The 58,235-nt window shown below is 42.4% G+C and overlaps 1 protein-coding gene across 1 annotated transcript; it reads left to right on the top strand.

The window, feature by feature from the left end:
• Positions 1 to 744: 744 nt before the first annotated feature.
• On the top strand, positions 745 to 45,533 carry IFIH1 (interferon induced with helicase C domain 1). The gene is made up of 16 exons (XM_006114847.5): positions 745 to 1,504; positions 7,691 to 7,847; positions 11,292 to 11,474; positions 18,442 to 18,525; positions 24,107 to 24,327; positions 25,691 to 25,901; positions 27,278 to 27,495; positions 28,805 to 28,921; positions 29,561 to 29,684; positions 29,787 to 30,017; positions 34,007 to 34,263; positions 38,101 to 38,250; positions 39,320 to 39,481; positions 39,973 to 40,163; positions 44,352 to 44,445; positions 44,542 to 45,533. Exons 1-16 carry the CDS (start codon positions 1,055 to 1,057, stop codon positions 44,722 to 44,724), a joined length of 3,033 nt encoding a protein of 1,010 aa, XP_006114909.3. The 5' UTR covers positions 745 to 1,054; the 3' UTR covers positions 44,725 to 45,533.
• The last annotated feature ends 12,702 nt before the right edge of the window (positions 45,534 to 58,235 follow it).

Below are 58,235 nucleotides of genomic sequence, written 5' to 3'. Positions count from 1 at the left end.
GGCACGTTGGGCGCTGCCCCCGGGCGCTGGGCTCATGCACAGGCCCGCCCGTGGGGCACACGGCGCATGCGCTGCCCAACCCGGCCAGTGCTGCTAGTGCACGCATGCATGGCCCTGCAACCGTAGGGGCAAGGGCGCTGCTGTCCAGCCACTGTGGGAGCCGGGCGCGCAGCTCCTAATGGCAGCTGCAAGGGATGCCGTGGGTCCCTTACAGCTGCCATCTGGGTTGGCGCCCTGAGCAGCTGCCCGGCTTGCCCATGCCTCCATCCAGCCCTGCATATAGACATATCCTCCATGAACTTATTATTTTATGAACACAACTGTACTTTTGTCCATAACAACCTCCCATGACAAGTTCCACAGGCTAGTTGTGCTGTGCATTGTGTGAAAAAGTACTTCCTCTTGTTGCCTTAAATCTGCTACTTATTAATATCATTGAATTTTTGTGTATTGTGTGAAAGGGTAAAAAAATAAAACTTCTCTATTCACTTTTTCCACATCATTCCTGATTTTATAGACCCCCCCCAATCAATAACTCCCTAAATGTCTCTTTTCTAAGTTGAACAGTCCTTGTCTTTTTAATCTTTGCAGAGGTTGTTGGGATGTGGGTGGGATAGGAATCTATACAGAACTGGTCATGGGGGTGCACAGAAAAGATTAAAAAGTGAAGCATGGGACTGGCCGCCTGCGGACTCAGGAAGATGGCTCAGTCCTTTTCGTTTGGAAACCGAACAGCCCGCAGGAATCGAAACCGAAAGCGGCCGGTTGGGGAAGCTTAAAAGCGCTGTGGTCAGCTCCAGCTCAGCAAAACCTCGGAGGCACGGAGCGGGGTACCTCGGAGAGACGTGCCCAGCCAGCAGTTTCACCCGTCCACCAAGCTGTTTGTGTGGCTGCACTGGCGCCCAAGAAGAACCGCAGCCACCTGCCCGCTCCAAGCAGCTAGGAGCTGAGTGCCGGAGAAGCTCGGGACCCTCCCTCCTCCCTGGGCACTGGAGACTCCCGGAAGCGACTCCTAACTGCCCCAGCTGTGCCACTGAACCTGGACGCAGAGAAGATGTCGGCCCCCTCCCGCGAAGAGGAGTTTATTTATCTGATCTCCTGCTTTAGGACCCGGCTCACGCAGTACATACGGGTGGTGCCGGTGCTGGACTGTCTGGACACGCTGAGCGTGCAGGAAAAGGAGCGGATCCGGGCGGTCGCTCGGCAGGGGGGCGAGCAGCAGGCGGCTGGGGAGCTGCTGGAGGTCGTGGAGCGGGGCTGCAAGGAGCCGGGCTGGATCCAGCAGTTCGTCACCGCGCTGCAGCAGGGGGGCAGCGATATGGCCGTCTGCTACGTGAACCCCAGCCTGAGCCAGCTGCCCTCGCCGGCGGAGGAGGCCGACCACGACATGTGCGTGAAAATGGTGCAGCTGCTCTATGGCACCCTGGTGGACAAGCTGATGAGCCCGGAGGTCACTAACAAGTGTGTGGAGAAGGGACTCTTGCAGGATGAGGACCATGAACGGGTAGGTCGCTCTGCCCCCCTCCAGGCTGCCCCAGGAAAGCTGCACCCAGGCCGAGCCCTTCTGTTTCCCGCCCCGCCCCCGGAGAAGCGCTGGCTCTGGGATTCCTTCCCTGCAGCCCGGGCAGCCGACCCTGGCCTTCCTAGCCTCCCGCCAGCTGTGTGGTGACTTCGGTGGCCACCACGCTTCTGCAGAACTGTGCTTCCTCCCAGTGCTGGGCGAGGACTGCCCTGGATGATTGCCCTAACTTGTACATCTCCCCGTCACAGTGTTCCCAAGGGTCTCCCCATTCCTCTGCGCCCTCATTTCCTGCTGCCCTCTTCTCCCTCCGCCCCCAGTTTCCCCTAATTGCCCCTTCCAGTAAAGGACGGTTTGGCCCCTTGCTACAGCTCAATAGGGTTGGGGGCTGATTAGCTGCCAGTAGCAAAAGGAAGGGTCAATGAGAAATCAGGACCCTGAGAGGGACAGTCCCCAGGGGCAATAGGGAGAAGCCAACATTCCAAGTCAGCGTGATTGACGGGAAAACCGGCTAATGAGGGAGTGGGAGGGGGCCATCCTTTGTGTGAGCTGGAATTGCCTGGTCAGAGAGTGGGGCCGAGCTAAGGAGAGACCAGGGGCCCAAACTGAGCTGAGGAGCAAAACGGAGCCAATCAGAGAGCACCAGGGAGAAGATCCATGCTGGGAGCAGGGCTGCAGCAACTGGGGTGAGAGAAGCAGCTCTGGGCTGAAGGTAGAACAGGACCCATGCTGAGGAGGGTGGAGCTGGGGCTGGAGCCCACTGGAGTGGGATGTGGTGAACAACTGGGGCCAGCAGGGAGTGGGGGGAGGGCAATGGTGAGTACTGGGGAAGGATGCAAGGAAGGCACTGGTCATGTGACTTCCTCCATGAGACTCCTCCCCATGCAACCTCTAGCCCAGGGGAAGTAGGGTTGCCAGGTATCCAGTTTTGAACCAGACAGTCCAGTATTTGAGCTTTCTGTCCCAGGAAACAAATTGAGAAAACGTAAATGAGCAAATTTAAGTGTCCGGTATTTTCTAAATAAGATGGAATGTAGATTGCAATATAATGTCAAGTGTGTCTGGTATTTTTGTTGAAATCATCTGGCAACCCTAAGGGGAAGTCCCTGCCTTTTCTTGCCCTGCCCCTACTCCACCTCCTCCCCCAAACTCTGCCCCTTCCAACCTCTCCTGTCCCTATCTGCTCCCTCCCTGTCCTATTCCATCCCTTTCCCCAAATCCCTTCCCACAAATGATGTTGATGGGGAGAACTAACGGAGACCTGGCATCTGCAGCAGGGGTCAGCCCCTCCCTCCCTGTACTCACAGGCATCAGAGATGGCAAGCAGAGTGACCCGCCTGCAACCTTCTCTGCTCCCTGCAGCATTGCTCTGCTTCTTGCCACTGGTGAGTGTGGAGGACGGGGGAGTGATTCCACTCCTTCCACAAGCCTCCTCCACTGAGCGATACAGCTGGGAGTCAGAGAAGCAGAGTGTGCTGGGTCTTGTTCACTCTACTTCCTGTTGTGGCCTGTGAGTGTGGGGTAGTTCTGACCCCTGAAGCCAGGACCCTGCTAATCTTCTGGTCTGTTGCTGAGGGAGGAGATTTGTGAAAGGGGCGGAACCGCCCCCTGCAATCACCAGTGGCAGGAAGTAAAAGTGATGCAGCTGGGAACCAGGGGAGCAGAGTGGGGTGGGGCCAGGTCATTCCACTGAGGGCTGACCCCTACTGCTAGCTGCAACGCACAGGGCATGGGACAGTTGGACAAACCATCCATAGGAGAGGACAGCTCTGCCTGCCAGTCCCTTGCTTGTCTCCTCTCCCCCCAGCATTTGGGGGGAGACATATGACCCTTTGTGCCCCACTCACGTCACTCCTGGAGGGAGAGGCCCTGAAGAGAGGGCCCAATGCAGAGACACCCTTAGCCAAGAGTTCTTTCAGGCTAGACTGGGAAGGGAATCATATCCCTGATGGAGAAGCCGATTCTAGTAAGAAGAGTCCTGCCACCTAGAGCCTGAAGATGTGTGACCATGATCAGAGCAAGTATCCAACCCACAGCATCCCTGCAGCAGTCTGGGCCTGAGAAGGGGGCCTTGGATGTCTAAGGAACAGAGTGTGAACTTCCCTTACATTCCAGAGACTGCCACTCATGATGTCCTCTGCCTCAGAGTAGAGTTATGTGTTTTCCTTTTAACCTTTCCCATTTTTTCTTTATTTTTAAAAAATTGCTGTTTAATACATTTCATTTGCTTTGAACCTTATATAACGATAAGGGAAGCATCCAGTGCAGAGAGAGCACCCCGAAGTGGGATCACCCAGTGTCCCACCCATAGAATGGTTCATGGAGATGGTCCTGTGCTTTGGGGCTTTCAGAGGTGTTAGAGTGATCACCATCATATTAAACTGTAGCCTTAGAGAGATTTCGGTGGGGAGGGGGACCAATTCTCTTTAGAGAATTCTCCTCTGATGGTGGAGATATACTGTGTATTTTGCTTCCATAACTTCAGCCCCCACTCTGTTGACAAAGAGACAGTGTTCCTGATGTACTGGCCAGGTAAGATAGCTGTGGGAATCTTTGACACATGCTGATTAGGTGGCTGGTGCTGCTAAATTCTGCCTTTTTTCTGTATTTGAGCATGGAAGAATAAGCAAAAGGGACTTCAGCTGGAAAAGATCCTTTCTGCTGGCTAGCTGAAAAGTCTTTGTAAGAACTACTAAGGCCAGACCAAGTTTTTCTAGTTCTTGAGGCTTTTCTTGCAAAGGTCTGTGCATGAAGACCATTTCAATAGTTGATATACCTACTAGGACAGAAATCACACTGACGCTTTGTAAATACACATTCAGCAAGAGCTTTCAGTCTTGTTAGAATGACCTGTGTGAATGCCTTTCCAACAGCAACAAGGACTTCCTCTGTAGATGCCACACTCACTCTTATTTTCTTTGTTTATATACAGTGTTGTGGTGCTTGCATTCTTCATGGCTTGTGGTACTCTTCATCCCTTGGGCAGGAAACAAGATATCATCCATATGTTTAAGATAGTCTGTCCTATTTGTTTTAGTGGTTAGCTGAGTTCCTCTTTTCCTATAGTCTTTCTTGGTGATAGGGAAATTTTCAGACTCATTTATAGATGGTTCTATATTGAGTTCTTTGATAGTCTGGAGGCTGGGGTACTTTTTCAGAAAAAGTGGTTTCATGTGACTGTTTGTGATAATATTGCATCTGTTTGCTCCTGTCTGTACTGATATCTCCATTGAGACATTTGAGTGAGGCGGTCATCTTGGCTGAAAGACTGTTGTGCTTTTGATTCCATCATACATACCTCTTAGATGTCCATTAAAGGACCTTTGCATCTATTCAGCCAGATGTAGCTAGTCTGAGTGAACTAATCTGCCTTGCTCTTTGTTGCAATGTGCTGTTGGCCACTCTGAGTTTAGCGCTTCTTTGATGGTGGAGATACACTGTGTATTTTGCTTTCATAACTTCAGCTCACTGTGTTGACAGAGACAGTGACTCTAGTGTACTAGCCAGATAAGACAGCTGTGGGAAGCTCTGACACACGTTGATTAGGTGGCTGGTGCTGCTCCCTTCTACTTCTTTCTGCATTAGAATATTGAAGAATAAACAAAAGACTAGTGGAGAGTAAGCCAAAAACCCCATCAACATAGAAAGATTTCTAACACAATTTGTGTCATAGGGACTCCTTAGGCAGACAGAGTGCCCTAAGAACTTTTCAATACCCATCCAATAGGAGGCGAGAAATGTGACAGACTTATATGCCAATGATGACAGCAAAGCTACCTGTGGTAGATATTGTACAGATATGTTACATTCTGATGCTGCAACAGATCCAGCCTTGAATGCTAGTAAGTTTCTGACTGCTAAACACTCCCTATGTTCATGGCATTCTTGTTGGCTTTTTCCATGCCACATGCTGTCCTGTATTTTGCAGAGAGAAGATGTATCTCCTCGTTTGGTCTGAGAGAGAGTGTCTATATCCATGTCAGCCTACTTTTGCTCTCTGGTAGTGATTGTGGATTTTCTAGGGGGGGTTGAGCATCTCTAGAACATTGTCTTTGAATTCCAGCAAGGAAGTTGGAAGACGGCAGTCTTCACACCTGAATCTCTGGAACATACACCAAGATGGGAGTGAGGGGAGAGGGAATAGGACAAAACTGAAGTATGTGCTTGACATGCTCAAGTCCCATGTTTAGCCTCAATCATGTGCTTAAGTCCTGTTGATTTCAATGTGATTTAATCATGTTTAATTTTGAACATGTCTTCACATGCTTCCCTGAATAAAAAACTTGGATTGTAAGCACTTTGGTCTCTTATTCTTATTATGTGTTTATATTGTTACAAGCAGAAAGGCTCTAAAAGTGCCACTGTAATTCAAATAATTAGTCATAGAGAAGCTATAATTGGTGTGAGCGGGTATTTTTCCTATTTTTAAAATGGAGATGGCTGCTGGAATTTATAATATATGTCTACAAGTAAAATGGTAAAATAAACCAACTAACTAACCACTCTGCAACAAATGACTTCAATAGCTTTTTTCATATAACTTCAATGCTGAATATTTTTCTGGAAAACAAAAAGATCCTGTATCAAAGCTAATATCTTATCTATTTTATCATTACTGTGAAGGTGATGAAAAGTGAAAGACTTTGAAAATCTGGTTTACCGTTATGTACTTTTTTAACACTACAGGTAGAACAGTGAATACATTAATTCAGTGGTTCTCAAACAATGGGCTGTGGAGAACTGGCCACATGGAGCTGGTTGCTCCTCCAAACATCCTGGTTCTTCACTGTAGAAAACTATATACCTGGAAACCAGGAGGAGCCAACCTAGCTAGCTGTGTCTTCTGGGGTCCATTTTTGAATAAGAAGAGGAGAAGAAATAGGAACTGCCTTCCAAGAACACAGAAAGTACGTTCAAGAGTAGAGGATGATCAGGCGACAGGGAAGCATTGGCAAAGGAATAGGAAGGAAAGGGGACAAAGTGGTGGAGAAATGTATGAAGGGAAACAGGAGAAGATAGAAATGGAACAGAAGGGGCTGGAAAAGGACATGAGAAAAGTAACATTAGACACTGCAATTAACATTCTAAAAAAAGGAAACCATCCACCAAGCTAAAATTCATAAGTTGTTCCATGGAAACAGTTGCTTTAGTTGCCATGGAGATATTATACAATTGTAAATGGGAAAAGATATGCCCATCCCCCAACTGTGAAAGAGGGGAGATAGACCATGTGGTCCATCTCTCAGTTCAGGGGAAGGGTATGTTTGTGCACACAGGCACACCACAGAGGGTGTGTCTAGACTACATGCCTCCTTCGACGGAGGCATGTAGATTAGCCAGATCGGAAGAGGGAAATGAAGCCGCGATTAAAATAATCGCGGCTTCATTTAAATTTAAATGGCTGCCCCGATCTGCCGATCAGCTGTTTGTCAGCAGATCGGGGCAGTCTGGACGCGATGCGCCGACAAAGAAGCCTTTCTTCATCGGCACAGGTAAACCTGGTTTCACGAGGCTTACCTGTGCCGATGAAGAAAGGCTTCTTTGTCGGCGCGTCGCGTCCCGACTGCCCCGATCTGCCGACAAACAGCTGATCGGCAGATCGGGGCAGCCATTTAAATTTAAATGAAGCCGCGATTATTTTAATCGCGGCTTCATTTCCCTCTTCCGATCTGGCTAATCTACATGCCTCCGTCGAAGGAGGCATGTAGTCTAGACACACCCAGAGTGTGGTCATGCCTTGGGTTTAGTCTGCAACCAGCTAGGCTCTTCAACTTCAGTACCTCTTTTTTCAGGGCTGCCTACCACATATTTTAATATATACCACTGGTCAGACTGTTGCAAAGAAATCAGTGATGCTGAAACTCACAAAGTAAGAGAGGTGACAATATATTATTCAGATTTTGAATAGGATTTAAAGCTTTATCCTGTAAGAAGCATGTGTGTGAAGATGGACAAGGTGACAATGCAATAAATCTCACCTTATTAACAAACAATTGTCTCGCCTCTTTTGTATTTTTATCTATATCTGTGTGTATTCAGACTTCAGGGGGGAAAATCTTCTACCAGAGTTCTGTACCTTTTGTCTTTACTATGCTGTTTGAGCCTTTTAAAAAATGTTTTGAGGTTTTAATCTTATTTTGAGGATTTGATTTCCCCTTTTATTTTAACTAGATCTTAGCTGTAATTGCAAATCATGGGAAGAGAGATGGTGCACGGGAGTTGTTAAGTAGAATAATAAAGAAGAAAGACTGGTTCTCTCCATTTTTGGATGCCCTGCGTGAAACTAAACATGGACACCTTGCAGATGAACTATGTGGAAATATACAAGGTACTGGTAATTATGACTGTTTAAATTATGACTGTTGACCAGTTTGCTTTTTGTGTCTGTACTGAGTTCTTGTGCCTAATTCCAAAATTGACTTCAGTGGGAATACTTATTTAAGGATTACTCATATAAGGGTGTCAGGATAGGGCTCTTATTTCTTATTCAAGAGACTTTTAAACACATAACCAGACAAATAACAAATTTAGTGAAGAGTAACGATTTAAAATTATAATTCAGTTGCATATTTTTACCCAACCTTTATTAACTTTGTTTTGAATACAGTATTTTTTAAATCCATACAATTTTCAGCACAAAGGCGTTCTGGAAATTGTTTTTTATCAACACAAAATGACAGAGTTTTATCCACAAAAGTTTATGCCCTAAAAAATCTATTACTCTCTAAAGTGCCATAGGTCTCCTCATAGTTTTTGCAGTTACAGGCTAACATGGATACCTCTCTGAAACAAAATAACAGTTTCAGGTTTCTTGCACATTAGAAAGGTTCATGTCTTCCTAAGAACTACTAGTTACAAATGCATGTACTCTTGAAGCTCTCCTGTATAGGTAAGATAATCAGAGGTCTCAAATATTTAATACAATAGAGGAAACAAATACTTAGTTCATTCTTGTAATTGACAAAATTGAAAGAGCCTTAGTGTTTCAGCTGCTAGTAACTATATAACCACAGAACGACTGTAATGTTTTAGGATCATCCTTTCCATATTGCTGACTGGGATTCTGCAACAGCTAAAACAGCAGCAGCAACCCAGATGTCTCTTCTAAGATTTAGACTGTACCAAGCACATACTGGGACATTTTAGAAGTTTTTAGGGCTTTTAGAAGTTCACGGCCAGATTTGTTAAATCTACTTGTCCAGGAAGGTCCAAATTTTTTTCCATCAGTTTTCTGAACTGTCTCCCCATCCCCATCTTCCCAGTTTGAACATCTGAGGAAACACTAGCTCTAAGGAAATGTATGTAGTTAGCCTCACCTGGTGAATTTCTATGGCTCTGATTAGAATAGTCCAGGCTTCTAATGGGGCATCTCCCTGCTAGTAGCAGGATCAGCCAGATCCCAGCAACCCTGGGCAAGCAGCCACTGGTTGCAGGGATTAGCAACCCAACCACCACCCTATGCCCAGTGCAGGACAGTGAGCAGCTAGGTAGAGCATCAAGGAGTCACCCCAGAATGATGCCAGAGCCAGCTAATAGCATATTTGTTCCTAAAGTTCATTCCATACAGCAGCTTTCTCAGATGTAAGTTCTAGTAACCAGGACACTTGCTGTCATTTATGTAAACAGTATAATGCATATTCCTCATATGTAAATTCAGGTATTGCATTATTCAGTGTACAAACTCCAGATTTTTGAACATTCAGCTTTAATGTTAGTCTATGCAGATACTGTGCAGGATGAAAAATGCAATAAGGCGTTTATTTGGTGCACTGGTGAGGCCAGATCTACACTACACACTTTAGTAAAATGACATCATTTAATAGTGTGAAAAATCCTTACCACTGAGGCTGACTTGCCCACTTTTTCTATATGGCTACATCTAGACAGCAAGCTTCTTTCAGAAGCTTTTCTGGAAGAGATCTTCTGAAAAAACTTCTTCTGAAAGAGAGCATCCACACTGCCAAAACGCATAGAAAAAGCGATCTGCTTTTTCTAGCTATCTCACTTTTAAGCTGTGATTACTATGGACGAAGTAGCCACCTGGGCACCTGTGCTTTTTCCTCTTTCCTCTTCTTTCAAAAGAACTCCCTCTTCCCCGTCCACACACGCCTTTTTCCAAAAGTGTTCTTTTGGAAAAAGGCTTCTTCCTCATAGAAGGAGGTTTACCAATGTCAGAAAAAACCCTCTGTTCTTTGGTTTTTTTTTTTTTTTTTTTTGAAAGAACATGATTTCAGTGTGGACGTAAGTGAAGTTTTTTGGAAAGTTTTTTGTAGACATAGCCTATGGCTCCACAATTGTAAGGACAACCAGTACTCTAAAAGACTCTCCATTATTGATGAGTAGTCAAGAACATTGTTAGAAAAAGAGAGGTGATAAAATTTTGTATCTCCACCCTCTGTTCCCAAATGACTTTTTAATGGAAAACGGCTTATTGAAATTGTATGCAGACAAGGACCAGTGTAGGGAAAATAAGAGAAACTTTATTCATTTATTTACATTTTTGTTTTTAAAAAGTGGGCTTGGTTTGTAGGATTATTGGATTACTAGTGTGGAAAACTCCAGAGTGTAGTTTTCTCCTGTGTTTCTGTTTAGATTACTCATATGTAATTCACAAACTGCTTTGTTGTTACTGATGAGTATTCTGACATTTATGCTCTTGGTGTACCCACACTGAAAACTAAAAGTACCGCAAGGGATGTGTCTCAAAGAGGCATGGTCTTTTCATTGAAATGAATGCAGATCAATGACAGAACATTATTAGACTAAACTGACTATTATGTTTTCTGTATTTATGACCCACGTTATAATACTGGCTGAATCCTGCTCACCTTTATGTCCATGCCACCCCTTTCACTTTAGCAAGTGTATACAAGTGTAATGGAAAGCAGAATCTGGTGTGTTACTTTATTTACAGACCTCAATACATCAAATACTTTCTAGAAATGGTGACAGTAAGTATTATAAACATAGTGAGTGCAATTTTTCAGTGTACGTATCTGAAAATATCATCTATTCTAAATCCTATATTTGGACTAAGGATGTAATAGTGTAGTCGATTAACTGATAAGCAAAAGCTTATAGGTTAATGCTCTAGGCTACATGCATTTCTCCCCCTCCCCCTCCACCACCACCCTGCCAGTAAATTTTTTAGCAGGCTGGCCAGCAGCCTGGCTCAGTCCTGGCTCTCGCTGGGTCCGGGACCTACTCCCACTGCATCTCTGCATTTAAAATGTATTAGGAGCCAGGTGAGCAGGTAGCCCTGATCAGTTCTGGCTCGCACTGGGTCTGGAAGCTCAGCTGCACCATTCTCCCTCCTCCCCCCCCCCCCCCCCCCGATAGGCAGAAGCACAGGGTGACAGGCAGCTGGTCCATGAGGAGAGCTAGAGGACAGCTCCCACCTGGCACCCCGTGCTGCTGCCTCTGTATCAGAGGCAGCAGCACGGAGTGGCAGGGGTCTCCTCGGGAGTGGGGCCGGAGCACACTGTCTGCTGGCCCCACCCTCAGGGACTATAGAACAGTCGAGTAACCGATAATTCATGAGGTTAATCAACTATTCAATTAACCGATATTTAACATCCCTAATTTGGACCCGATATTTAACATCCCTAATTTGGACCCTAAGTCAACACATTTACTTCCCTACGTGCTGACTCAGACATGGAAATATGAGATTAGGATTTCTATTTAGTTGCTTGCGTTTGGAGAGTGGGCTCCATGTTTCAATGAAAACAGCTTATTTTGTAATGCAGTTCAAATTGTGTTACTTTTCTAGAAACTGAAAATAAGGAAAATGAGATCAAGCTGCCAGCAACTACAGATGAGGATGTGGAGGCTGAAGAGCCACTGGCCTCTGCAGTAGGGGAGGAGTTGAAGCAGAGAGATGAAATGAATGATAGTCTGGCCAATGAGAGCATTATATTAAAAACATCTTTTGAAGACACTTCTGTAGTTTCAGGTAATTGAATAATTGGTACTTTTTGTTTTAGCATTTCACATAACTTGACAAACTTCTGGCATTAGAAGTAGCTTGAAACCAAGATATGTCAAACATCAGATATAAATTTGTTTCCAATGAACTCTAGCAGTGCTAATGGCATAAATGAAAAAGAGAAAGTATGCCCCTCTGGTGGAAGTAGTAAATTCCCATCCCACTCCCCAATGCATATTTACAGTAATATAAACAACTTATGCATTTGGGGGCAAATTCTTCAGCCTTTGTTCTGTCCTTAGGTAAAATTATCACTTTAATATAATGAGAGATCCAGCACGATAAGGCATGATTAAAAACTGCCACACTTGAACTGATTAAATAAATGCAACTAGAAAAAAATCTCCTTTTGAGGCAGCAGTCGGGGGTCCAGGAGCAGTTTTGTTGACACAAGGTAGAATGCTTTGGAACAGGCCCACCTGAGCCAATCTGCACTTCTCCTGATACTCTTTCCCGGGAGAATCAGTCCATGGAACCTGTGCACATTTAGAGTGAACATTTGCTACTTTAGCTTGGTCTTCATGATTTTCTCATGTCTGATTTAAGAAAAAGAGCATTAGTTTTGTCTTCCTCCTGTTTGTAATAAAATATTTAAAAGGTATTTGAAAACCAGCTCCAAGATGTTGTTTGAATAAATGTATAATTCTCATGTAGGTTCAACAATTATCACAAATTACAGGTTAAATCAGCCCAGCTCTATGTTAGAAAATGTTTGCTTGTATAGTTACACTACTATAGCTGGTGCAGATGCAGCTTGTACTAGCAAAAGGACGTTTATGCCAGTATAACTGTGTCTCCACTAAGGGCTTTTGCCAGTAATTGTTTAACAAGTGAAAAATGTTTTAACTTTTTAAGGGTAAATGTTTTTGGTATAAAATAAACAGCAGCATCAAACTTAACTTACTAAATCATATAAAAACACAGATGAGTAACATTTTTAATTACTTCTATCCCCATTGTTTATGTGAATTAACTTTTGAAAAATGTGTCTGGAACCATAAATAGCAGCAATACAGGTCCATATGGGATTCAGTGATTCATACATATGTTTGTGAGCTGAGAAGTGTTTCCCACCTGTTATAGGTTCAAATAGAGCTGCAGTTGAGAGTAATGATAATGGTCAAGATAACTGCCTCCATATATGCTGATCCAATTGGGGATTTTAATGGATTTCCTCATGTGAATAAGGCAAAGTAAGATTTGGGTCTGAAAACTAACCCTTAAACTAGGGATGTGAATGACTAGTCGACTGTCTGATAAGCAAATGCTTATCAAATAGAGCGACTAGTCGACTAGCGTGTTGACTATCAGAAAGAGGCAGCAAGGTGGGGGAAGAAGAGGGGATGCTTCAAAGCAGCAGCGGTGCATGGAGCCCGAGGCCAGCTGGGGGCTCCCCTGCTAATCACAGGGTACATGCTGCGCTGCCACTTTGAAACACCGCGTGGAACCTGATACTGGTCTCCCTGCAGCGTTTCAAAGCGGCAGCACAGCATGGAGCACAGGGAGCACGGGGCCAGTGGGGGACTGCTTGAATCCCCCACTCGCCTCATGCCTCCTGCAGCATTTTTGCCTTTGAAGCAAGTGTTGTTGCTACACTTGAGAGGCAGAAGTGTCCTTATCAACTAATCAAATAATCGATGCAAATTGCCTCGACTGTTCAATTAGCCAGTTAATCATAATTTTACATCCCTATCTTCAACAAAGATGACAAGACAGCTCCAAAGGAGTGCAAAAAACATGTCACCAAGTGTTTTAAAGTAACTGGTGGATTGATACCCACATAAAAAACATGTATAGGTAGTCTCGCAGAGATGCCCAAGTACATAATCGTCCTACTGAACTGAACATATTGCACTTCCTTTCACTTTTAGAATGCATCCTTCTAGAACAGGGCTCAGACACAGGGACATACCCTGAGAGTTGCTATGTTTTCATGCAGAGTTACCCTGGAATCTTTCCCTGGGTGTTGCTCCTAACCTACTTTCCATCCACAATAACTGTTTCCTTTTATGGTGATTTTAACCTGGGCTGTCTGGCCAAGATGAGACTGTGGGCTAGAGCAAGGGTTTCATTTTCACTCAGGATTGTAAACTATCCAGATTGTAGTGAGGACACAGGCTGAACCACTTGAGTGGTGATAGTTTTCCAGTGTCTGCAATGGTTCCCTTCTATGTTCCCGGAAAGACTGGCATTAGAACGGTCATACTGGGTCAGACCAAAGGTCCATCTAGAGTAGTATCCTGTCTGCTGATAGTGGCCAATACCAGATGCCCCAGAGGGAGGGATCACAACAGATAATTCTCACATGATCCCTCCCCTGTCACCCACCTCCAGATAAACAGAGGCTAGGAACACCATTCCTATCCATCCTGGCTAATAGCCATTGATGGTCCTAACCTCCATGAATCTATAGACAAGTTTTCCTATAATTAATTGGGCAAGTATCATAGAGCAGCTCAGTTTCATGCAGTACAGAGAACATGGGATGTGCCCTAGACTTCCTAGTGACTCTCATTGGTGAATGCAACTTCAGTGAGGACCCAGTAACGTTGGGTAGAACTTTTCCATTGTGCTATCTCTCACCCAGTCTCCTTAAAAACAATTTCAATTGTGTTTGACAAGATCTGTTTTCCATACAGTTAGGTGGTTAATTGTGCTATAAATAGATTATAAATTCTGTAAAATACTGCTGTAGGGATTGAGAGAAGAAGTAGCTGTTGTATGCTGTTCTCCATACATGGATTGGAGCCTATTGATTTATGTTTTGCACTATGGACCAGATTTTCAAAAGTACTTTTCACTCAGCTACTCCCTTTGTGACATGGTCCCTTTGTGACTTATGGCCATTGAATGTTGCTTTCTTTTGAAATCCAACCTGACCATTATAAATTGATTCCACTGTATTCCTTTTAAAAGGAAGGTTTCAAATTTTTCTTACAAATGATTCTCTGATTCCCTTGTCTTAGAAGCACCTCACATTGTTTTATTGTGGCAGTCCAGCTGTTTGGGTTAAGAAGCTTGTTACATTTTGATTCCAGTACTTTCTCCTTGTATGTTTGTCCATGTGTTCCACAAATGTATTTTTCAATACCCATGTTATCAAAAACATAAGGGAGGCCTTATTCTCCATTCTCTTGTACTACATGTACAAACATTTATGTCTGCAAAGTGGGTATAAAAAGGCAATGTAAGGTGTAGTGAAGAGTAGGAGACAAAAAGCATTATGAGGGAAAGAGAATAAGGCTGAGGAAAACTGTCAGAAAAGGTTTACTTTTTAAAAAATAATTTATGAAAAGTACCAACATTAAAAAATTGAGAATGTTCATTTACCTGAAAAACCATCTTTCACTTAGGAACATAAGTTCTCTTTAATTTTTCTTCTAATGGGTTATCTTGAGGGAGGACTTTGTATTGTATATTGTAGCTTGTGATTTAAATGTTAGCACAGAGAATATGTTTAGGTTTCTTAAGGTCAGATTATGGTGGTGCCCTTAGGGCTGTGCCTGAAAACCTACACCCATCCATGACATAGTGGAACAGCAGATCTCTTCACTGGGAATAAAGAGTCTTTTTTATATGGTCACTAACTAGAAGTTAGACCAGATGATAGTGGCCATTCTAAAGGCTTTCATTGAGTGGTTAGCAGATTCATTCCAGGCCTTAGTGAACAAGTGTTCACGTCACAAAGCTGCAATCAGTACTTGTGTCCTTGGTTGGTGGTCTCATCAGAGAAGACAAATCAGGACTAGGCATTGATGGTGGCTGTCCAGGACAAAGTTAAAGCTTGCTCTAGTTGCCTCTATTTTATTTGTTTTGTGGACAAATAAGAGGGATTAATTTCTGATAATCATCTTAAAAGAGAACAAAACCAAGCTGTCATGCAGTCCCCTGCCCTGGGACATGTTGACCATGAAGCAGATTATGTCTCCCCTGCCACACACACACACGTATTACCAGTATGCTTGTACTGTATGTTTTTAAAAGTAGAATTCTAAGAAGAAAGTGTAATTTTTCTTTACCAGGAAGATCTAGAATTAATTTTTTAACAAAAGCTTTTTTTTAATATAATGGGCATTTTGTTATGTGGATTATTTATTGACCACAGAAGAACAGATGCCTATGAGTAATAATGGATTATTTATTCAAATAATAAGTATTATTGATCAGGTGACTGCCTTGTATCTTTGTGTAGTCATTTAAACGTGTGCAAAGTGGATGCCAACACTACTCTCCTGACTTGGTACTTTGCTACACTTACTTTGCACTTATTTTGTACAGATAGAAATTGCATAAATAAGCTGCAGGACAGTGGGAACTCAGGTTATGTGGGGTAGTTCTTTGTCCATTTAGACACCAAAATAGCCATGCATTTTTTTAAATAAACCATACTGTCAAGCTTACAATTTTATTCTGCCATATTATTGTCCTCCAGCAGAGGGAGTGCTTAACATTGAAATAAGCCTGTCATACCAGAGATTTTCATTGTAGTGTTTAAATCTTCTAATAGGTATAACATAATTGTCACTTTCTAGTTTTATTTTCAAATTGTTTAGTAGGTTAAATGTTACCTCTTTGCTTTTAAACTATATGAGAAGACTTATAAGACACCAATGTAAAAGTCACACTTTGGTCTGCTTTGCTTGCTTGTTTTTAAATCTACTATAGACACAAATAATACCTAAGATTATGCTGGATGAAAAAGAGAACAAGGGGGAACGGATTTCTTTCTTCAGTTTTCATAATTTGTTCATTTGGCAGCACGTAGGCTACGCCTATGCTGCAGATCTTTTCTGGGATATCTCCAGTATCTCAGAAAAGCTTTGCCGTGTCCAAGGAACACGCCTGCTTTTCAGAAAAAAAATTCGGATAAGCGGACACGTTCTTTTGCCATCCTTGTAAACCTCACTGTATGAGGAAAAAGGGATGTGGCGAAAGAGGAGATTTTTTTCAGAAATTTGGTGCTGTGTAGACACGCCAAATTTTGGAAGAGGCTCTTGCAAAAAAAAAAAAAAAAAGCCGAAAAAGGTACGCCAATTGCGGTTCATAATTTGTATATCTTTTTCCGACTTTTCTTTGTAGTGTAGACACAGCCTCAGTGTAAGTCATTTTCACTTTTTTTCCTTCCTACAGTTAGTCTAGGTCTGCTGTGGTTTGCAATTTGCGTATCTTTTTCCGCTTTTCTTCTGAAAGAGGCTTTTCAAGCATTTGACCCATCAACATAGGGCCAAAAGTTTGGAAAAAACCCTCTTTTGGAACATCCCTTCTTCCTTGTAGAATGAGATTTACAGGGATGCTGAAAAAATGTGTCTACTTTTCCTAATATTTTTTTCGGAAAAGCATTCCTTGGACGCGGCAGAGCTTTTCTGGTATATCTGCAGTATCCCAGAAAAGCTCTGCAGTGTAGACATAGCCTTAGTCAGTATTCCTAATCTTCCATACTGAAACAGTTAGGTATGAAATATTATTGTTAAAATTAAATTTTAAAAAGGGAGATTCAGGGGCACATGTAGCAAAAAAATAAGTTAAACACAGTTTCAAAAACTTAGATTTCAAAGAGGAGTCTTTTTAACATTTTTGAGAAAATTCACTAATTTACTACAAGCAAGCCGAAGTTTATAGAAAGAAGGTTGTATTGCCTGAAGTTGTTAGGTCATTACAACCAGGAAGAGCATGCTATGCTATGCTATAACTGTAAGTTATAACTGCTTCACCTCTACTGTGTTTCCTTATCTTTTTATAATTGACCTTGTATTCTTTTTCTGTAAGAAAATAATTTGTACTATCAACAGTCCTTGTCTGTAGTTTTAGTAACTGAAAAGTAGTATGAAAAAATATCAAAAGTAAAATTTTATTTTACCTTCCTTAATGTCTCTTGTAACTTCAGTTGAATATTTCCCACACCTGAAGAAGAGCTTTGTTTAATCTCAAAAGCTTGTTTCCCTCACTAACAGAATTTGGTCCACTAAAAGATATTTCCTCCTCCACGTTGCCTCTTAAATATCCTAGAACTAGCACTGCTACAATAACACTACAGTCAGTTGAATGTGACATTTTTCACTTTCTGGAAAGTGACCTAACCTGTGGTAGTGTTGTTTGCTGTAGGGAGTGGGGTTAGCTCCCATCCTGACAGGCTATGGCTCTTAATACATTAAAAGGCTGGTGCACAGCAAGGGGGGCCCTGCTCGAGCTGGGAATACATTTAAAAAGCAGAGGCACGTCTGGAACTAGGCGCAAGCTGGGAATCAACTGATTCGTGGCTCGCTCCCGGTCCCCGCTACCTCACTGCCTTCCCTGCCACCTGGAGAGATGGTGCTCGGGGAAACTGGCTTTTAAGCTGGCTCCCCCAGCACTAGCTCCTGCCTCCCCCTTGCTGCCTCTGTTAGGCAGCTTATTTTTATGCTATTTCAAAATAACTTGTTTTGTAATTTGGTGCCACATTTCAGAATAACTCGCTATTCTGAAATGCCCCATAATCCTCATGGAACAAGGGTTACCAGGACTTTGGAATAAGCAGCCTGTTATTTTGAAATCCGCTTCAATAGACATGGAATAACTATTTCCGGAAACTTCCGGAATCCCAAAATAGCTCTGCAGTGTAGACGTACCCTTACAACTGGAAAATTGTCCTGTTAGGGATAGGCAGCAGGGAATCTTCCAATGACATTGCTGATTCCATGACATCTGCAACTCTCCCCCTGCACACCACAACTTTGGTATAGGGAGAAGGAAAAGCTGGGGCAGGCAGAATTCTTGATTCTCCTTTAGATTGCCAGCCACCATAGCCTGTTGCTGCAGGCAACTTGTCTTAGAGCATCCCTCTGTTCCTCTGATTTTTGACATGCTTTTGTTGAAATACAGTGTTAACTGCAAGCAAATATGGAAATATTCTTGTGTCATAAAACACTTAGATTTATGTTAATGTTATCTTTTACAGAATCTGAAGTCAGTTTGCCAGATGCAAGTGTCAGTAGCTTAAATGAAAGCCTGGGACACAGTAGCACCACTAGTGGTGATTCAGGTATGATTTCTTTCTGTACCCTAGTAAGCGTGAAGATGAGCACATTGTACTATGAATGAAGTTTCATTGTGAGCTCCAGCTTAGTTCATCAGCTATATGGGACAAAGGCTCTATTTTCATGTAACTGTGGGATCCTGACTGGAGCCTTTGGACTCTTCTATAATATAAATGGCTAATAATATGTGATACTGTGCCATAAAATATTTCATCAGTTGCCTTTTCTACAGCAGCCCTCAAAATAAAGTGCAAAGAGAGCCAGTCCTTGCTCAGCCCCCGAGGAAGGCAGTGCGAGGGAATGAATTTTAGCAGCAAGTTGATAAGTTATGTTTTGAGGGATCTAAGGGCTAGGAATGAGATTTCAGGAGCAGCTGTGTGACTTAGTGTAGTAGATGACTATTGACACTGCAAATTAGAGGGACCTGTGTTCCTAAATCACTGAGAGCCAGTTACACAAAGGTATTTAGGCACTTCTAGCCAATGTTTAGGAACTACTGACATTCACAAACTCACTGATCAGCTGCCACCTATGTCCCAAACAAAAAAATATAGATAGTATCATGAGATTTTGTGGGCACAACCCACTTTTTCCGTTCTTATACCATGCCTCTCACAAGCCAGTGCTATCCATGTCTCAATAACTAAACTAATGTGATAGCCTAGAGAGGTCATCTCCAGCATTTGCTCATTCTTTTCTGCTTGTCAATCCTGTGCAAAATGTCTCTGAGAAGTTAGATGTAGAAGCACTGACCCACATTCACTCCCTATTTCTCATTCGTTAGGTCCTCTATTCAGATAGTTTATGGAAACAACTATGAGGCAAAGCAGCTTAATTGTCAATACCATCCCCTTACTAGCCAGATCTTCATAGCCCTTCAAAGGACCCAGAGCAAGATTTTCAATTTAAGAGGAGGAATGCCTTATGCAGGGACTTGTATCAACATCTGCAACATCCCAGCTGAGTGCCCTACCTATCAGGCTATCAAATATTTTGGGGACTGACTCTCTTAATCTTCCTCCTGGGATTGTTACATTTAGTATAAATTACTAAATATTGACTGGGCCAGTGAGGGACTGATTCTAAAGCTCTCTGGTTAAGAGGTAGGGGAGACAGGATCAGGTCTGCTGAAAATCAGACAGAGCAGAGATTTGAACTTGGGTCTCCTATATCTTTGCGCCCCAACCATTTGGCTCTCCTTGTTCACATGTGTGCTTTCACTCTCTCTTCCTTTGCTCTTCCCCCGCCCCAGACTTTTTGTGAGAAACTGTTCTGTTTTGAGGGAGGCACCAACCTTTGGCCTATTAGTAAGGAACTTAAGGCCTGGATTGTTAGGTATTAGGCAGCTAAATAATTTTGAGGCCTTAGGTCTTGTTCCCTTCCTCTGCATTTCACTCCCAGCTAGCTTAGGTGGCTCCCTGCTCAGCTTGCTAGCTTTGAAGGATCACCGCTTTCAGTGTCTAACTCTTCCAGTACAATACGTGATCTAGGCACCTAACGCAGGGCTGAGAATTCTACAAGGCAGAGGGTACCTTGGGGTTAAGCGCAGGTTACAGCATGAGCCGAGCAATGCCTAAGTTCCTTTGTGGATCACATCCTTAGTCACTTCTGAAAATCGCTCCCTGGATCTTGCAAATGGACATGACTGTGCAGAGCTCTGTCACATCAAAAGGAACCCTTTTGTCTTCAGGGATCTAGCCCTAATAAATATTGTCCCTGGCTCCCCTTTGTATGGAGGCTGGGAACAGTCTGGGTGTCCAAATAGGACCAACTGTCATAATCTATCTAATAAAGCCATATAAAGGAGTCATGAAACAAGTATTGGTAACAGGAAACCTTCAAATGGGGCCTGATCCAACATCAATGAAGTCTATGAAAAGATTCCCATTCACTTCAGCAGGTCAGGCCATCATGTTGTATATGTTCAAAATGTACAAACTAATCACTCAGGCTATGTCTAGACTACAGGGTTTTTCTGGGATACCATAGATATACTGAAACAAAAGACAGGACTATGCAGCATTTTAAAGACTAACAAGACGGTTTATTAGGTGAAGAGCTTTCGTGGGCCAGATCCACTTCCTCAGGTCTGGCCCACAAAAGCTCATCATCTAATAAACCGTCTTGTTAGTCTTTAAAATGCTGCATAGTCCTGTCTTTTGTTTCAGCAAGACCAGACTACATCTCTAGAGGTAAACTGAAAAACTCTGCCACGTCCAGGGAATGCGTCTGCTCTTCCACTTTTTTTTAGCAGAAGAGCAGACACAATCTTTCGGAAGCCCTATCTTCCTCCTTCCACAAGGAAAAAGGGCTCTTCTGAAAGAGGAGGTTTTTTTTGAAATTTGACCCAGTTTCAAGTAGGAATAAGAGATCCTCCGGAATAGGGCTTTATTCTGGAGGATCGCGCCAGTCTGGACGCTCTTTTCCGGCTTTTCCCCAAGCCGGAAAAAAAGCGGCGGCCATGTTTATTTAAATCCCGCGGGGGATATTTAAATCCCCCGTGCATTTCCCTATTCCAAAGTTCTAAATTAGCATGGCTATTCCGAAGAAGGGGCGAGTGTAGACACAGCCTATATTTGTTAGGTGAAGATAAATTATGTTTTTTTAAATGAGAATTGTATTAGCAAACATATTTTAATTAAGATCTTTTAAAAATCCTACTGTAGATAGATCAAGCCGTATTTTTAATCCCGCAGGGGATATTTAAATCCCCCGCGCATTTCCCTATTCCAAAGTTCTAAATTAGCATGGCTATTCCGAAGAAGGGGCCAGTGTAGACGTAGCCACAGTGAAGACCAATAAGAGCACAAAGAGAGAAATCTGCTGCTTATGACAACATTTGGTATTTTAAATGAGCATCAAGGTGCTATAATACTGTCATCAGTGGTTTACTAATAGTGTCTTACAGCAGTCAAGTTTGTATCCTTCACTTCATTTTGATGGATATTCAAAGATAATTTTTCTTTAAAAGATAAAAATAAAATAAATGGAGGCTAGGCAAAGAATGCAAAGCAAGGAATACTGATTGTGTGAATAAACCCAGCACAGCAATTTATATGAGCCTTTCAGAGAAACAGGACATAGCATTAAGAACATTCTTTAATGTTTTAAAATCTATATATTTATCAAAAAAGAAGAAAAAAGACACAGAAGAAAGAGGAATATTTTTCTAAAGTGGTTAAGTTTGAGGATTTCGAGATATTGAAAGTTAACCAAACAGACAGGTGATACGATGCTAGTTTCAATATGATTAATCTATTGGATTTAGCCAAGCAGAAAGCAAACAAATGCACTTCCTCAAAATGGAGCAGTAGTAGTAGTTAGATGACTATTGCCAAGCACTCTCTGGTGTGAATTTTCCTTTGCTCAGATAGGTCTGCACTCACACTAAAAGATAAAACAAGCGAAAAACACTTAGAAATGGAACCTGGATGTTTCCATCAGCAGTCTTTTCTCAAGGTTCATTAAGTTCTGTTAGTTTAGTTTTATTTAATGGAATCAAATACAAAAAATGGGACACTTATTTTATGTGAAATGTAACTGTGATGTTAAAAGCCTTGCAGTTCTTCTTCTAGGGTGCATCTACACAACACCCAAAACTCTACACACTACACAAATTTTGCTTATCTTATTTCAATTGTATTTTGAAATAACATGCTATTTTGACACATCTCTTAGCCCTCGTGGAACTAGGGTTACAAGGATGCTGAAATAGCACGCCTGACATTTTGAAAAATATTTCAAAATAACGGGTGTGTTTAAAAGACGTAGGGTAGCTGGTATCCCAAAATAGCTCCACTGTCTAGAAGTACCCTTAGTGATTTCATCATAATGTGAGAGCAGGGGCTGAGTTTGGTTTTTTTTTGTCTAGTGGAATATTGTCATTATCTTTGATGTAAGCTCTTTGAGAACATTTACAGAATGCAATAAAACTCTGGTTGAAAATAAAATAATAATTCTTAAATGTGTATATAATAGTATAAAAATTCTGCCTTTTAAAATGTAGTACTTAATAGGCTTGGTCCTGTTCCCCTCTGTCTTTGTCTTGTGAAATTAGCATTAAACCCGTAATATCATTCAGATTATGTCTATACTTCAAACTGAAGTGTAGTTACAGCATCGATTGAGATACTCCTATTACAATGGCTAAAAATAGTAGTATTGATTAGGTGGCATAGGCATCAGCATGGACTAACATTCCAGGTAGAAGTACACTGAGACACAGGGTATATACTCACATTGCTAGCCCTTGATGCAGCATCTGTGATGATTTTCCAGCCATGCTAATGGATATGCCTGCCTGTGCTACAATCACACGTCAGACTGCATTATAGACATAGCCTTGGGAGGCAAGTGAAGGTGGGATTGATGCATGGGTAGATATTTCCCTGCCAGCTTTCATCTAGCTAGCATGGGGAACAGCAGTAAAGGCATGGCAGTAATGTAATTAATGTGGGATTATACCCATCAATGAAAGTTTAGCAGTAATTCTGGATATGTAAATTTCCAGAATCTTGCATACTTATTATGGACCAAATTTTTGGTCCCGTACAAAGCCCAGATAAATGGGATTTGGGGTGGTGGGGAGACAGGGAATACTGTGATGGCTGGCTGAATACAGAGCAGCAATAGAGCTGTACAAAGGCTACTACTTCATCCCAGCTGCCTTAGCAACTCTGGTTACTATATTCCCTCCTCACACAGAGATTGTGGGGGTGGATTCTTAATTGGTGGGTAATACACCAAAAAACTTTGCTGCATGCTTAGACGGATAGTGTCCTCATAGAGTCCTGTGGTATGCAGAGATTGTTTCTTTTAAATTCCCTCAAGTAGAATCATACTGTTTTACAGCATTTGAGGACTTAATTTTGCTGCCCCTATTTGGAGGATTTGGCTCTACAAGTGTTAAGTAATAAAGTAACATATATAACTAGTTTTGCCTATTCCAGGGATGGGCAAATACCTGCCTGCGGGCCAGATCCGGTCCACCAGGATTAGTTCTGGCTGGCCCCTGCTGCTATATTTACCTGCATGGCTGCTGATACTGGTGAATGCAGCTTATGTTGGCCATGAATCGCCATTCCCGGCCAGTGGGAGCTGCGAGAAGCAGTGACCTGGTTCACGCCACTTTCTGCCATTCCCACTGGCCAGGAATGGCAATCCGCAGCCAACATGATCTGTGATCATTGGTACCTGTGGCCCTGTAGATAAATATAACAGCAGAGGCCTGCCAGGGCCTAACCCTGGCTAACCACTGGTGTTATTGCCCACCCCTGGCCTATCCCCTAATTATGTTTATTCTGAATAAGTCTCTGACTGGGTAGCTTTCAACCCAGGAAGTTCCTTAGATAACTAGACATGGTCAAAAATTTGACTTTATTCATCTAAACCAGATTTTTATATTTAGTAAAAGGAAAATTCTGCAGAATTGCATAGGACAAAAGCAGTTACATGGAGAGGCCTTCATTTTCCTCAGAAAACTTATGTCATGGTTAAACTTGCATTACATTTAAACTGTGCACATGTTATTTGTAGAACTTGCTGGTGATTTCCTCTATTGAACTGTTGTATTTTCCTTCCTCTTAGATGAAGATGATATGGACAAAAGAGCTTCCCCAGAACCAGAGCTGATTCTCCGAGATTATCAAATGGAGGTTTCAAAACCAGCACTGAATGGACAGAATGTTATAATATGTCTCCCTACAGGCAGTGGTAAAACCAGGGTGGCTGTTTACATTACCAAAGAACATTTGGATAAGAAGAGAAGAGCATCAGAGCCTGGAAAAGTTATAGTACTTGTGAATAAGGTATCCTGTGCCATTACGACAGGAATAGTATTATCATAGAAATGGGGGCTGGAAGGGACCCCAAAATAGCATTTATTCCAGCCCCTGAGCTGAGACACGGTCTTGTATACCATGTTAATATTGATCTTTTAAATTGAGCATAAATCAATATGCCAATAAACTCACTAAATCAAGCTATATGAAAGAGGGTCCTGATTCCAGATTTTGATCTTCATTACACTGGTATAAATCCAAGGGACTGCCATTTACATCAGTACAACAGAGAAACTAATCTGCCCTATCAATTATATAGAGAAAAATTACTATTATCTGTTTTACTAATAGTAGTTACTAATGACAGTTAAGGTTATTAAAATGGAAAATATATTTAAAAAAATCAAAGTGCCTATTTCATCCTTATATTTTTGATACACGAGTGTGATATTGAAAGCCATTTGCACCATTTCACTTTTCTTTGTAGACACATTTTAGCCAGTTTTCTGAGTGGTTCTGTTGGGGAATAACTGTGCTATAGCTTAAGTTCACAGCACCGCATTTAAATGTATAAAGTAATACTGTTCTCATTGAAATTTTAAAATACTATTCCCCTTAGAATTTTGCAAATAAAAAGTACAGCCCATACCATTAACTTAAAAATTTAAATATTTCTCTAGAGTTAAATTTTAACATAGATATTTGTATTATTGATAGATATGGTTTTTAACCACATTATATGGGGGGATAAAAGGAAGGAAACATGTGCCTAAATAACTAATTACTGAATCTTTTAGAAATTTTTTCCATTCTTAACATAAAAATGCAGTAAACCTACTCTCATAAAAATACAGTACAGACTTTTGTACTTTGCTATTGGGCAGTCCATCATCTCTGTAACACAAAATACCCAATGTATATAGAATTATGAGCATTAATAATTCTGTCAAGATTGAGATATATTTCCTCCCAGTGCATGTGTTCTGTATTCCATTAATGCCAATGGGTATTTTGTGTGCTTGGAGAATAAAATTTATCCCAAAATATTTAATTAGGAGTATGAGTCCTGCCCGCCCTTTTCAGCTCAAGTCCCGCCCACCCTGGGAGCAGCCTGGACAGCCAACACAGGGTGCTCCAGGGATGGCGTGGGATCCTGCATTAGGAAGGCAAGATAAAAGGACATGCTTGAAGGTAGGGAGGTTGGGTGGGTCCTGGAGTGGGACATACTTATTTGGTATGACATGCTTATAAAAGACCCAGGGATACTATTGTAGGATAAATACTGGCCTACGCAGAATTGTTGTTTTAGTCAACAATCATTCTATGAATGACGTGTTGAATTTTGTATGTCCTATGTAGTTCATATTCTTTTCTGGAAACATTTATTCAGGTGCCATTAGTGGAGCAGCATTTCAGAAAAGAGTTCAACCCATTCCTGAAGCATTGGTATCGGGTTACAGGATTAAGTGGTGATTCTCAGCTGAAAATCTCATTTCCTGAAGTTGTAAGAAAAAATGATGTAATTATCAGTACTGCTCAGATCCTTGAGAATGCTCTGCTAAATGCAACCAAAGAAGATGAAGAAGGTGTCCAGTTATCAGGCAAGTTTTTCACTCTAGGTTTTCTTTGGGGGACTTAACATGTGGTTCCTTTCTGAAAGTGTCCAGAGTGCCTTTGTAGCATCTTCACTCTGTTCCCTCTCTTTGGGTTCCTTGTGAATCTCCCCACAGTCTATGTCTACATTGCTGCTTTTTACCGGAAAAACCTCCTCTTTCGGAAGAGCCTTTCTTCCTCATGAAAGGAGGAAGACATGGCTTCCGAAAGAGCGCGTCTGCTCTTCCGCAAAAAAAAGCGGAAGAGCAGACACGTTCCCTGGATGCTACAGCGTTTTTCTGGGATACCTTTATGTATCCCAGAAAAACTGTGTAGTCTAGACATAGCCCCACAGTCTTTAGCAGGACATTGACCAACAACCTCCTGAGGCTGAGTTCAAAATGGTCCTCGTTGTTCCAAATATAAAGTTCATTACAACAAAACGAAAGTTCACACTCCACTCCAGTTCATTTGCCACAAGTAGAGTTCTTTTCCTGCCCCTACTGTTCTTCTTGGAGCTGACATGTCCTTCCTAGCAGGATCTCAGCATCTCTGGCATCCTTCTCATGGTCAGTGCATTCTCTGTTCTGAAGGAGATGGCAACGTGTATACTGCCCTTCTTCAGAGAGCTTCTCCCCATTTGCTAGCTGAGCAAGTAGCCCAGCCCCTATCCTACATCACAGAGCTTCTTGTCCCAGCCTTTGTTTATTCTAGTGTCTCTGGAACTGGGTCTTTCAGACATCTCTGGTCTAAAGTAGTCAGTATATCTTGTTTAAATTAACATATTCTGAAAAACAAGAAAACAATACCTAATTATCTCAGTTACAAGACACAGGTAGCAATACAGTAGCTTAACATTTCTGTATTCTTTCTAATGGCTTTTGGGAAGCTATTTCTTCTAGATATAGCTCCCCCCCTTTTTTTTTCTTAGGGGGAGAAAAAAAAACCTCTGTGCACTCATGTGTAAGGCCAGTCATTTCTGAATGTCTGGAAAACATTTAACACATCATGTGTGTTAAATAATAAAGCAGAGTTTGAAGGTGATTCAAATGTGTGTTTCTGGAGTTCATTTTTGCAAAATCAAAAGGCAGCTTACCTAATACTTCGTAATTTAATGGTGCTCAGCCGCTGGTCAGTTTCAGCAGCAGCTGAATCTGGACAGTTCCGACTTACATACAAATTCAACTTAAGAACAAACCTACAGTCCCTATCTTGTACGTAACCCGGGGACTACCTGTACATTTATTTTCTTTTAAAGCAGATATATTTTAGAGCCAAAACAGATTACCAAGAGTCCCTCTATCCTTTGCTGTAAGAGGACCAATTTACTCCATACTGCATTGAAAGGAAATCTTAACCATTTTGTATTGGGTATGTTTTACAGACTTTTCTCTCATCATAATTGACGAATGTCATCACACCCAGAAGGAAGGCGTCTACAACAATATAATGCGACGTTATTTGAAAGAAAAGATAAAAAACAAGCGATTGAGAAAAGAAAACAAACCCCTGATTCCACAGCCTCAGATCCTGGGACTGACTGCTTCACCTGGTGTGGGAGGGGCAAGAAGTCAACAGAAAGCTGAAGAACATATTTTGAAAGCAAGTAGCCCTTAAAGATCAAATCACCAAGGAAATGTCTTATTCAAGCAAAGTGCTTAGTGAAGCCACTATTATTTTCCCCCTAAATTTAATCCCCTATTTTTTTGTGGGTAGATAGGGCCTGATTCTGTAAACTTCGTAAGTAATTTATCCCTTTGAAGTTAGTGAATTCATTTGAGTAAAGATTTGCAGGATCTGATAAATAGGATTGGTGTCAGTTGAAAAGAGCGATAAATTTGTGAATTGTCAAATTAAGTATTGGTCGAACCAAAGCAGTGGCACTTTATTACTTGAAACCTGTGAATCCCATCAGTGCTCTGAAAATTGTACAAAACTGTCATGTCCTTCTTAGATATATTTTTAAGGTTGCTGAGGCATACATTTGTGTGGGTTGAAGAAGGCAGGAAACCATATTTAAACAGGCAGAAATTGTGGTGTGTATAAGTATAGAACAATAATCAAACAACATGTTAATTTCTAACAATTAGAACTGCTAATTAGGAAGGAAGAATAGGTAATTTGCATAAAATGATTCTGGAGACAATGGCTAACTTCTACTCTTATTTAAATAGTCATTAATCTCATGTAACTCTATTTTAGATGTACTCCATTGGAATTATACTGGTGAAACAAAAAGCAGAATTTAGCCCAAAGCCTTAGTGCAATTTCTAAGCGAGCCAATTACTTTTGAATAGACATGCCCTATAAGAAGCAATTTTGTTGTCTCAAGCCAGTTAGAGTAGGCAGAATTGAGAAGTACTTGTAAAAATACAGCCCCACGATGTCTTAAAAAACCCAGAAACATATTCTCTATTCTTTATCAGTATTGAACATTTTATAAATAGGATGTTTGTTTTTTAGTTTAATTTTTGATGGAATAAATGTTGCCATTCACATTTCTATTTGCAAGACTCTAGAGTGCTACTCCTGGTGTCATTAACTCTTTATTTTTCTATATTCATGAAGATTTAAGTGTTTTCCTTTATTATCACTGAAATTAATATACAGGGAAAATATTTTCTTTGAAAACATCAGAAGTGAAAAATCTCTCAATCGTCCAATTAACATGGTCCCAAAAAAGGTCCAGGCCCAGCTCTTACTTTTATAATTACTTTCTGAAGCCCTATTTCCTATATTCCACTTCATTATCCTACAAGTATCCAATGTCTTTTTGAGCTAGATTTGTTATGTTTAAATTGTGATATACTTTTGTTTCCTCAACTCAAAATAACATTTTGAAATCTAACCTGCATGTAGAATAAACTCATAAAATATATGAAAAATAAAATAAAAATCTTTCTCCTTCCAGATTTGTGCTAATCTTGATGCATATAGACTCATGACCGTTGAAGAACATGCCTCCCAGCTGAAAGATCAGGTGAAGGAACCATATAAGAAGTTTGTGATTGCAGATGACAAAAGAAGGGTATGTTTTTGTTTTAGGGGTTTTTTTGTTTGGTTTTTTACAAAATCTAAGCAATAAAGTATATTAATCTGTAAAGGAGTACTGACTGGAGTAAAGGGTTTTTAGGCTAACTCTGTATCCCTGCTGATTGATAGTGATCCCACGATAGTGTTCTGGAGATATTGTAGCCCTAGGAAAGTTCCAGTTTCCATAGCAGGTACTACAGTATTTCTGCTCTTCCAAAAATAAATTAATTGTTTTTGGAAAAAGAAACACAAATGTTGAATTTTAATAACACTCTGTAGATGAATGTCAAGTTGAATTTTTGTTTCCTTTTCAAAAGGGCTTTGGAGTTCTCGTATATTTTTGAGATAACAGAAAGAATAGTATTAATGTTGTTGTATTGTGTGGAAATTTATATTACTTACTCATGAGGAATGTATTATATGGATAGTTTAAAGTTTATGTTGTCCTAGATATTCATTTCCTTGATTTTAAGTGGTTAAATGAGCAAGTACTTTCAGCAACCTTGTTTTCCTGAAACAATTTTTTGTACTGGGAATTCCTGTAGACAACAGCACATTGAAAAAGTTGCTTCATTTTTCTTGTTGACATAACAATGATTATAAATTTAATTAGTTTTTATCCGTGTGCTTTTAGGATCCATTTAGAGAGAAAATTATAGAAATCATGACAGACATTCAAAATTATTGTCAGTTTAACCCAACGTTTGAATTTGGAACTCAGCCCTATGAACAGTGGGCAGTTAAAGAAGAGAAGAACGGTATTTAAAAATACTTTAATATAAATGCTGAATGACTTTGGACTTGGAGAGCTGTATGTGTGTGCAGCTGTACAAACGTGATTCTATATGTTCTGGTTTTAGCTGCAAAAGAAGAAAAACGTAAAGAACGTGTTTGTGCAGAGCACTTAAAGAAATATAATGATGCCCTACAAATTAATGACACTATCCGAATGATTGATGCATACAACAACCTCAATAACTTCTATAAAGAGGAGAAAAGCAAGAAAACAATAGTAAAAGAAGATGAGGATGATGAACCAGTATCATCAAATCTAGATGAAACAGATATGTTCCTGATAAAATTATTTTACGGTGAGCATAAAATATATGATGATACTTAATAAAATCTAAAATCCATACAGCTGACAGTATACACTATTGACACTGTAATACGTGATTTGCATGGTACTCATTAATTCACAGGTATTTCTATGGTATTCAGTGCTATAGGGTTTGTATGTCACAATATACTGTCTAAAAGTTACTAGCCTAGCAGCATTATATGGTATTTTCATGTCCAATGGTATAGTATGTTTATATAAAAGTGTATTCTCATATTGAAGATTTTGCATATTTTGATACAAGCTCAAGAGATCATTTACTGTATGTTAATCAGAATCTGTCAAGTACTTGAAGCTTCTGGGGACTGATAATTGTGAGACACAATGTCTCCCATGTCTAGGTCACTGGTGTGAATCCAGCATAGGCTGATGAGTGAAACTTGTTTCTGTCAAATGGCTGATGGGCTTCATGAGATTAGTTTAGTTGCAATGGGCTTAGACCACGAAACTACAGTCTACATGACAAAAGCACTCTTACAATTAGCAGCCATTGTTGTTCTTATTGACAGCCTGAGAAGAAGGACAGAGAATTTAATGATCATGGAAAATAAATAACCACAGAGAGAGCTGTTAACCCCTCACATAACTAGGTCCAAAAGACCAATTTTTTTTCAGTAGACTTCAGTTCCATTTGGGCTCCTAAGATTAAATAGCTAGGTTTTCAAAAAGTGCAGAGCACCCAGAATCTCCAGTTCACAACAATAAGAACTAAGCCACTTAGAAAATCTAAAATCTAGCCAAGTGCCTAAATGTCCCTTTAAATAAAAAGTGCATTACTCAATAGCCAGGCAAATGACAGGAAGAAAAAGAAACATTTTGTACCCGTGGCCTAAAGATCAACGAACTCTGGCTCTGCTGGAGGAAGCAAATAGCAGAGCTTCTCCATTGAGAGACCTATCCCTATCCACTTGAAATATAGAGTTTGAACTTAAGAACCCAGCTGATCACTCTGGAAGTGTTATATTGTGAGGAAGTCAGTTCATGCAAGCCACTTAGTAGTAATTTGCAACTTCTGAATTTGTGGTGAAAAGGAGACAAGGCACTTGTAGCTTTATACCACGGCGTAGCAAGGTCAGGAGTGTACCTCCCCATCCCCACTCACTCGCATCGGTCTGTGGATCAGAACCTTCAGGCTCACTCTGGCAAACCTCCTGATTAAATCAGTGGAGCTTTGCCTAAGCAAAGGCTGCAGGATTTGGCCTAATAATGAAATGCTTATTCATAACTAGATGTCTATAGTTCCATTTATCATTACTGAGATACAAACATAGTTTGAATATTTGCAAAGCTATGGTACTGAACATATTGCCATAAATAATATATACAGGGCTTCCTACAAACAGTTACTCTGAAAAGCAATACTTTAATGCATCAGTTATATTCCTCATCATACAGATTTGCTGAGAAATAGACTTCCTGGGTTCCTGCTTTTAATCTTTTATTAATATTACATAATTATGTTGGCCTACTGAATTATAGTTTGAAAAAATTAGCTCAGTTTATTTCCAGATTGAATTACACATTACAGTAGAACTATAGATCTAATTTACTAATGCTAAAGATATACAGACAGTATTATAAGATTCATTGCACTAAAACAAATAAGGCAAGCTTTGCTTTGAATTTTTTTATGGCTCTTTGAATTCAACCCATTGTGACTGGAAAAAATGTGAATATTTTACCTTTCAAACAAAGGAGAAATTAGTGACCAAATGTTTCTGATTATTGTTAATATAAATTATTATAGACCTCAATGCGAACAGGATCGGACCAGTTTAAAAATTTGGACCAAATCCAGTTGCCACCTAGATTTTTAAAAGTGTGTTGGGTTCTTTGTTGCTTAAGTATAAACCCTCAGTGTCTTCTCCAGAATATATGCACATATTATAGAAAGACAGGAAAAAATAGCTTCCTAATAGAAATGGCCTTTTGCTAAAGACCAAGCGTACTAAAAACCTGAGGCGTATTCTAGAGACAGTGCCAGGTCAAATTAGGGCCCAAAATTTAGGTGGTGTAAAAACAAGCTGCAAAGTCAATTTATAATAAATAGTTCTTGTAAAATATTTCTTAAATATGCCTGGTGCCTTACAGAATATAGATGTTATTATAGATAAGCCTCAAACTGATAATAGGAATAGTAGTCACCGTAGAAATATTTTATATATTTTTATAAACTTCCAATGGAAAGGTTTATATTTGAAGGAAATTCCCTCCAGTGTTTGCAGACTGAACATGTCTATATCAGGTTAATATCTGAGAACTAGAAAGCTAAAGTGAATGAAATTGAAAGAGCCTACCTAACCAGTGAAAAATAAATTAAAAATCTGTTCCATTTTATTACTGAAGGTGGCATTAGTGACACTGGGAGGAAAGGAAATTTAATTTACATTCACTTTTCTCTGCTGTTTTAAAAATAGAGCATGGTCCTTACTATAGATTTCACTGTGAAATGGTTTTAACTCAATAGAGTGACAAAAGAAACTTACATTCTAAGATAGCATTAATATCTTTTATGCCCTCATATAAGCATGTTGTGTGCAATGAAATTCACTACACACTCCTTCCATGCTGTGGCAAACGCATATAATGTACATGTTTAAAAGTTAACAAAACATGTAGATGGTATCATGAGCTACATGTTTTGTTAGTACCATCTACATGTTTTATTAGTCTTTAAAGTGCTACCATAGTATTTGTTGTTTTTTAAGTTTATCTAGGGTTACCAGATGGCTTCAAAAAAAATACCGGACACACTTGATCTCAGATGGGGGGAAGGAGGGGAGAACCACCTGGGAGGGGAGTGGGGCTGGCCAGAAAGGGTTCAGGGGGAGCAGGGGGAGAGAATCGGCTAGCGGGAAGCAAGGCTGCTCGGGAGGGGGTCGGGGAAAGTGGGGCTGGCTGGGGGAGAACCAGTCAGCGGGGAGCAGGGCTGACCTAGGTGCACACAGATCCCGGGGTGCTGCCTGTCCTGAATATAGTCCCGGTGAACCGCGAGCAAGTCTGGCCCTGGGGATTCCATCCCACCCCAGACCCAGCCTCGCCCCCCTCCTCCTCTCTACTGCGTAGTTGTGTACTGTCTGGCTGGTAGACACACTCACGTAGTGTGAGAGTGTCTACCAGCCAGGCAGTATGCAACTACGTACTTATACTCAGAATAATAAAACTAACTTAATTAGAAAATACCAGACTTTTATATGTACGGCGTTTTCTCGATTTATTTCCCAGACAGAAAGCTCAAATATTGGACTGTCTGGTTCAAAACCGGACACCTGGCAATCCTAAATCTATCTTGTACAGACTAACTCAGCTACCCCTCTGAATGTTTAAAGATATTCATCCAAAACTGTCCCCAATGTTCATTGCATTCCTCTTTAAGGAACTGACTAGGAAAAGGTTTTTTTTGTTTGTTTGTTTGTTTTGGTGGTTGTTTTCAGTCAAAAGAAATCCTGGCTTTTATTACATGCAATGGAAATTGTCCAGTGGGGGGCATCCCTACAAGAGTGCCTAATGGGCATGACCTCTATCCTCCCAAACTCACTACTCCACAAATGTATTCCAGTGGTGAGGTCCAGGGATAGGGATTTTTAATATAAGAGCCTGCCAGCACTTTTCAAGATTTTTGGTAGATTAATATAAGGCTAAAATATTGTTTATGGTTTGCACTTCACAGATGTTGTTTTATTTGTTTACGCCTATATAAATGTTTTTTTAATTCACTGGTCCCCATGGTATACAGGCACTTGTCTTGCTTATTCATAGCTGAAGTATATGGTAAATTATCAGGATTTCTCTTAATCCGTTGTGTTTTTAATTAACATAAAATAGTTTGCAAAATAAATTGGTGTGTCCCAGCATTTCATACTATGGTGATGAATTAGTTTCTACTATTCACTTGATTTTTCTAAAGCATTTATTTACATAATGACAGCTTGTTGATTTTGTATTTGCTATTATTTATAGCAAAGAAGAAACAGCTGAAAGAGTTGGCTGGAAAGCCAGAGTATGAAAATGAGAAGCTCACACAGTTGCGAAACACCTTAATGGAGGAGTTCACAAAGACTAGTGAAGCTAGGGGAATTATCTTCACAAAGACTCGGCAAAGTGCATTTGCCCTTTTCCAGTGGATTCAGGATAACACGAAATTCGAAGAAGTGGGAGTTAAAGCTCACTATCTAATCGGAGCTGGACATAACAGTGAATTTAAACCCATGACTCAGGTACAAAACTCACAGAAAATGAAATTAGTGAGTGGTGTTTAAAATGTATTTACATTTAAAGGAGGCAGCTTGTCTTAATTGTTTGAGAAAAGGACTGGGAGTCTGGAGACCTGGATTCAGTCCCACATCTATCTCTGATTTTGTTCAATCTTGTTCAGATCCCTTAACTGCTTTGTGACTTATTTCTGCCATTGAAGAGTGGGGGTACTCATCCTCCTTTTGTGAAGCACTTGGAAAAGCATTACATTAGCACCAAGTGCTAATCACATTTTAAAATACATCAGCTGAATCGAGGTATAGTGCTGATCTGGCTACTTTCTGGTGTAAATGACTACTTTCTGATGTAAATGACAAGTGCCTTGTCTTCTCTTAATTCTTTCACTCTAAATTTCTTAGTTAGCTCATAACAGGATATCTCTGTGTCAGTGAAGACGAGCACTAAGGTTCCCCTAGAAGAGATGGTGATCTTACAAAGGCCAAACAAGCAGGGCATGTTGGGAGCTGTCTGCTTTGCATGTTTGTAGTGTCACTTCTTTCATAGAACACCAGAACTTGGTGTTAAGGGTCTCTCCTGCAAACACCATTGCAAGTGATACTTAATGGTCTCACTGACAGCAATGAGAACTATCTCCGTTGTTTTAAAGGATGGAGCTCACGTTAAGACTGAGTTTTCAAATAATGGGCAGAATGCCCTTTGACTGACTCAGAAGTTAGTTCACTGATGTCAGTTGGCTTATACTGTCGTTGGTTACATCTGTACAGAACCTTGAGTTGATGATCTCCTTGGCCTGTGATGAGAGAGAATCATAGAATACTAGGACTGGAAGGGACCTCGAGAGGTCATCAAGTTCAGTCCCCTGCCCTCATGGCAGGACCAAATAATTTCTAGACCATCCCTGATAGACATTTATCTAACCTACTCTTAAATATCTCCAGAGATGGGAATTCTATAACCTCCCTGGGCAATTTATTCCAGTGTTTGACTACCCTGATACTTTGGAACTTTTTCCTAATGTCCAACCTAAACCTCCCTTGCTGCAGTTTAAGCCCATTACTTCTTGTTCTATCCTCAGAGGCCAAGATGAACAAGTTTTCTCCCTCCTCCTTATGATACCCTTTTAGATATCTGAAAACTGCTATCATGTCCCCACTCAATCTTCTCTTTTCTAAACTAAACAAACCCAATTCTTTCAGCCTTCCTTCATAGGTCATGTTCTCTAGACCTTTAATCATTCTTGTTGCTCTTCTCTGGACCCTCTCCAATTTCTCCACATCTTTCTTGAAATGCGGTACCCAGAACTGGACACAGTACTCCAACTGAGGCCTAACCAGCACAGAGTAGAGCGGAAGAATGACTTCTCAGGTCTTGCTCACAACACACCTGTTAATGTATCCCAGAATCATGTTTGCTTTTTTTGCAACAGCATCACACTGCTGACTCATAATCAGCTTGTCGTCCTCTATAACCCCTAGATCCCTTTCTGCTGTACTCCTTCCCAGACCGTCGCTTCCCATTCTGTATGTGTGAAACTGATTGTTCTTTCCTAAGTGGAGCACTTTGCATATGTCTTTATTAAAGTTCATCCTGTTTACCTCAGACCATTTCTCCAATTTGTCCAGATCATTTTGAATTATGACCCTATCTTCCAGAGCAGTCACAACCCGTCCCAGCTTGGTATCATCTGCAAACTTGATGGCTATGTCTACATTGGCACCCTTTTCCAGAAAAGGGATGCTAATGAGACAAGTCGGAATTGCAAATGCCGCGGGGGATTTAAATATCCCCCGTGGCATTTGCATGAACATGGCTGCCGCTTTTTTCCGGCTCGGGGCTTTGCCGGAGAAAAGTGCCAGTCTAGACGGGATCTTTCGGAAAATAAAGCCTTTTCCGGAAGATCCCTTATTCCTCTTAAAATCAGGAATAAGGGATCTTCCGGAAAAGGCTTTATTTTCCGAAAGATCCCGTCTAGACTGGCACTTTTCTCCGGCAAAGCCCCGAGCCGGAAAAAAGCGACAGCCATGTTCATGCAAATGCCGCAGGGGATATTTAAATCCCCCGCGGCATTTGCAATTCCGACTTGTCTCATTAGCATCCCTTTTCCGGAAAAGGGTGCCAATGTAGACACAGCCGATAAGCGTACTTTCTATACCAATATCTAAATCTTTGATGAAGATATTGAACAGAGCCGGTCCCAAAACAGACCCCTGCGGAACTCCACTTGTTATACCTTTCCAGCAGGATTGTGAACCATTAATAACTACTCTCTGAATATGGTTATCCAGCTACTTTATGCACCAACCTTACAGTAGCCCCATCTAAGTTGTATTTGGCTAGATGACAAGAAATAATGGGCTTAAATTGCAGTAAGGGAGATTTAAGTTGGACATTAGGAAAAACTTCCTAACTGTCAGGGTGGTTAAACACTGGAATAAGTTACCTAGGGAGGTTGTGGAATCTCCATCACTGGAGATATTTAAGAGCAGATTGGATAGACATCTATCAGGGATGATCTGACAGTGCTTGGTCCTGCTGTGAGGGCAGATGACTTCACTTGATGATCTCTCAAGGTCCCTTCAAGTTTTAGTAATCTATGATTTAGTGAGGCAGCCTGGACCCTTTTTATATATTCTATTACAGTTATTAAAATCTGGGATATTATTTTATCCTTTAAAATTGTGTATTAAGAGACAAACATAATATCTATTGTCATATTCTTTGTTAATCTGAAAAGAGTTGTAATGTTACTGACCTGTGCTTGTTCCTTGTCTTGCTGTTTACTTAATTTGCATAGGCCCATATGCTTCACACCATGGCTGGATAATTATTGAATGAGAAATTGCCAAAATTCACAATGAATATTATTCACAATGAATCACTCAGTTTGATTTACTCCACATTATTTTGTTTGTTGACTGTGCCTTCTCTGTGGCTTTCTGTAGCCAAAAAATATTCAGATTTCAACAATGAATGTTCTAATTGGCTAAATTTCCCCCTTGTATTTCTGTTCTAGCTCCCAATGAGACTGTCATTTCAGCACTTTAAAAAAGTGTGGCTTATATGCTAGACAGAACCAATTTACATCAGGGTTTCTCAGCTTTAAAAAATGTTAGGAATTGAATCTTTCATATGAAGATTTATTGCGATATGGTGTAATGATGAAAGAGCAAATTGAGCTTTTATTCGAGAGCTTCTAGATTCTAAAGTTAAACACAACACATAGAAAGATTTCAAAAGGTGTCACATATCTTTGCACGTGAGATTGTTTTACTCTAAAAGCCTCATCAGTGCTTTGGGGTTGTGGATTTTTTTAAAACTGTGCTATTTATCTTGAGAGAAGCATTTTACATTATAAGGGAAATTAAATTTAAAAAACCTTTGGGCGTGATTATGGTGCAGCTGAGTTCCATCACTCCAGCTGAAATTAATGATAGTGGCAGATGTTTGTTGTATCTTTGAAAATCAGGACCTTATTTTTGTTTCTATCAGTGCTGGTTTAATGACAGAACAAAGAAACAGTGTTGTCCAGCCTCTCTGACACCTCACAGTTCACTGGGATTATAGAGTGATATTTTTATATTTTGGCACTTAATATTAATAAGCAAATGAAAGTGAGGTTTTTTTCTTTTTCAAAGGTATTGTGTATTTTCAGCACACACTGAAGTCAATGGTGTACTTTCTTATCCCCTTAAAAATGTTTAAATGCGCCCAAGCTTGAAAACTTTGGCCATAATTCACTAAACCTTTTAAAGAAAGGAAAGATTGCTTAGTTTTAAGTGCTAGAGGATAACACTGAAAGTTAATATAGTGAATCAAATTAATGAAATTTGTTTTTACAGAATGAACAAAGGGAAATCATCAGTAAATTCCGTGCTGGGAAAGTAAATCTACTTATTGCTACTACTGTGGCTGAAGAAGGCCTGGATATCAAAGAGTGCAACATTGTTATCCGCTATGGTCTTGTCACCAATGAAATAGCTATGGTGCAGGTATGGGAATTTGTATTTTTGGGTGTGGTTTTAAATAAGGCCAGAATTTCTCACTGATGTGTCTATATACCAAAACAGCCTTTCTTTGTCAGGAGAAGCATTGGAGGGAGAAACATGGGAGGTGATGCACGAGGCGTTACACTCTCTGACAGTTGTTTTCAAACTTCTGTTGTACGTATCATATTTGCAAGAAATCTTGGGACCCTTACATACTAAGGAGGAAAATGCTTAAAGAGATGTTTTATACCAACCCCATTTCCATGCTGCACCCTCTGTACAATGTGAAATTCACACATATGCAAGTGCCTGCTCAAAGCTGTTCACAATCCTTAAGCTCTTAGGTGGCCCTTCCTGAAGCTAGGAGAGAAGATGGGCAAAGGTTGACCTTAGCTCCCTTTTACCATGTTGGAGAAGGGGCTCCAGAGGAAGATGTGTATCCACCCCTTCATTTACTAGTTCTTCTCTCCCCTGAAAGATAAATGACACAGGATTTTTGTGAAAAAAATCCCAAATCATTCACTGACCATATTAATTATTTGTATTGTTATGCCCCTGTAGGCCCCAGCCCTGGTGTGCTACACGCAGTACAAATACATAACAAAATAAATTCATGCTCAGAAAAGTTTACAATTGAAGTAATGCACAGAATATACAATTGTGAAGGCATTTCCTGTGGTAAATAACACATGCAAACACTTCCATCTCAAAATACTACTATATTCAAGCTAGAATGTTACGTGTGAATTAATATGGGGATTTGTATTGCATGCATTTCTTTTTCAGGGAAAACTTAGGTTCTGAGTTGCAAAGTTTTTGTCTCCTGGTCCCTTTCAAATTATATCTCCCTAATACCATGTGCTAGTTATTTTATTTTTAATGGCACTACATGGTATTGGAATGCTGTTTATCAAAGAGCCAGATAAATAATGTTTAACTGCAGATGTGCTACACAGAGATTCTCATTCTCTTAACTTCAAGAAACAAAAGAACATCTTTAGTTACATGAATATGGCCGAGCGAGTGAAGGGTTGTGCAGGATTTCTTAGCCAATGTTTTTTGCAAACTGCAGGCCCGGGGTCGAGCTCGAGCTGATGAAAGCACCTATGTGCTGGTGGCGTCAGGTGGATCAGGAGCTGTTGAACGTGAAAATGTTAATATATTTCGCGAGAAAATGATGTATAAAGCTATTCAACGTGTCCAAAAGATGTCACAGGAGGAATATCTACATAAGGTATTGCTTCTGACGCATTCTTTGTCTTATAATGAGGAACAGGTCTGTTTCCTGAAGACAAAACGAAAATCAATATGACTGTTGCCCTCAATTCTTTGTGCAATATTTACTGCTTTACAACCACATTTACATGTTTTAAAAATAACATTTTCTTTCCTGTTGATAAAGTTAGAAAAAACACATAAATTAAAGTAAAATAACTGCAAAATTAGAAAAAAATACTCATTGTTTTCACATCTTTGTGACAGTCATTTTTAGAAGTTACTTGTAACAAAAACAACCAGAAAAAAATTGTTAGGTTAAAAAAAAAAGTTTTTAAAGTTGACTGTGTCTTTCTAACTGAATCCATTTCCCGTATCTGTATTTCCCAAATCTGTATTCATTTCAAGTGGGTGGAGTTTTGGAAGTAAACTTGGAAATAAATCCTTCATTTCCATAAGTCTGCTGCTGTAGTTTTAGTAGAATATGACAGTGTTCTGTTCTGCTTCTAGATTCAAGGCTTTCAGATGCAAAGTATAATGGAAAAAAAAATGAAGGCAAAGAGAGATCAGCTTAAGACTTACAAGGAAAACCCTTCACTAATAACTTTCCTTTGCAAAAATTGCCATAAATTGAAATGTTCTGGGGAAGACATACAAGTTATCGAAAACATGCATCACGTCAATGTGAAAAAGGAGTTCCAGTAAGTGCTACCTAACTACTTATTTCCTTTGAGGAAGAAATCTGTTTTTCTTTCAGAATGTCTGCAAAGAGCCTGCAACATTACATCTGCTATAAAATATAAAAAACATTTGGGGGAGGGGAGGTGGAGCAAAGTCATCAGCTACACAAGGTTTTGGTGCATTTAAAGAGATGGTGAAGCAGCCCTAAGCTGACTAGAGGATGAAATATCAATAAATGCAAAAGATTAGGTTCCAGTTGTAATTTTAGCTAGGCCACTTTGTTCATACTGCATGTAGTTGGTAGTCCAACCAGTAACTAACAATGCTACATATGTGGAATTGTTGCATATGTTAAGAACATAAGAATGACCATACTGGGTCAGACCAAAGGTCCATCTAGCTCAGCATTCTGTTTGCCAATAGTACCAGATGCCCCAGAGGGAGGGAACACAACAGGTAATCCTCACATGATCCCTCTCCTGTCACCCATTTCCAGACAAACAGAGGCTAGGACACCATTCCTACCCATCCTGGCTAATAGCCATTGATGAACCTAACCTCCATGAATCTATCTAGCTCTTTTTTGAAACCTGTTAAAGCCCTAGTCTTCACCACATCCTGTGGCAAGGAGTTCCATAGGTTGACTGTGTGCTGAGTGAAGAAAAACTTCCTTTTTTTAAATCTGCTGTCTATTAATTTCATTTGGTGACTCCTAGTTCTTATATTGTGGGAATAAGTAAATAATTTTTCCTTATTCACTTTTTCCACACCAGTCATGATTTTATAGACCTCTATCATCTCTCCCCCCCCCCCCTTAGTCTCCTCTTTTCCAAGGTGAAAAATCCATGTCTTTTTAATCTCTTTTCATATGGGCCCTGTTCCAAACCCCTAATCATTTTTTTGTCCTCTCTGAACTTTTTCTTTATGTAGTATTTAAGATGTGGGCATACCATGGTTTTCTATAGAGGTCTTATTCTCTGTCCCTTTTTTTAATGATTCCTAACATTGTATTTGCTTTATTGACTGCTGCTGCACACTGAGTGGATATTTTCAGAAAACTATCCACAATGACTCTCAAGATCTCTCTCTTGAGTATTTGTAGCCATATTAGTCCCCGTCATATTGTCTATATAGTTGAGGTTATTTTTTCCAATGTGGATTACTTTACATTTATCAACATTACATTTCATTTGTCATTTTGTTGCCCAATCACTTAGTTTGGTGAGATCTTTTTGAAGCTCTTCACAGTCTGCTTTGATCTTAAAAGTATGTTGCAAATGGCAATACAGTGTTTTCTGTTTTAGGTTTTTTTAAAAAGATTAAACTTCCAATTTTAATGTTAAGCTAACTTCATGCATCTTCAACAGAGAGAAAAGAGAAAAATTAGAGGGAAAAAGACTGTGGCCCTCTGGAGTTGTTGCAATTATTTTTGCAGCTTTATCAGTTTTAAACATCACTGCTTTATATGTTTAAGAAGACAATAAAATAGCCATGGTACCATGCAGTTATATAACTAAGGTTGTGACACTATAGTTGCTGAGCTCCATAATACCAAGAGGTGAAACTAACCTAATACGAAGGGGCCAGTACAAGGTAGGGATGTGAAAGGGTAATTGTTCTATATAAGGTAGGGATGCTCTTTGTCCGTGGCCCGCTGCAGGTGGAGGGCTGCTCCAGCCCCCCATGGGGATCAGGAACCAGCAACCTGCTCCCATCCCCCAGCCTGCATGGCGGGGCCAGAAGCAGACAGTGGCAGCCCCCCATGGCCAGGGAGGCCGGGCTGGAGAGGTCCCCCACTAGAATCCCTGCTTAATCAGTTAGCCAGTTTAAACATAGCGTTTAGCCAGTTAACTGATTATCCAGGATTTTATATTCTTAATACAAGGCCTTACAAACCCTGCTGAATCCTTAGTGCTGTATGTAGGACAATGATCCTAAGGTGTTTTGCATAGGCATGTGGTGTGTTGAGGAAAATTTCACCAACTGATCATAATGTAACTGAAATACTACTGGAAATGTCTTGTTGCAGCTGCACAAAATAAATTGTAATTGCTAGAGAAAGAGAGAGAGTGTGTGTGTTGCAAGTCCAATTTGCCAATCCATTATTCTTCATTGAGACTAAGGTCCGTACCAGATTGCTCCCCACCCTGTAGTACTCCCCCACAAGTTACTTTTGGTTGAAAATTTTGGCAAGTGATCTCCATCTAGAAGAGCTTTTGAGTATGTTTTTGAGAAAGTGGAAATGAAGAGTTAGAGGAAAATTGAGCAGTAGCTGCAAATATTAGTTTCTATGGTAGCAAAATGATAAGAAGCCCCCACACAGAGCTCAATAAGCAGCAGAGCACTGTGTTAGCATAATGTTGGCAGCTGCCTACCCAAGCAATAGATTAGTAAATTTTTAACACTTTCACATAGCCTAGGAACTCTGAACATCAAGCTTTCACTGGAATAACTAGCAGAATGAAGCACATGCTCTGTAGCGTTGTACTTTCAGAATCAGACACAGCTCCACATTGGGAGGAAATTCAGAAGCAGAGCCACCCGCTCCTAGGCACTGTTTCTCTTAAAGCTCCATGGCATACAGAGCAAGCCAGCTATCCCACTACTTTTGAGGGTACAACATTCTGAGGGTGTCGTTCTAAGGACAGTGAGCTCTGATGGCCAGTGGGCAGAAAAGGATGGATCAGTTATGCCACCACTTCTCCCCTGTCTCCTAAGTAGGAGCCACCAGAGAGTAGTCTTTATGCTCAGAGGTGCAAAGAGAGCACACTTGCCCTTGCATTGACTTGTACATGCTCAAGGGTCAGACAGAGTTTATGGTGGTAGCTCTAATATAGCCATTTTACATACACCTCTTACTTCAGCAGTTGTGTACTGTATTTAAGGCCATTTTTGCTAAGGGTTGCCAGGTGTGCGGTTTTGAACAGTCCGGTATTTGCACTTTTGTCCAGGAAACAAATTGAGAAAATATCAGACATATAAATGTCCGGTATTTTCTAATTACGTTTTTATTATTATCATGAGTATCAGTACGTAGTTGCGTACTGCCTGGCTGGTAGATACACTCACACTGCATGAGCGTGTCTACCAGCCAGCCAATACAGGCAGTCCCCGACTTACGCGGCTCCGACTTATGTCGGATCCGCACTTAACGAACAGGGCTTTTCTCACCCCGGAGCTCACGGGCGGCGGGTCGCCACCCTTGTCCTCCGGGGCGAGAAAAGCTTCTTCCGGTCTCCCTGGTCCGCTGGGGGGGTCCAGCAAAGCCGCTGGACCCCCCCAGCAGACCAGGGACACCCGAGCAAAGCCGCCGCCTGGGCGGCTTTGCTCGTTTGCCCGGGAGCAAAGCTGCCCAGGCAACGGGACCCCTGCCGCCTGGGCTGCTTTGCTCCTATCCCCCTGGTCTGCTGGGGGGGTCCAGCAAACCTGGGCGGCTTTGCTCGGGTCTCCCTGGTCTGCTGGGGGGGGAAGGGGCCGCAGTTAGTGCGCCCCCCCCCCCCCAGCAGACCAGGCTTTTGTTGCGGGACGCCTCGGGTAGAGCAGCTGGGGTGCTGCCGGGTTGGTCCTGTGGGAACCTACCGGGCAGCGCCCCAGCTGTTCTGTCCCAGGCTCCAGATTCAGCAGCTGTTGAAACTGATCAGGCTGATTCCAGGAAGCTGGGGGCAGAGCAACTCTGCCTCCGGCTTCCTGTAGTCAGCCCCTGGTCAGTTTCAGTGGCAGCAGCTGAATCTGGAGCCAGTTCCGACTTACATACAAATTCAACTTAAGAACAAACCTATAGTCCCTATCTTGTATGTAACCCAGGGACTGCCTGTACGCAACTACGCAGTAGAGAGGGCGGATGGAATCCCCAGCGCCGGACTCTCCTTTGCGCACTGCCAGGACCGTGCGCGGGACAGGCAGCACCCCAGGATCTGCGTGCACCTCGGCCAGCCTCGCTCCCTCCCAACTGGTTCCCCCCAGGCCAGTCCCGTTCCACCCAACCCCCTCCCGGCCAGCCCTGCTTCCCACCAGCCAGTTCCCCCCCGGTCAGCCCAGCTCCCCCCGATTCCTTCCCAGCCAGCCCTGCTTCCCGCCAGCCAGTTCCCCCCGACTTTCCCCCCATCTGAGATCAAGTGTGTCTGGTATTTTTTTAAACCATCTGGTAACCCTATTTTTGCTATGAAAAGGATAACACACTCTGATTAGTCTTTCCTGTCCATTTTCAGAGACCTTTACAACATAAGGGAAAATAAGACACTGCAAGAAAAACATGCTGATTACCAAACAAATGGTGAAATTATCTGTAAAGACTGTGGGCAAGTAAGTGGGTGTTTCTTTTTTCTATTTTGTGCTAACGTATTTGTCTAATTACACTGACTATTTGAACTGAAATACAACTTTCCTTACATTTTTCAGGCGTGGGGAAATATGATGGTGCATCGAGGTGTAGACCTGCCTTGCTTAAAGATCAGAAATTTTGTAGTTGTATTCAAGGGTAAGAAAACCTCAAACAAAGTTTTCAAAAAATGGGGAGAGCTGCCAATCAACTTCCCAGTCTTTGACTATGCAGAGCATTATGTTTCCAGTGATGAAGATTAAGAATTTGTTCAAGAATGTGAAGAAATCCAAATATTCAACATTTTTTTAACTTCTGTGATCAGAGGGGGGTTTTTTGCACACAGAAGGCCAAATGTTGCATCTTGGACATTACGGAAGGCCTTGAATGTGGTAAGACTGCTGTGTGAGAAGAAGAAGGCTGTGGAGATGACAGGATTATGCTATAGGGCAACTGTGTGCATTCCAGCGTGCAGTGGAGGTTTCGGGTGGCTTGAGGGAAAAAGAAGACCCAGTGCAGCCGGGCTTTAGTCTGGGTTCACAGAACAAACCTATTCTATCTACAAAATCCAATCAACTGTTATCAAGGTCTACCTTTTTAATTGCAACTGTCTTTTTTTTTAATTGTAATGAGTGCCTTTTGCTGGCTGTGGTTTTCTTCAAATATTTTTGGGGTTTTATCTCAAAAGACACTTATTTACAAAATGTCTTGATTTTGTTTGTTTGTTTGTTTATTCAAATGTGCATGTGAAAGCAGGGGCCAAGAATACGTTTTCGGTGGCACAGTGGAGTATAGGGTAAGCAAGCAATAGCCAGTATAAGAGTTGGTGACAGCCACTAATCTGGTCATTTCCCTCCCCTTCTTCTCCATGCTTACATTGCTACTACCTTGTTGTCTCCATTTCTACATTATGCCCTGGAAGAGGAGTCAGGTGAGGGGAATAGATTTACTTAGTGCTGTTTTCCAGAATACCCTGCTTCTCATCCTTTATGCCATCAGTTGGTGACTCCCAAATGTGTTACATGGTCAGACTAAAACTAAACCAGTATTAAAACATGGTTTGAAATAATAATGTCTTTATACTCATTTAAATATCCAGCCTCTCAGATCCTAGAACTTAAGCAACAAATATAGTTTTCCATGTGCAGTAAGATGAAAAGACTGTAAAATGTTTGAGGTAAAATAAGGTAGTCCCTGTACATTGTGATGCACCTTATTTCTTGCAACCATAAGTGCATAGACATTCAGATACAGTAATTGTTGAAGCTTTCCTTCAGGAAATATTTTTTAAACATTTGGTGTGAATTCCTGGCCCTATATGAAGTTGATGGTGAAACACCTATAGATTTCAATAGGATCAGGATTCCATAATTGAAATTTAAAGTGCAGCAATGCTCTGAAAAGTAACTCCAAAAATGGCATCATGTGGTTCCATATTTGTCTCACTGACAGATTACTTACAAGTAAAACTGTGTTTTTGTTTTGTCTTCTGAACTATCAGCCTTGTAAACTCAATCTGGAATGTCTGAAAGTAAAGCTGTGTTCTTTGGAGTATCATTGCTGGTAACCCTGCCCAAACAAGGTGTCAAAAGTGCAACTGAGGTACAATTGCATTATTCCCCTTTCTGCAACTCAAGATGAAGATCCTGCAGTTGAAACATAGCTATAAATTCCTTTTGATTGTGCACAAGATAGAAAGCAATCCAGAGCAGTCTCTCTCACATGTATACTAGTTTTATGTTTCTGAGGCTATGTCTAGACTGCACGCTTCTTTCGGAAGAAGCTTTTCCGGAAGAAATCTTCCGAAAAAATTTCTTCAGAAAGAGAGCATTTACACCGCAAAAGTGCATTAAAAAAGTGATGTGCTTTTTCGAAAGATCGCATCCACACTGAATGGATGCTATCTCACATGGAAGCTGTGATTGCTATGGACTGAGTGGCCACCAGGGCATCTGTGCTTTTTCCTAATTCCTCTTCTTTTGAAAGTACTCACTCTTCCCCATCCACACACAGCTTTTTCTGAAAGAGCTCTTTCGAAAAAAGACCTTTTCCTCATAGAAAGAGGGTTATCAGTGTCAGAAAAACCACTCTATTCTTCTGATTTTTTTTGAAAGAACGCTATTGTAGTGTGGACGTAAGTGAAGTTTTTTCAGAAAAACTCTTCAGGGTAGACATACCCTAACAGGCGTAAAAAGTAGTATGAACTTGTTTTTGTTCTTAAAGAATCAGTGTCTGCAAGAAGCAGATATGTTGAGTTGGAACTTCTGTACCCATTAGGTATTATATTACATTAACTTGTTACATAAAAAATCAACATAAGTTGTAATTGGCAGAAAGTAGTAGCATAACGTGGCTATCAACAAACTATGGCATGAGACTATGTTAAATTTTAATTTACATGTCAATATCTATCCTGATAGGCTCATATCAAATCTGTACTATTTTATTTAAATTCTAGCCTCCATTGCTCAGGTAACTCATGGGAATCTCTGTTTGCTGATTAGCTCAGGAGTCAGTTTTAATATTTGCCACTTTAATTTGATTGGGTATTAAAATGCATTTAAAAATACAACTAATCTACATTTCACGATATGGAGAAATATCCAGGTATTTCTTATGAAAGCAGTTAGAAAGCATGTAGTACAGGCTGAAACTCTCTTAACTGGGATTCTCGCATCCAGCAACGCTCATCTTGCAGGACCAGAGAGTCCCGGTGGAAGACAAGTTGCAAAGACCCTGCAGGGCCAGCAGGGCAGTGGGCTATCAAGTTAATTTCCTATCATGCTAATAATATGTATGTTTTAATTTAGATTAATTCGGTAATAGTAAAAAGCTGTAATGCAAGAAATCTTCTAAAAGCTGCTCTCAGCATTCCCATAGGCCTGTTGTGTTAGCTTGACTGATGTCTGGGTTCAAGGTGTAATACACTAGGCCTTATGTCTGCCCAAGTTTGTGAAGGCCCTCTAATACTAACACAGCAGCACTCAACTCCTTGGGTGAGGGCTTTGCCATTAACCCACCTGGGTACCGGTCCATGTCCTTTCCTAGCTGGGGCCAAGACATGTTGGTATATAAGAGTCTAGCAAGAGCCCCAAATTAGTGGTCCTACTGCTTGTACCTGTCTGTGGGCATATGCTGCTTGCTTTCCCCCACAAACATCCGATCACAAGACAGTTGCTGCCATGCACTGACTGGGCTATGTGGCAGTCCAGATGCAATTAGGCGTAGGAGCAACATGGGTGCAGTACAGCCCAGCCGTAGGCTGTCTGGTGAGTCAGATGTGTGTGGGGGAAACCCTGCAGTGCAGTGGCTCCTACTCTAGGTTATAACAAGACAGTACAGCCTCTGAATGCACTTTCCAATGAGTGCATGTCTGCATTACAATCAATTAGGGTATGACTACACTACAAAGTTAATTTGAACTAACAGACCCACTCTGGCCAACACCAGGGAAACTCTTCTGACCCCCCTCCCGGCCCCGGAGCCCTTAAAGGGGCACGGGCTGGCTGCGGTGCCCGTGCCAGGTGCAAGCCTGCCAGCACCCAGCCAGCAGACCCAGCACCTGGCACGGCTCGAGCCAGCCACCCGCTGCCACCCAGCCCTCCGCCTCTTCCCGGGACCAGGCTGGCGGCTCCCGGGAGCCTGCCCAGGTCCGCAAGAGGCGGGCGCCCGCCAGGTCTAGTGCAGATATCGTGGACCTCATCAACGACCTCCGCACTAGGCACAGGAAAGTGGCCGTCTAGGGCAGGATAGCTGCCAGCCTGGCCACCCAGGAGCAGGTTTGCATGAAAATCAAGGTGGTCCACTGAGACCCCTGAGCCCTGAGCTTAGAATGGCCGTACTGGGTCAGACTAAAGGTCCATCTAGCCCAGTAGCCTGTCTGTCAACAGCGGCCAACACTAGGTACCCTGGAGGAGATGGACCGAAGACAATGACAGAGCCATTTGTCTCGTGCCATCCATCTCCAGCCTTCCACAAACAGAGGCCAGGGACACTATTTCTACCCCCTGGCTAATACCACTCCATGGACCCAACCTCCATGACTTTATCTCACTTCTCTTTAAACTCTGTTATAGGTCTAGCCTTCTCAGCCTCCTGCAGCAAGGAGTTCTACAGGTTTATTATTTGCTTTGTGAAGAAGAACTTTCTGTTATTAGTTTGAAGCCTGCTACCCATTTATTTCATTTGGTGTCCTCTAGTCCTTCTATTATGGGAACTAATGAAGAACTTTTCTGTATGCACCCTCTCCACACCACTCGTGCTTTTATAGACCTCTATCCTATCCCCCCTCAGTCTCCTCTTTTCTAAGCTGAAAAGTCCCAGTCTCTTTAGCCTCTCTTCATATGGGACCTGTTCCAACCCCCTGATCATTTTAGTTGCCCTCCCCTCTCCCATCTTCTCTCTTCTCCTCTCCCACCTCCTTTTCCCAGTCTCCCCGAGTTTTGTTCAATAAAGAGAGTTTCTATTTTTGAACACGTGTCCTTTATTTTGTACATCAGGAAGGGGGGTTAGGGAGGGGTAAGTGGAAGGAGGTGAGGGAGGAATGGGGTACGATCCCCCGATGGGGAGGACTAGGCTGGCTCTGTGGGCTCCTTGGGGTGGAAGCTCTCCTGAAGCCTCTTGATTGACCCCCGCTCCAGATGGCAGCCTGCGGCAAGTGTAGCCGGGCTGATGGCTGAGTGCTGTGATGTGCCGCGTGTGGGCACTCAGGGCACTCCAAGCCAGGACTGCTTTGCAAGTGGGGAACTCCTGAGAACTGTCTGTCTGGGGTGGGGGTCGGGTCCCTTTAAGCACAGCCCTCGGCTAGCCTGAGACAGCAGCTCCACACTCTAAATCCTAATCTGATGCCCTGCCGGCACTGCTTCCAGCCATCCTTAACCTCGGTTCAGGGTCCACTCAGTGTGGACATGCTAGTTTGAATTAGCAAAACGCTAATTCGAACTAATTTTTAAGTCTAGATGCGCTAATTCGAATTAGCTTAGTTCGAATTAACTAATTCGAACTAAGTTAGTTCGAATTTGTGCTGTAGTATAGACATACCCTTAGAGAGCAGTGTTACACTTGAATGTAAGAACATACATAAGCTCACAGTCCAGGTCATGGGGTTATATGGAGTTATATTTTATCTTTCGTCCATGCTGCAACAGGCCGTTTGCAAGATCAGAAACTGAGATTAGCAGACTTCCGTGATTGAGACATGATCTCACCGAGATACCAGTCGTAGCTTATTTATGCTTTCCCAGGACTGAAAAAGGGGAACTTAGATCTGGACCTTTCACACACACAGGATGGTAGGAAAAATATCCTCAGATTCAGCAGCTGTATCATATATATATAGTAGCCCAATGACTCTGTAATACTGAAACGCTGGCTGTTCTCTCTGGGCGGCGCTGTTGCCTCCTGTTGTGGCACTCGGCTGACTTCTGTATCGCTCAGCTGGGCTGCCGCACGGGAGCAAGCAGTACAAGTGGCTGTTTGGGCCCCATGCTCCCTATGCAGCACCCCCATGCTGCATGGGGAGTGCAGACCCCAAACAGCTGCTTGCTCCCGTGCAGCGGCCCAGCTGAGCGGCACAGAAGTCAGCCGAGTGCCACGACAGGAGGCAACAGTGCCGCCCAGAGAGAACAGCCAGGGGGCAGGGCCTGATCAAGTGTGCATCTCTGACATCAGGAAAGGGTGCCAGATTCAAAAAGAGGAGAGGACGTGAAGGAGGTGGAGAACAGCAAGCGAGCGTGAGAGAGACGCAGCAGGAGGAGAAGAGAAACACAGAGTGAGAGGCGGGAGGGGGAGAAGAGAAAGAGAGATGGAGAGAGAGGCAGGAGGCAGATGACAGCTGAGAGAGAGAGAGGGCGAGGCAGTAGAAGGAGAAGAGAGAGAGAGGCTGTTTGTACCGCTTGCTCCCACGTGGCAGCCCGTCTGAGTGGCGCAGAAGTCAACCGAGTGCCACGGCAGGAGGAGAAGGGGGGCGGGGCCTAGATGAGTGTGCATCCCCGACGGAGACAGAGAAGAGCAAGGAGAGAGTGAGAGGCAGGAGCGGGAGAAGAGAAAGAGAGAGAGAAACCAGAAGCTCAGGAAAGAAGACTAACGTGGAGGAGAGACCTGAAAATTACATCTTATAATGAGCTAATTGGCTAGTTATTATATAAAAGTCCCAAATAATTGATTCAGGCTGAGTTGAGTAATCAGGGTACAGGATGTGATAGTTGACCACAAAGGCCCGCAGCAATGAATTGACATATATGATAATAAGTTAAGAGCAATGATATGTTGACCAATAGGAAAAGAACACTTCAGCATTAGAACCATCCCCTATTGAATATGCATCAAACATGTTATCGTCAGGGTCACTTAGTATAGAAGTGGGACCCCAGCCAAGGAGCGAGAGGAAAGAGAAGGTGTAGTCCTTGGAAAGGCCAGAATAATGGCTCCTTGTGATGGGGAAGGTGAAGATAATGAGAGAGATGATGAGCTAACACCTAAGATTGTTCTAGGAGGAATGATGTACGTCTATGGTAAAGAAATATGGATGGACATTCCCTGTCTCATGAAATTGAGGTGTTTGTGACTGCGCTAACCATATTAATAAACTATATTTGTAAATATACAAGAGTTTCTATAGGATAAGTGTTGTAACCATGCACATCAGGGTTCCCAATCATAGTATGATTGAATACTGGCCCTCATCCTGGGACAAAGCACCTGTCAATCCTAAAGGTGGGTAATTGGAATTTAAACATAATCTTAAATCAGGCTACAGGTGCCCATAATGAGCTGATGGTGGGGCCATCCTGCGCATGGCAGCAGGTCTGCCAGTGGGGTTGGGAGACATGTGTGTGGCTGCCTGGCGGGGCTGAGAGCCACAGCAGCTTGGTGGGGCAGGGTTCTGTGGTGCATGGCTCCCTGGCAGGTCCCAGAGCCCTAGCACGGTGCACACTGCTTCCAGGCAGGTTCCAGAGCCCCAGTGTGGTGCACGCAGCTGTTCAGTGAGACCCAAAGCCCCACCTTGGTGAGTGCAGCTACCCTGAAGGTCCCAGCACCAGCAGGAGGTGAGGCGTTGGCCAGGAAGCTAACAGGCCTGGTTTGGAAACTGGCAGCAGGGGATCCAGAAATTACCTCTCCTGGTCTGGCAAAATCCCTCCCCGAGGGTGCCAGACCAGGGAGGTCCAACCTGTACTACCTGCCAATAGCGGTTCTGTGCTTCACCAAATATCATGTTTTTTATTGTCATTCAAAGTAAATGCTGATTTTGACTTTACCCCAATCAGTCTCTACCATATTTCAATTAAACTTGATGTTCTGCTTATCTGAAGTGATAGCTGCTCACTTTTCAGTGAATAAAAGGGTAATAAAATAAATGTGTATCTCTTTTTAAGTTTTCCACTACAGGAAGACTGTAGATTACAATGTTCATAAACTGTATAAATTGTGGCATAGATAACTGGTGTGGGAGAATTTAGATCTATAAATAATCCAATAAACCACTACCTCATGGATGGAAAAAACTTTCTGACGTCAAAAGAACAAAGGCCAACTGATTTATATCCACTCAAATGTTCTCCAATAGGATACTTTACATGTCCTTTAACGATACTGTTAAAACAAAAAAAAGGGGATACTGGCAGATAAACAGAACATGGCACATGTGGGTTGAATTTTATATGAACATATCTCATTTATGATTATATTCGTCCTCTTACATCTTGTGTAAAATATGATAGAATTTATAAATGAAAGCGTTATTCTTTTTATTACTGTCTTTGTCCTTATTATTCCTTTTTTGCCCTCTTTTTAAAAAAAATTTGCAAACAATGCTGCTTTGTACATGTCATCCCTAGAAAAACAGGTTTTTTTTAAGTTATACTGTAATATTATTAGCAGTTTTAGTGAAGCTGACCCTGTTTCAGCAGTTTGACTACTACTGGGAGCTGTTGGTTATTCTGCAGTGGCTGAGTTCACATTTTATAAGCCCAAACACACGTGAACATGGGAGCCTAACTCTTACTCATTTTTTTAAAACACCGTAACTCATATATACGGAGTGTCTAATGCTATAAGGTAAGGTTGCCAACGTTCAACTCACACAAAACCAAACACCCTGCTCTGCCATTCTTTCAGATCTTGCCCATGCTCTGCCCTTTCTCCAAATGCTCCTCCACGCACTTCATCTCCCCATCACTCTCTGACTCTCCCCACCATCACTCGCTTGCTCATTTTCACTTATCTAACTCAGGGCTTGGGTGTGAAAGAGAATGAGGGCTCTGGGGTGGGGATAGAGGTGAGGAGTTTAGGGTACAGAAGGGCACAGGTGCTATGTGGGGGTGCATGTGGGGCCACGTCACCTCTCAAAGGCAGGAGAGGATGGCAGCAGGAGTCCACACTATGCAGCCCCTCTCCTCCATATTATTCACCAGCAGCGGTGGTGGGGAAGGCACAAGCTAGGCGACTCCAGCCCATGCTACACCACTCCCTAGCTGTGTTGCTCCGGAGAATGATGGGAAGAGGTCGGACAAGGCATGGTGGAGATGAAGCAAGAGGTGGGTAAAGGCGGGACTGGTGCCCCCTTTCTTCCCTGTCACCAGTTGTCAATACAGGAGGAGGCTCTAGGCAGGGGGATGGGTCTGAGCGGGTCAGAGTATGGGAGAGGGCTCCGAGCTGAGATATGGGAAAAGGTAAGTGCTCTGGGATGGGGGTGCAGGTTCTGGGGTGGAGCTAGAAATGAGGGGTTTAGGATGTGGGAAGGGCTCTGGCCAGGGGGAGGAGGTTGAGATGTAAGGGGGCTGAAGGTTCTGGTGTGGGGTGCAGACTGGGGGGTGTGCTGGGCTAGAGATGAGGGTTTGGAGCATGGAAGGTGAATCAGGGCTAGAGCAGTGGTGAGAGCCTGGGAGAGGGTCAGGGATGCATGTTCTTACCTCAAGTGGTTCCCAGAGGCTATGGCATGTCCCTGCTATGCAGACTCCCAGCCAGGCAGTTCTGAGCACTGTCCTGTCCTCAGGTCGCAGCACCGTCCATTGGCCTCAGTTCCTTTTCTGCTCCCAAATTCCTTCCGAGGGCTTGCACTTCAACCCAGACTCCAATCCCTTTCCACGGTCTAGAGATGCCACCCCAGCTACCACCCAGAACTTGCATCCCGTACTCCCTCACCCCAGTCCCCTGTCCCAGCCTAGTGAAAATGAACAAGGGAGGAGAGTGGGAAATGGAGGGAGCAGGGGCCAGAGTGAGTGGGTTGCTGAGCTTCAGGGAAAGGGTAGAGGTGAGGCAGGTGTCTTTAGGTTTGTCCAGTCAGACCATTGGCAAGCCTACTGGGTGGGCACGAGGAAGCCCCAGCTGTGCCAGAAAAGCGTGCCCAGCAGCTTGATGGGCACCAGCCAGCACAGGTGTAGCATTTGCCAAACAGTCAGGCAGGCCACATCTGTGGCTTGGGCATGCATGGTGGCCCATTGACTGTTCTGTCATGGGGCCTGGAATTGCTGTCAGTGTGCCTGTTCACATATTACATAATGACTCTGGGTTCCTTTATAAATCCCATGTTCTAAAAGACAATTTTGCAGTGTTTTGGAGAGGCACAGAGCTATCCTGAAGAACAAGCTATAATACTATCTGCTGGTGGTTCCTGTTCCAAAATGGGGTGTTCTTTTTCCAAACCTCTTCTGCTTCTTTAGCGCCATAAGAGGGGAATCTCTACTATTACACAGCAAAGGTTGCTTTATTTTTATTGCATTTATGCAAGGCAATGAATGGGGGTTAGGTCATACATATATCTTTGGCTTCTGGTAATTCATGTGCTATCGTTCTAGTGATTTATGGTATGTTTGTTGCTAGGTGTTCTATCATAGGCAACCAAGCATGCATGCTTCCTTATATAATGCATAACTTATAACCCCGATTACTGAAGTTCCAGTTCACACATTGGATAGACAATTTCCACTCTAGTGCATTTGTTCACATAACGTGGTAAACTCAGTGCTCATGCAGGAAGTGTGAAGTTGTAAAGATGGGGCTAAATTGTCATATCTGTATCTGCTTGATTCATCTCCATGTATTGCCTTATGGACCCAAAGTCCTCCAGGAAAGTGACAAATCCACATAAGGTTCCTGATTGCATTTTGCACTTCGAACTCTGGTTTCGCTGACAGATGTGGAGAGGAAAAAACTGAAGTGTTGCGTGCCCACAAAAACTCATGATACTATTTATATATTTTGGTTAAAATGCTACAGGACCATTGTTGTTGTTTTTTTAAGTTACAGACTAACATGGAAAGTCCCTCAGACTTTTAATCTCTAGGGGTATGTCTACACCACAGCATTAATTCGAACTAACTTAGTTCGAATTAGTTAATTCCAACTAAGCTAATTCGAACTAGTGCATCTAGACCTAAAAACTAGTTCGAATTAGCATTTTGCTAATTCGAACTAGCATGTCCACATTAAGTGAACCCTGAACTGGGCATAAGGATGGCTGGAAGCAGTGCCGGCAGGGCATCAGATGAGGACTTAGAGCGTGGAGCTGCTGCCTCAGGCTAGCCGAGGGCTGTGCTTAAAGGGACCCGACCCCCACCCCAGACAGACAGTTCTCAGGGGTACCCTGCTTCAAAGCAGTCCTGGCTTGGAGTGCCCTGAGTGCCCACACTGGGCACATCACAGCACTCGGCCATCAGCCCGGCTGCACTTGCCGCAGGCTGCCATCTGGGGAGAGAGGGCAATTGGGGGGCTGCAGGAGATGTTCCACCCCCAGAAGCCCGCAGAGCCAGCCCAGTCCTCCCTATCGGGGGCTCGTATCCCATTCCTCCCTCACCTCCTTCCACTTACCCTTTCCTAGCCCCCCTTCCTGATGTACAAAATAAAGAAAACGTGTGGTCAAAAATAGAAACTCTCATTATTGAACAAAACTCGGGGACACTGGGAAAAGGAGGTGGGAGAGGGCAGGGCAACTAAAATGATCAGAGGTTTGGAACAGGTCCCATATGAAGAGAGGCTAAAGAGACTGGGACTTTTCAGTTTAGAAAAGAGGAGACTGAGGGGGGATAGGATAGAGGTCTATAAAAGCATGAGTGGGGTGGGGAGGGTGCATCAAGAAAAGTTCTTCATTAGTTCCTATAATAGAAGGACTAGAGGACACCAAAGGAAAGGAATGGGCAGCAGGCTTCAAACTAGTAACAGAAAGTTGTTCTTCACAAAGCAAATAGTGAACCTGTGGAACTCCTTGCTGCAGGAGGCTGTGAAGGCTACAACTAGAACAGAGTTTAAAGAGAAGTGAGATCAAGTCATGGAGGTTGGATCCATGGAGTGGTATTAGCCAGGGGGTAGGAATGGTGTCCCTGGCCTCTGTTTGTGGAAGGCTGGAGAGGGATGGCACGAGACAAATGGCTTGGTCACTGTCTTCGGTCCATCCCCTCCAGGGTTCCTAGGGTTGGCTGCGGTCGGCAGACAGGCTACTGGGCTAGATGGACCTTTGGTCTGACCCAGTACGGCCATTCTAAGCTCAGGGCTCAGGGTCGGGGGTCTCAGTGGACCACCTTGATTTTCATGCAAACCTGTTCCTGGGTGACCAGGCTGGCAGCTATCCTACCCTAGACGGCCAATTTCCTGTGCCTAGTGCGGAGGTCGTGGACAAAGTCCACGATGTCTGCACTAGACCAGGCGGGTGCCCGCCTCTTGCGGTCCCGGGCAAGCTCCCAGGAGCCGCCAGCCTGGTCCCGGGAAGAGGGGGAGGGCTGGGGGGCATCAGGTGGCCAGCTCGAGCCGTGCCAGGTGCTGGGTCTGCTGGCTGGGTGCTGGCAGGCTTGCACCTTTAAGGGGTCCCGGGCTGGGAGGGGGGGCAATAGAGTTTCCCTGGTGTTGGCCAGAGTGGCCACCAGGGAAAGCTGGGGAGGACTAGCCTCCCACTAGTTCGAATTAAGGGGCTACACACCCCTTAATTCGAACTAGTAAGTTCGAACTAGGCTTCGTCCTTCTACAATGAGGTTTACCTAGTTCGAACTAAGTGCTCCGCTAGTTCTAATTAAGTTCGAACTAGCGGAGCGCTAGTGTAGCGCCTATCAAAGTTAATTCAAACTAACATTCGTTAGTTCGAATTAACTTTGCAGTGTAGACATACCCTAGGAATTGATCACTACATTTGTGGATTCCTAGGAGCACACAATAGTTCAAGTAAGATTAAATGTAAGTTAGGTTCACAGTGCTTTCTTTCTGGTCTAAGTTCTATTTTGTATTTTCCCATCTACATTTGGTCAGGTGTCATGGACACAACACACACATATATATATCCCAGGTTCTTTATCTGTAAAATGGAGATAATTTATTTGCCTAACTGTCACAGTCGTGAAGAGTAATTAGGTAACATTAGTAATATATTTAGAATGTGAAGAGAGATTCAGGTTTAAGCTCAAAATTTTGAAACATGGGTATATATGTTAGGCATCTAAATACACAGGGATGTGCAGCTGATTTAAGAAGGTCTGTGTTTATAGAGCTAATTTGAGCCTCTGCACTTCCAAATGGCATTTGGTTCCCCAAAGTTTCATATAACCTCACTCTATGTAGAGTATTGACACCATCTTCCTTGAGTTCACTGTTGCTGCATGGCAGTGGTACTGTCTGTCTACTCCCTCCTGTTCACACTTAATTCCCAACTCCACCCACAAAGACCTGACTGACTTGTGTGTATGGTGACTCTACTGTGAGTTAAATATCTTTCATAATGGCATATCTTAAAAGACAGTTTCAATAGTTGGGATTTTTTTTCATTTTTAGCAGGATGCTACAGTAGCTATAAAAGCTTTGAAAGCTGTTTGACCTCCTAGGCTCAGAGCATATGACATTACCATTGTGTGCAGCAAGCAGGCTTATGTGACCAGAAACTGAAGTTAAAGTTGTTGCTTGTATTGTACAATGTGAGGTCCCATCCTTTGTTCTTCCTCTGGTACAGCAAGGAAGTGCCAGGCTCAGATCCTCTCAGGAAAGGAGGAGTGCTTACATAACATTGTACTTATATAACACTAGAAGATTTACCCAGTGTTGCTTGAATCCTTAATTCAATTTTTTTTGGGGGGTGGTGTTAGGGTTAGGGTTACTTAAAATGAAAATGTACATGCTTCATTTACATAATTGCTCTGGGATGGGATGGGGATGAGGGGTTCAGTGTACAGGCTATACCAGGGAGAGAGTACAACCCTAATCCTCTCTCGCTGTAGCAGCTTTGAGCCAGGTGAGAAGCACCTCACCATGGCCACTGCAGCGGGCATAGCTGGGGAAGGGGTACATGTCCTCCGGCTGGGGCAGGTTCATCTGCCCCCTGTGCTCCCCAGCTACAGTGAGGAATGTAGCAAACTGTGCTCTTTCCCCTTGTTCCCTGACAAAGGGGAACAGCCAGCAATGTTCTCATATTAATTGGAGGAGCTTCAGTCCCCACCTTCCTAAAGACGCCTTTGGGGCTAGAGCCTCGTGGCTGGGGCGGTCCCTAATGGGAGGAATGCACCCTCACCCAGCCCCTTTCATTTGTCTGATGATTCTGCCTCTTTTCTATATGATTTCATGAAAAGCAGTCCCATTCTGGGCACATCCCATTTTCCTGGCACAACTAAACCCTTACCTGGCTCTAAGTTATGATAAGAAGTTGAATGCCGCATTTGGTGGCACTAACTGTTACCATTTAAGAGTTCTTGAACAGACAGACACATGAGACAGTCACACAGACAAATGCTCTCAAATAAAAAGTAGATTTCTCCCAATCTGTACATATGGCATGTAAAAAATGTGATTCTAAGGGCAAAATTCT

The sequence above is a fragment of the Pelodiscus sinensis genome, chromosome 7, assembly GCF_052426305.1.
Source record: "Pelodiscus sinensis isolate ZL-2025 chromosome 7, ASM5242630v1, whole genome shotgun sequence".
NCBI classification, from domain to species: Eukaryota; Metazoa; Chordata; order Testudines; family Trionychidae; genus Pelodiscus; species Pelodiscus sinensis.
Note: the sequence above shows the minus strand (reverse complement) of the source record. Positions and strands in the feature narration are given on the sequence as shown.

What these genes read in the sequence shown, in the direction of transcription:
- IFIH1 (XM_006114847.5), top strand. Translation starts at nt 1,055, where the DNA reads ATGTCGGCCCCCTCCCGCGAAGAGGAGTTTATTTATCTGATCTCCTGC. An exon ending in ATGAAATAGCTATGGTGCAG is followed by an intron (nt 38,251 to 39,319) that starts GTATGGGAATTT and finishes TGCAAACTGCAG; the next exon opens with GCCCGGGGTCGAGCTCGAGC. An exon ending in AATGTGAAAAAGGAGTTCCA is followed by an intron (nt 40,164 to 44,351) that starts GTAAGTGCTACC and finishes GTCCATTTTCAG; the next exon opens with AGACCTTTACAACATAAGGG.